The 72089-nt window shown below is 48.9% G+C and overlaps 2 protein-coding genes across 3 annotated transcripts; one reads left to right on the forward strand and one right to left on the reverse strand.

Annotated features, from left to right (window-relative positions):
* The first annotated feature begins 13806 nt into the window (after nt 1-13806).
* On the forward strand, nt 13807-52873 carry alg2 (ALG2 alpha-1,3/1,6-mannosyltransferase). Of its 2 annotated transcripts, XM_056285991.1 has the most exons (6): nt 13807-13861; nt 18034-18160; nt 44415-44580; nt 44849-44986; nt 45188-45355; nt 50701-52873. In XM_056285991.1, the coding sequence occupies exons 2-6, from the start codon at nt 18138-18140 to the stop codon at nt 51436-51438; spliced, it is 1233 nt and encodes a 410-aa protein (XP_056141966.1). In that variant the 5' UTR covers nt 13807-13861; nt 18034-18137; the 3' UTR covers nt 51439-52873. The 2 variants fall into 2 exon arrangements, with proteins under 2 accessions (XP_056141966.1, XP_056141967.1); XM_056285992.1 differs by lacking the exons at nt 13807-13861; nt 18034-18160 and adding an exon at nt 42234-42407.
* sec61b (SEC61 translocon subunit beta) lies at nt 36544-41968 on the reverse strand. Its single transcript, XM_056285993.1, has 4 exons — nt 41810-41968; nt 40946-41043; nt 37925-38029; nt 36544-37128 (listed from the first exon to the last, which is right to left on the reverse strand). Exons 1-4 carry the CDS (start codon nt 41810-41812, stop codon nt 37041-37043), a joined length of 294 nt encoding a protein of 97 aa, XP_056141968.1. The 5' UTR covers nt 41813-41968; the 3' UTR covers nt 36544-37040.
* Nucleotides 52874-72089: the final 19216 nt, after the last annotated feature.

Consider the following 72089-nt stretch of genomic DNA (forward strand, 5'->3'; position numbering starts at 1 on the left):
TACTTGGCCCCCCATTCGAAGTGTTATTGACACACCACTGCTTCTACTACTACCTCTACTATCCACCCATCCGTCCATTATCCAAACCACTTATCCTGCTCTCAGGGTCGTGGGGAGGGTGAAGCCTATCCCAGCAGTCGTTGGGCGGTAGGCGGGGAGACACCCTGGACAGGCCGCCAGACCATCACAAGGCCGACACACACACGTTCACTTTCACACCTAGGGACAACTTAGTATGGCCGATTCACCTGACCTACATGTCTTTGGACTGAGGGAGGAAACCGGAGCACCCGGAGGAAACCCACACAGACACGGGAAGAACATGCAAACTCCACACAGAGGACGACCCGGGATGACCCCCAAGGTTGGACTACCCCGGGGCTCGAACCCAGGACCTTGTTGCTGTGAGGTGACCGCGCTAACCACTGCGCCACCATGCCGCCTTCCTTAATCTTGGCATCAGTTATTCTCAAATAGCAAAATCCATCACCTTCTCTGTTCAGTCCTTTCGCAAAATTCTTCCTCAATCCGAGTTTTATATGAAGAGGAGGCAGAAATACCTTTGTTAGGTCGACAAGTGGTTTGTAGGTCACAGTTGTCTGCCGTGGAACAAAATGCTTGCTCTACTAATGCTAGTAATAATAACAGTAATGGGAATAATGAGAGTAATGGTAAGAAGAAGAGAATTCTCGGGCACCTCTGCAGCATTGCTTTCATCGCTGATCCTTTTCCTTTTTCTTTGCATGACTTCATGACTATAACAGCGAGTCATAGATTTAGTTTTATTGCGCTCTGGGCCACTATTAGGTAACTGTCTGCAGTAACTTCTATACGGAGGAATAAGCCTGACCACTTAGGAATGCGAGGAATCCCTAACATCATCAGATTCTCGGCCTACTCTGCCTGATAACGGTGGAAGGGCCTGATTTCTATCACCTGAGATGGTGCAACACTCTGGTTGTGCGTGTGTGTGTGTGTGTCTGTGTGTGTGTGTGTGTGTGTGTGTGTGTGTGTTGGGGGGTAGATGTAGTGGAGTGAGCAGTTGTGTCCTCACACCATAATAGGCCTTTCACAGATAGCTGTCCCATAATTCTAGTCTCGTGAGCAAATCCAGCCGGCACTGGCCTCAAAAGGAAGACAGCGGGGGATGACGGTAGGTACATCTCCCACATTGTTATCACACACAACACATAGACAAACATGCAAACTCACACACGCGCGCGCACACACACACACGCACCCAGAAACATGCAGTGGACTCCAGCTCACCCTCTGTGTCAGACAGCATGGATTCGGGAAGGAATTCCAGGCATCCAGAGGGAACGTTCTTCCTGATTCCAAATGGCTTAGCATTATTCTCATCCTGTCTACCTCCTCAGCCAAACCCCCCCCCCCACACACACACACATATACACACACACATACACGCACGCAAACAAAAACCACACAGACACACACTCCGAGAAACATAGATATCAGCTTGGATCTCCTCATTTTACGACTGCGGAGCGGAGTATGTGGAGGTAATCCTCGCCATGCCGAGGCGCAGCTGATGAATTCCCTCACTGATGCCGAATTGGCACACGCACACAAGAATACCACGCAGCCCACGCAACATACACAATAAGTGGAGAGAGAGAGAGAGAGCAAGTGGATGGATAGATAGGTAGACCGACAGACAGACAGACAGACAGACAGACAGCTTGATACACACATAGACATGTGGGAAAGAACGAAGGAACAAAATAATGGACGAGCAAAACAGAAAGAACGAAAGGGAGAGGACAGTGAGGTTTGTTAGTATCTACCGCTTCCGGTGGGAAGATGGCGGCGTGAATTCACATTTGCGGCGGCCTCACCTAGTACCGTCCATACAGTGTCTTTGTCCATGTCTGTGTCTTAAGTTTTGTCTTCGTTCGATGGCCGGGAGAGCAGGGGCGGGCTAAGCTAACTGTTAGCCCATGCAGACCAGCCAGTTCACCGAGGGCGGTCTGGCGGCGGCCTCACCTGGCGTTGGCTGTGGTGTTCTTGATGTCGTCGTGAGGAGTGCGGGGGAGGTGTGTCGAGGGTGTCTGGTGTAACGGGGGCAGTCCTATGCTGTTCTATACTGGTCAGCCTGCTGCACGCCCGTCACTCTCATCATTAGCTCTGCGTTGTGTTCTAGTTGGGTGGGGCCCCAGGTGTTGTGGGGGGGCCTCAGTCTCTCATCATCGTCATCATCATCATGAACAAAGAAGGAGGGGGGGACACACAGGACTCTATTTGGCCCACCTTGCCATTTATTTTGGTTTCAAACTCTTCGACAAACGTCCAGTCCTCCAGCGGGAGCGGTGTTTCTTACGGACGTGGGGGTCGAAGTTCAACCACTGCCCGGACTTCACTCGTGTGCATTAGAAGGAGAAACCGTCCACGGGACTCCGATGTGAGAAAGGATAAACAAGTATTTTATCCCACAGCTTGCAGTATCTTCTTACAGGGATACTCAAGGTTACGTTCTCCTCAACCACCAAAACTGTCCTACGGTAAGAAACACGCGTGGCTCGGCTCGATCGCTGCTTGAGACTCCTCCCACAAAACAAAAATGGCCTCTCCCGCGTTCCCTCTTCCGTGTACCCACAAGACCTCTCTCTTAAAGCGACAGTACATGTATATGACGGTCGTTGGAAAACATACATAAAAGTAAATAATGACATAAAATAAAATGTGGTAAACACAAATAACTGCACACAGACAGGATTTGGTGATATTTCATACTCAAACAAAATAAAATAAAAACATTAATTTTAACCTGGTTACACTGGCTGGGAGAGCTCGGTCTGCTTCGGCCCTCGCCTGGAGCCGTGCCCGAGGAGGAAACGCTGAGGGTGGTCTGACAGGACGCGGGGCAGGCTAAGCTAATTGCGAGAGCCCATGCAGACCGGCGGTTGCGACAGTCATCCTGGCTGGCGTTCCTTCCCTTGGACAGTGATTTTTTGTTTAGTTTGGATATATGTGTTAGTTTGGGTATATGTGGTACTGTAGTTTTTGTGCGTGTTTTTGTCTTTGTGTTGCGCTGCTGTGGGCTGGGGGAAACGGCATTTGGATTCATTTCATGTACGCAAGTGCATGAGGTGAAATGACAAAGTGTTCCTGAGTTCTGATTCCTGATCTGAGAAGGTGCCGTGTGTTTTGGATGTGGTCAGTGGGCCTTGGAACAGCTACCCAGACAGGGTTCATCCCTGCTCGTGTCAAACTGCAGCTCCAGCTTAACTTTTCCACTGTGAGGGTAAAGTGAGGGTCTGCACACTTGCCATGTTTTGGCAACACGAAACACCCCACGGAACTTGAGAGGTCCTCTTTCAATAGGGGCGGCAGGTAAGGTGTGCCTGTGCACACGCGCCTGCACGCAGTTGTGATGTGTTTGTGTTGTTTTGCCAGATGAGGGTCTGTGTTTCGGTGTAAACCATTTTGAATACGGTCCAGAATATGTCGCACTCGTCGCCGATTCCCCACTCACTTATTCACCCAAATTAGAGCTCTCACACTCCATGCTGGAGGTTGGCTGTGTAAGTGTGCTGGAGTGTGTGCGAGTACGCCGTATTGCTGGAGTGCTGTGTCCGTGAGTCTATGAAAGACTCTCCTCCCCCACCCCCCACCCCCCACTTGTCAGCAAGAGAAGGGCGGGCTGCCATGTGGTGAAGAACCCTCATCCCCTTCACTACAGAGAAACAGAGAGGGCCACTGGGTCCACGCTAAGTGCTGCTGGGCACTATTACCGTGAAAAGGACCCCTCTCTAGGGTGTCCTTTCAAGTGCCTGCTGAATAGGACACTACTGAGAGCTGCAGCCAACTAGAGCGTGCGTGTATGTGCTTGTGTGTGTGTAGGGGGGGGGGTAAGTGCCAGGGTAATAGCTTCTCCAGAGTGTTGAGGGGCAGGTTTGAGCGGCCCGGCCCCGTTGGTATTGCTGAAACCAGATCAGGTATGTGTGACGACCACCGCGTGAGTGCTGCACTTATAGAGCGGTGCACGAGTGTGCGCCAGGTTAAAGCATTAATAGAGTACAGTGTGTTTGTGCAGGCCACTAATAGCCACATGGCTGATATTGGTGGATCATTTTCCATCACACTCTGCAGGGTAGGAGCGCCTGATTCAGCAGGTGTCCCCCCCAAAACACCCCTACCGCCCCCTCGGCCTTCCCCTGGCCTCATTGAATGTTGTCTTGGTGTCCTCGACATCTCATCCAAACCGAGTCGTGTCAGCTTTATTTGTAAAAAGAAAAATGCGTAGAGAAGAGAAACATGATTTACAGTATTATGAATTATTAAATATGTTTTATGTAGATATTGACTATAAATGTGTTACTTACGTTAATATTTAATTGAATAACTATATGTACCAGTGGAATACTCCCTCTTGGGCCAGTGTGGCATCTACAGTAGCTGCATTTAAAAGGTGCCTTTAATCAAACACGTGGCTGCCCTTGTTAGAAAGTTCTTGTTAGAGGGTTAGGGTTAGGGGTTAGGTTAGGGGTTAGGGTTAGAGGTTAGGGTTAGCGAAACAGTTTTTTTCCACCAACACGGAACGGGTTCTGTTGCGGCTGGGGCATTTAATTCTGAACCTTTCGGCGCATTTCGACCAAAACATAAATTTGTTCGGAACCCGAAAAGTTGGTTCCCAGCTGGAACCATAAAACTGTAGGACATGAAGTGGGAACCGTGTGGGCGTGTCATATTCTAGGTTGGAAAGACAGATAGAGAAGGGTTGATGATAGATCCAACGGGGCGTAGGCACGGAAGTAGACGTGATTGGTTGTTGGTCAGGGTTAGGGTTTAAACTCTTTTTGGCTTTCCATTGTTAGCAAGCGTTAACGTTAGCTATCGTTACAGTACGATCTGGCCATGTTAAGGTCAGGTGTAAGCTAGCTAGCTAAATGTTTCAGTGCGCATCGTTTGTTTCAAGTCGGTGGCTTCGAGGTTCCGCGCTGTCCATTGGCCGACGCAACAGCCAATCACGGCTACTTCCGTTGGATCTAGCACCAACCAGAGGGCAACACAGGAGAAGTCACGCGAGAAAAAGAGCGTGCAGTGGTCTGCCGACGAGGCCCAGTGCTTGGGGACGATTGATAGTAGGACGAGAACGAATAAGCTGTCTGTCGAACTAGTCGAAGAGAGGTCCGAGGCCTTGTACACTCGAACCCAAGAACAAATACTAAACAAACCACAAAGTTCTTTGAGACGCAGGTGCAAAGAAACGGTGTTTTGTGCAGGATGGGGTAAAGAAGCACATTAAAAAGAACTCCCTGGGTGTTCGGTTTTTAACATCAGTTTGATGGCGATTATAAAATAAACAAACCACATGCATTGTGCAACGCCCTCCATTGTTGGCACATCCTTGATCACAATGGTTCCATGCGAAACTGGTGGAGACGCGGGCTGGGTCACTAGATCCGTGGTTCTCAAAGTGGGGTCCGCAGACCCTTGGGGGTGCGCGACCCATAGCCTATAAATTATAAAATTGTGCCGTATCATTAAAAAGTGCATATCTACAGATGAGGACCATTTGCGCCAAGAAAACAGTCATGTTGTGTCCATGTTACATTTTTTTTGTATGAAAAGTGCTACACAAATAAAATCTGATTGATTGATTGATTGATTGATTGATTGATTGATTGATTGATTGATTGATTACCCCCCCACGTTAGCTTTGGGGCAACAGAATCTCTGAGATGATTGTGACATCACATCAGTCTGTCATGAATCAGTCACTTCACTCAGGGCGCAACGAACCGCTCCTATGTCTGAAGTGTTGAGGTTGAAAAGTTTTAGAATACAAGTAGTTCCAATGGCATTCCCCCCGTTTTTTTCTTCCCAATCGTCCTTGGCCAATTGCCCCACTCTTCCGTCACTGCTCCACCTCCTCTGCCGATCCGGGGAGGCCTGCAGACTGCCACATGCCTCCTCCGACACATGTGGAGTCGCCAGCCGCTTCTTTTCACCTGACAGTGAGGAGTTTCGCCAGGGGGACGTAGCGCGTGGGAGGATCACGCTATTCCCCCACGTCCCCCCTGCCCCCGAGCAGGCCCCCCGACCAACCAGAGGAGGCGCTAGTGCAGCGACCAGGACACATAACCACGTCTGGCTTTCCACCCGCAGACACGGCCAATTGTGTCTGTAGGGACGCCCGATCAAGCCGGAGGTAACACGGGGATTCGAACCGGCGATCCCTGTGTTGGTAGGCAACGGAATAGACCGCCACGCCACCCGGACGCCCGTTCCAATGGCATCTAAGAGTACAAATGGCAGTGAGGGTATGCTTAACCGGTGTTACTATTATGGGGGGGAGGGTCCTTGGAAAATCTCTTCCCCTGTAAGGTCCCCGGCCACAAAGAGCTGGAGAACCCCTGCGCTCGACAGCACCGAGGTTCCAAGAATCTCGAACGGAACTGGTTCAAGAACCAGAAAAGGGGTAAAAGAGTCAGAAGCGACCCTTCAAAAGTGTGCGGCTTTCAGTAACAGAATCAAACATCAAAGCAATTAATGAAAAGCACCTTATTGACTGTACGTAGCGATTAAGACGCAGTGCCCTTCTCTCCAAGAGAGTTGTGGCGGTATAGTGTCGTGGTGACGGACAATCTGACACGTGTCAGGCGCCCAGGAGAAAGACCGGGACTCCGGCTTGTTGTTCCCCTTGGCTTGGCTGTGTCAGTGGCGCTGCGCAGCTTAACGAGGACGAGTCGCGCATTAAAACTGGGAAGGTACGCGCTCACAAACAGCAAAGGCCTGGTTTATTAGACGGACGTTTTCGTCCGTCGAGGCTTCACCGGAGACGCTTTCAATTACAGCGGAGACAGCGCGCTCGGTTTGGAACGATCTGGAAAACTAAGATGGCGGCTCGGCCAGCGTCATAGTCTGGAACCCGGAAGCTCCTTTAAACAGGCGGTCCACCAGTCACATGGTCAGAGTCGCAGTGTTGTTGTCTGTAACGGAGCACACGCAAGTCAATATGTGTGTCAGAATTTGAGATATAGACAGAGGCCTTGTCTTGTTGGTCGAGAACTTCACCGCGATGCATCATTTCCAAAATGGCGCCCGAGCGAACCGGTTTCTCCTCGTGCAGTTTTGGCTTCGTCGGTGTCGGGGAAGAGAAACAGGAAGTAGCGCTTCATTTAAACGGTCTCTGACAGGGGCGTCCGGGCAGCGTGGCGGTCTATTCCGTTGCCTACCAACACGGGGATCGCCGGTTCGAATCCCCGTGTTACCTCCGGCTTGGTCGGGCGTCCCTGCAGATACAATTGTCTGTGTCTGCAGGTGGGAAGCCGGATTTGGGCGTCACGAGCGCCTCCTCCGGTCGGTCGGGGCCCCTGTTCAGGGAGGGGGGGGAACTGGGGGGGGGAATAGTGTGATCCTCCCCACGCGCAACGTCACCCTGGTGAAACTCCTCACTGTCATGTGAGGCGACTCCACATGTATGGGAGGAGGCATGTGGTAGTCTGCAGCCCTCCCGGATCAGCAGAGGGGGTGGAGCAGCGACCGGGACGGCTCAGAAGAGAGGGGTAATTGGCTGGGTGCAACTGGGGAGAAAAAGGGGGGGAGGGGGGGTCCGGGTCTCTGATAGATGCTCAGCGCACCACCAGCAACACAGAAGGAGCTTCGGTGTGCTCCTACTCCCAGCTCCGCAGGGAGAATATGGCCCAGCTCCTGAGCAGGTCAACGGGAGCGGTTCCGACAGATAACGACGGACCCACAATGGCGCCCGTATCGGCTGTTGTTTTTGCAGATCCCGTGGCCGTGCGTCGTGTTACTGTGATTCTGTAAGCCGAATCCGAACTCCCGAGCCGGGACTCTTGAAGAGCTCTGGGTTTAAGTGTCCTGCTGAATGACTACGCAGCGGTCCACAGTCCAGGTTTTACCGACAGCCTCGTAAACGGGCGCGTCATAGGAACGCGTCTACTGGGTGAGGAGAGTGTCGCACCGATGATGGGGCGCTAGCGCTAGCGTGCTACGTGCGCGCATGCGCGCATGCTAGGGAGCAGGGGGTGCAGCGTGGCGGGAGGAAACGGTGCTCCGAGACAATGCCGCGTCCCCTGGGAGCGCGAGGCAAGGTGATAGGAGGTGTTCAGGTGACCGGCTCGCGGGTGTGAGCTGGGAAAGTCACCGCGGCGCTCTGAGCGCCGTGATTCTTCTCGATCGAGGAGGCGAGATGGAGGCTTTGACGGCTTTAATCCGGGCCCCGTCATTTGTGTCAGGTCGGGTTTCCGTGCACCGCCGTACAACCATAGACAGGTGGTGTAATCGTGTTGCGTGCGTGTGCGTGCGCGCGCGCGCGTCGCACACACATGGGTGTTACATAACTCTATAATTACCCTGTCAGGAGTAGACTGAATGGAATAATATACACACATGCTTATGTTCTCTCTCTCTCTTTTTCTCTTTAACACACACTGAAAGAGCATCATGAGTTGGCATTGGGCATCTTTTCCAGCCAGGGTCAGCCGTAGTTCATGTAAAACGTGTGTGTGTGTGGGTGTGCGTGTGTGTGCGTGTGCGCGCGTGCGTGCGTATATGTGTGCGTGTGCATGCGTGTGTGTGGTATCCCCGCTCTAGTTTTATTTTTAAAGCCAGCTCAGACAAAGGCCTTCAGTCAGTCTGCTCTGAGAACAGGACCTTGGGAACATGACCAGTGGCTGTTGCGTCACATAGTGGGTGTCTGTGCGTGTGTGTGTGTGTGTGTGTTTTGTGTGAGAGAGAGAGAGAGAGAGAGAGAGAGGTGGGGGGGGGGGGGAGGAAGAGAGCGAGAAAATGTACAAGACTTTCCTCCTGTAAAGAAGACGCTTGTTCAAACTGTGAAAGGAACAAAAGGGGCGAAAAAAGCTCCCAAAATCCCTGCCAGATGTGTGTGTACCAGTGCGGCCATACACACGTGTACACATGCCAGCAGAAACACGTTCGCACACACACACACACACAACACACACAACCACACACGACACATGTACACATACATACAGTGTTCCCTCCAAACTTGTCTCTGTAGACATTTGAATTTCATTAGACGTCATTATGTGATGTCACAGGAAGGATTTTATATGTGATGTGGAGCAAAATCACACATACACACGCACACACGCACACACGCACACACGCACACACACACACACACACACACTGCCAGGTTGCATAGAGTTGAATGACACACACCGAGTTTTCCTGCAGGAGCAGAGACCACACCACACCCACCAAGCAACAGAAGCAAACAGCGGAGGAGAGGAGAGAGGAGGAGAAGAGAAGAGGAGAGAAGAGGAGAGAAGAGAAGAGAGGACGAGAAGAGGAGAGAGGAGAAGAGGAGAGAGGAGAAGAGGAGGAGAGAGGATCCAACAGGTGACAGCAGAGGAGATGTCCCGCCATTTCAAGGCCTCGTTTCAGACTCCTAGTCTCATTTTGTGTGCAGCCTCCCCATGTCTATACAGGTGCTGCACACTGGGGAAGCCTCATCTTAGTTACATTACACTACACACACGCACACACACGCACACACACAACCCAGTGCAATCCGCCCCATAACTGCCCCGCTGCCAACTCCGTCTTTCCTTTCTTTCTCCCTTTCTTCCTGTGTTTTTCAAGTCTTTTTTTTTCTTTCTTTCTTTCTTTCCAGCTCTCATGACGCACTCCGGCATAATGAAACTGTTAAAAAGCCGTCCGGCAGAGACTGGGCTGGGGTTGGTTTAGGGGGTGGGGGGGGGGTGGGGTGGGTGGTTATTGGGAGAGGGAACTGACACCACACCAGGGCGCACTATATTTACACCGCGTCCCTTTTAGACGGCGTCTATTTTTAGCGGCCAGATCTTTTCTCGGCGCCTCCGTCGCACCGTCACAAACACAGGCATCAGATGGCACCGACGGATTTACAGCGCGCGGCTCTGCCAAGAGGAACACGCCCTCCCTCCGCATAGTCCTGTGAAACCCCATCCTCAACTCTCTCTCTCTCTCTCTATATACCCCCCCCCCCGCCACACACACACACAATCCAGCACATTCCCTCCTCGACCATCCGTCAATCTATTTAACACTTCTTCTTTTCGGTTGTGTTCCCTCGTCATACACGGATCTGTCCGGACTGCTCGGTGGGGCTTGCCCCTAGCTGTCACTGTCAATGGTATGGCTTTGATTAAAGACGCCCCGCCCCCCCCCGTCCGCCCGATGAAAATCAAGCTTTTAACCTTGTTAACATGTCCGTGTGGTGTTCGGGTAATGTCACGGCACACATCAGGAGCAAAATAAGCAGTCGGCGGACCTGCTGTGAGGCCGCGGAGCACCAAGGACGGTCTCAAAAAAAACCCCCCCAAAAAAACAAAACGGATAGGCGGCGGCGGGGGGGGGCTTCGTACGTCACGACCCGAGGAACCAATCCCCTTAAAGGACGGGGTTGACGCTTTACGCGCCAGAGCGGAAGCGGAAGCGGGGTAGCGTTGTAAAGTTTACGGTAAGGCGATGGCGGGGGGCGTGTCCTGTTCTCGGCTGCAAATTTTAGGAGAAGCAGCGAGTGCCGCCATTTATTACCGAAGGATCTGAAAGTCGGAGAGAGAGGTGGGCGCGCTTCGTTTGGAGAAACCGTAACGGCCCGGACGAACGCGCAGAGAAAACGCGCGTTTGCGGCAGCCATTTTTGAAGAGCGCCGTTATTTAACGTTTACCACAAAAGCAGAGAGAGTTTTGCCGCAAAACCAGTTTTGAAGCCCGACGACGTGCCGCCCGTTTGTCCGGAAGTACAGTACTACTATACCGTGGATGTATAGTACTACTATACCGTGGATGTATTGTACTACTATACCGTGGATGTATTGTACTACTATACCGTGGATGTATAGTACTACTATACCATGGAAGTATTGTACTACTATAATACATCCACGGCGTAAACTAGCAAAACGGTGCCTGCGAAAAAGTGACGTCACGGCTCCACTTCGCACATGCGTATTACGTTTTCGGTCTACTCGCCGAGAGGAAAGCGTTTGTGCGCAGGCGCGTAGTGTTATCGTTACGCCGACTACCGGCCTGGCGTGCGTACTACAGCGTTTTCAGTGGGGTTTTTTTGCGGGTCCGTGTGCGTGAGGATCGTATTCAAAACGCGGAACTTTTTTTTTAAAAAGCAAAGGAAAAACTTCACCGTTTTTAGCAAGACCGTTGCCTCGTAAACGCAGCTTAAGTTTCTTTCTCCTTCTCCACAGACCGGTACTGCTGAGACTAGTGAACACAGCTGCAAGACAGACCGGACGAAGGTGAGTATGGAAAAGGGGTTTATTGAGGATGGCAGGCGGAGGAGAGACCGGAGGTGGACGGCAGAGTCGGACCGGCGGATGAAGGAGCGAACACGGGGACCAGCAGACAGGCAGGTGGACCACACACAAGGAGAAGGCGACTGGGCTAACAAGCGACGACACGGAGAAAGTGCTCTGAAAGACCTGCAGACAACGACGTGGTGAGGAGAGGCGGAAGAGCCGGGTGTCTCCCGCTGCTGATGGAAAGCGAATGTAGGTCAGGAGAGACAGACATACACAGACACAGACAGACACACAGAGACAGACACACACAGACAGACATACAGAGACAGACACACAGACAGACACACAGAGACAGACACACAGACAGACACACAGACACACAGAGACAGACACACAGACAGACAGAGACAGACACACAGACAGACAGACAGACAGACAGACAGACAGACAGACACACAGACAGACAGAGACAGACACACAGAGACAGACACACAGAGACAGACACACAGACAGACACACAGAGACACACAGACGGAGAAAGACACACAGACAGACACACAGAGACCGACACACAGACAGACATACAGAGACAGACAGACACACAGAGACAGACACACAGACAGACACACAGACAGACACACAGACAGAGAGAGACAGAGAGACACACAGACAGAGAGAGACAGAGAGACACACAGACAGAGAGAGACAGAGAGACAGACACACACACACTGGCTGCAGGCTAGGTGGACGTGGAGGGCGTAACGGACTTTCGGTGTTCAGAGCGTTTCCTCCTAGTGGCGCATCTGAGTGTGTATCTCTACAAGGTAGATAACGGGTCAGAGCACATTATTAGCTGATTGGTGACGTAGTCGAGCCCGAGGCTGATGTCATCCATTACCGTTGCATTTCTAACATTGTAGAGCACAATACACAAAATATAAAACACACTACCATTCTGATACGTCCACTTGGACACGACCCTGTCCAATTTGCTGCTCCTCTTCCTCCTCCTCTTCCTCTTCTTTTGGAATCGGCTTCCGGTTTGTACATGTATGACTGAAATACTCCTATATGGGCAGCACGGTGGCCCAGTGGTCAGCACTGTTGCCTCGCGGCAAGAAGGCCCCGGGTTCGAGCCCCGGGCCGTCCCCGGGTTCTTTCTGTGTGGAGTTTGCATGTTCTCCCCGTGTCTGTGTGGGTTTCCTCCGGGTGCTCCGCTTTCCTCCCACCGTCAAAAAGACATGCATGTTAGGGTTAATGCGCTCCTGTCTGTGCCCCTGAGCAAGGCAGTGGAAGTCCCCGGGCGCTGCAGCTGCCCGCGGCTCCTGTACAGTAGGATGGGTTAAATGCGGAGAACTTATACATACAACGACAAATAAAGTGTATTCTATTCTATATGACCACTTGCCGAGGGGTGGGAGGGTGGGGATTTGAATTGGGGATGGGGATAATTTGCATATTCATAGCTTCTGGATTTTTTTTTTTAATGAGGGAGGAGTAAATGGGATATTAAGGATTTTAACAAGACAATTGAACTTATACTTTGCAGAAAAAAACAAGTGGTTTTCTACTTGCTCACAGCAAGAGTGTCCCGGGTTTGACCCCTGGCCCTCTGTGTGGAGTTTATTTCTCTTCTCCTCATTTATGTCGGTTTTCTTGAATGGAGAACCCCCCCCCCCACACACACACACACACATAAATAAACAACCCGAATTGACTCGAATGGCTCCAGTTGCAGGAGATTCGATTTATGGAGATTTTTTGTCACTACTGCCCCTTCTGGATGCTTTTAATATGACACCCTGTCTATCTGCGTGTGTCTGTCTGCCTGCCTGTCTGTCTGTCTATTTATTTCGAAAGAATGCACCAACACAAAGGGACACACACACACAGACATGTAATTTTAGCAGGTGTCATTCTGACACCGTCGGCTAAATTGAAGGTTTTGTTCTCAATTGCAGCTTCTGTGAATGACTGTGTGTGTTCTCAGAAGCTTTCTTTGAGAGAAAGGCGTTAAATCGTAATTGCGCACGCAAATGCACTTCACACAAGTTCAAGACACATTCTGGGTAACACCACATTGCTTTCGCAGTTCTCCAGCAGCTGCTTGTCGTGGTAGGTGTGTGTGTGTGTGTGTGTGTGTTATTGCTATTGTATTTTCTTAAAAGTCACCCACCGTAATTGAAGCTATGGCAGTATTGTTATTACAGCACCCATGCTAATGAAACCTCTTCAGAGGAGCAGAGTTGAGTTGAATTAATTCAAATGGAATTGCTCTCGTAGTGTCCCCCCCCCCCCCCGTACCGTTTTTAAAGTACGGTCCAAAATAGTACAGGTTAGTTAAATCGGGGACTCGTACTTGCTCATATGTGTGAATTTTCTGCCCGATGTCTGCTGGATCTAAACTGTACCTCACTGGATTTGATTCATTAGGCACCAAGAAGGCCCCGTGGTGGTCCAGCGGCCTGTCCAGGGTGTGTCCCCCGCCTGCGGCCCAATGACTGCCGGGCTAGGCTGCAGCATCCCCCCGCGACCCAGAGAGCAGGATGAGCGATTCAGCTAATGGATGGATGGAAGGTATCGAGAGCAGATCGTTGTATAAAGGTGAATTCAATTAAATTGAGCTGAACTGACTTGAGAGTGTAACAGCAAGAACAAATGATGGAGGAGGAGGAGGAGGAGGAGGAGGGTGACAGAGTGACCTGTGCCGCTGTGTTGCTTTCCCTGCGGGTACGGCAGTCAGCCGTGTTGACGACCCGAGGCGCTAAACCATAATACAGGCATCCGCCGCCGCCGTGTTTTGTCACTAGCCGCGCTCCCTGCTCCTTACACAGGGGCCTCTGTATTGGGACCGCTCTGATCCCTGAGCCGGCTCTGTTTGTTGGGCCTGTCGTCGGCGAGCAGACCGTTGCAGACGCAGACAGGGCGCTTAGGCGTGAAAGTGTGTGTGTGATTGTCGTATATCGCCGTGCCGTTGTGTGTTGAGGTGTGTTGTTTACTCAACAGGGTGTTAACGTCAGTCAAGGAAATCAATGTTTATCCTCGCGCGTACCAGGAGGATAACATGTGTGTGTGTGTGTGTGTGAGTGAGTGTGTGTGTGTGTGTGTACATGCCCCTTTGCTTTGCCATCATCTCTCACTGTCCCCAAACACACACACACACATGCAGAAATGCATACACACACTCTTAACACACATAAACTTATACATGCAGACACACAACGCACTCTCACTCTCTCTCTCACACACAGACACACACACTGACATCTGTGTTCTGACTCAGCAGGAATAGGCCAGCCAGTCCAGTCATAGCACAACTGTTTGTGTGTGTTTGTGTGTGAGAGTGAGTGAGTGAGTGATTGCATTATGTGTGTGTCTGTGTGCGTGTGACGGTGGTATAGTATAGCTTCAGTTCCTCGGTAGCTCGGGCTTTCCATCGTAGTATCTTTGTAGTGGTGGGTGGTGTAAAAACGTCACCACTGTTTCCTCTGCGCAATACAACACACACGCAGACACACACACCGACTGAACAGATGTCTACGACATTTTCACAACAAACGCAGGACGCAGAGAGAGAGAGTGAGGGGGGGGGGGAAATCAGAATACACCCACTGGTGGTGAGGGACAGCCCCTATCCCTCCCCCTTTCTCTCTCTCTCTCTCTCTCCATGTCTCTTCACTCCCCAGCTCTCTCTCTAGCCGTCTCTCTCTCCCTTTCTCATCCTCCCCTCACTGTGGGGTCTTTGGGGTAAGGTTGCGGCCGTTTTCCCAGCGATCCCTCGGGAGGCCATTCCAGCTGCTGTCGCTCCGTGGAGACAGAACCCTCGTCCCCTGCTCCGCCGCAGTGGCTGCAGCCCACGAGCTGACATCACGGGCCCCGACATTACACGCAGAGGCATGTCCGCCGCAGCCCGGACCGGCGTAGGAGCAGCGGGCCGGGACGTCATCACGTTCGTACCGCCGGCTTTTACGTCCGCGCGTCTTCCGAGTGGCCGTGAGGTCGCAGTTCCGAGTAACTGCCGTCGGTCGGGAGGGCCTCTGCGGGGCGCCGATCCTGAGAAAACGCAGGGACGACTGTAAAATACGACGACACAGACATGGAGGCCACACAGGAATAGTGGAGTCCAACTCAAACACACACTCAAAACAGAGAGAGAGAGAGAGATGGGGAGAGAGACATACACTTTATGTTGCTCGCAGATATTATGTTGCGAACTGGTCTTCTATCCACTTACCATTCGGGATTCATATTACATTTATCTGTCTGTCAGTGAGCGCGTAGCAACAGTAACATAAACTTCACTTAAGGAGCGTTTCTCCAAACGACACTTACAAAGTCACCAAGATGGCCAGACGCCAGTAGATAAAGTGCACCGGAGCAACAATAAAGGCCGAACGTTAAAAAAGAAATAAAAGGGAGAAGACGTGTAAGAGGACGATGAATAAGAGAACATAACACAAGAAAATGGGCTTGCAAAAATGCCAGTGTATAAAAAAATGTGTGCTTCTAAAGTATTTGCAAGCCTGCAGGGATGCTAGCATGTTGTGTGTGTGTGTGTGTGTGTGTGTTTTGCGTTAGGCCCGACACACATAAGTCTTCTGTGTGTCCGCTAGATCACACAACACGCCGCGTCCCTGATACAGTGTGTCTGCGTGGCGGTGTGTGTCTGCGTGGCGGTGTGTGTCTGCGTGGCGGTGTGTGTGTCTGCGTGGCGGTGTGTGTCTGCGTGGCGGTGTGTGTCTGCGCGGCGGTGTGTGTCTGCGTGGCGGTGTGTGCGGCGCTGCACATGCACGTTAATGGATGTGCACCTGACGGCTGTGGGAGGCAGCCGTGCCGGCATCTGAGGAGCAGGCGTGGATGAGCCCTCTTTGCTGGTTCGGTGTTCGGCACGTTGGAGATGTTTTCCACGTGGAGGGATAAAAAAACCTATGTGTGTGTTTGTGTGTGTGTGTATGTGTGTGTGTGTGTGTGTGTGTGGGTGGGTGAGTGGCGGTGCATGTGTTTGTGTGGGTAAGTGAATGCGGGTGCAGCCATCTTAAGTTTTGTGTGGGAGGATCTGGGAAGAGGGGGCACTTTGACTCTCTTCGACTCGGACTGTGAGAATCATTCTGTCTTTGTTTCACAGGACACGTTCTCTCTTTCTGTCTTTCTTTCCCTCCGTCTCTCTTCCTTCCTTCTCTTTCTCTCTCTCCCTGCACCGTCTCCTGCAGCGTCTCCTTGTTAGAGCTCCAAAACGAGTCATTTTGAGACTTGAGCCGGGCGACGTAGTGAGAGAATATCTGCACCGCCGTGCCCGGGATAAACAAAGCAGTGATGTCGTTTTAATCTGCCGCCTCCTGTTGGGCGTCTGTGGTCAGGAAGGACCAGGTCCCAGGAAGTACCAGGTCCCAGGAAGTACCAGGTCCCAGGAAGTACCAGGTCCCAGGAAGTACCAGGTCCAGGGAAGTACCAGGTCCCAGGAAGTACCAGGTCCCAGGAAGTACCAGGTCGCGGCGAGTGCCGTCACATCTGCGGGCCGCCGCTGTGTGCTCAGCTGCTGCGTATCTCGGCCCCGAGTTCGTCTTTTCAAGTTTTTAAGTACGGCGTCGGGTCAACGCTGGTGTCCTCCTCCCCGTCCTCCTCCCCTCCTTCACGTCTTCATATATCTGATATTTCCGCCTCCCTCGAGTCCGCGCCGTCTCTCACTCCGGCCAACACGTCAGTTTTTATGTCTTCTTCTTATTCTCGGGAGGAAGGGAAACACAAGGCAGATGGGCTTTTGAGAAATATTTGCAGAGGAAGGATGGAGGGGTGGAAGGATGGAGTGATGGTGGGGGGGTGGATAAATAAAGGGGGAGGGGGTGGAAGGCCTGAGGGGGACGAGTTGTCCTGTATTAGGCCTGGTTGAATCGCAACATTGATCTCATGAATAATAGACCTCCAGTGGCCGTGTGATGATATGAGAAGTGACATCCTACCCCGACTCTGTATCTGCAACTCTGCACAGCCACATGCACACACACGCACACACGCGCACACACATGCACTCACACACACACACTATATATGCACACACACGTGCAAACACACACATACACAATATGTGGTGACAAGACAACTCTTTTTCAGCATGGTGTGTGTGTCTTTATGTAGACATATAGGTCTGTGTGTGTGTGAGTATGTGTACCTGTGAGTGTGTTTGTATGCATACTTGGGTGTTTTTGTGCACAATCTCTCAGTTTTGTGCTCAACTTCGAGCTCGGAGTTTTAAACTGCCCAGATATACAAGCTCGTTAAAGTGAACACGATTAAAAATGAAAGCACAGGGAGCGGCGCGTTGTTTAGTTCCTTCGGAGTCAAAACAAAAGTTATTTCTGTCCGGCTACAAATCACAGACGCACCCGCAGGCTCATCAATATAAAACGTAATCATGAAAAAATAAGTGTTTGCCTGCTAAACGCGCAAGTTCCTGTGTTCTCCCCGTGCCTTCCGCCATCTTAATAATACATACCGACGGAGGAGGGAAGTCCGCTGCTCGTGGCAGGGACTTGATTGTTCCTGTGGACACACACATGCATGCAGGCACACACACACACACACACACACATACACACACACGCTGTCATGTTTACCCGTGTTTACCCTCTGTCTCCTCTCATCAATCATTCACCGTGACAAATCTCCACGAGAGAAATCTGCAAGTCGGCACTTTTCTCCCCGAGTAGTCGTTTTCTCTGGTTTGTTAAACCTGTTTTTGTTTCTCTTTTTTTCCTCCTTCATCCATTTATTCATGGCAGCAACTAGTGAGCGCCGGCGTGGGCACGGCTGACCGGACGGGCGGAGGTGCAGAGGAAGAAGGAGAAGATGGAAGGACGTAAACCAGAGCGGTTGACCTGGTAGGATGCCGAGTGACTCATGTTCGAGGTAACATGGCGTACGATCCTCAACGCTTTGGGATGTTATGATCGATGTTGGTATATATGGGTTTTTATTATCATATTTCGTCGCTGATTTTTTCTCTGCCTACTTTTCACTTTTGGCAAACCACATTTGCTGCATCATATGCATCAGTTATGCATTTATTTATTGGTTTTGCTTACAAATGAGTTTTTGAAGAAAGAAGGGATAAACATATTTCAGTGATAAAGAATAATTTTAATGTAATGTTACGATCTCCAAGATCTTTATATTTGTTGAACTTTGGACACCCATGATGTTACACGGTAAGGGCTTTTTGTTTTTGTTTTTTTGGAATTTGCCCCCCCCCCCCCCTTTTCTTCCCAATTGTACCCGGCCAATTACCCCACTCTTCCGAGCCGTCCCGGTCCCTTCTCCACCCCCTCTGCTGATCCAGGGAGGGCTGCAGACTACCACATGCCTCCTCCCATACATGTGGAGTCACCAGCCGCTTCTTTTCACCTGACAGTGAGGAGTTTCACCAGGGGGACGTAGCACGTGGGAGGATCACGCTATTGCCCCCCCCCCCATACAGGCACCCCGACCGACTAAAGGAGGCGCTAGTGCAGCGACCAGGACACATACTCGCATCCGGCTTCCCACCCGCAGACACGGGCAGTTGTGTCTGTAGGGACGGCCCGACCAAGCCGGAGATAACACGGGGATTCGAACCGGCGATCCCCACGGTGGTAGGCAACAGAATAGACCGCTACGCTACCCGGACGCCCTTAATAGCTTTTAATGCTCCTAATCCCTGAGGTCCATCCTGAAGGAGTCTCCAGCGTGGTTTCGTCAGCATTTCCCTCTTCGCCAAACAAATAAACACGGCTGAACTTGTGTTTGTATTATCTTTTGGTAGAGCCTGTCATTGACTACATGGCCAGAAGTGTGGGGACACCCCTTCCAAGTAGTGGGTTTGGCTATTTCAGCCACAGCCATTGCTAACATGTGCATACAATCAAACATACAGCCATGCATTCTCCATAGACGATCATTGGCAGTAGAGTGGGTCATACCGAAGAAGTCAGCTGGTCAAAGGGCTGCCCTGCTCGAGCCGCCCCGGTCAACCGTAAGTCTGTTATTGTGAAGCGGAACCGTCTCAGCAACAACAGCTCGGCCGTGAAGCGGCAGGACACACAAGACCACAGAATGGCACCGCCGGGTGATGAAGCGTAGCGGCTAAAAAAAAAACCATTCACGACCACGTCCCAAACTGCCTCTGGAAGCAACGTCGGCACAAGAACTGTTCGTCAGGAGCTTCATGAAATGGGTTTCCATGTCCGAGCAGCTGCACACAAGCCCGGGCTCACCATCAATGCCGAGCGTCGGGTGGAGGGTTGTAAAGCACACCGCCACTGGACTCCGGAGAGGTGGAAACACCTTTTCTGGAGTGGTGAATCACACTACATCATCTGGCAGTCTGACGGACCGATCTGGGTTTGGTGGATGCCAGGAGAACATTACCTGTCTGAATGCATAGTTCCGACTGTAAAGTTTGGTGGAGGGGGAATAACGGTGTGTAGCTGTTTCTCATGGTTTGGGCTATATATAGGCCCCCTACTTCCAGCGAAGGGAACTCTTCATGCTACAGCGCACAATGGCTTTCTAGAGAACTGTATGTTCCAACTTTGTGGCAACAGTTTGGGGAAGCCCCTCTCCTGTTTCACAATGACGGTGCCCCCGTATGGACCTTGTTTTGTGCGTGGGGGAATTGTCATCGACCTTATAACGATGCCATGGATCGGATCGGGACATCCCTAAACGACGTGGTTTGGTTTGGTGAGTTTGGCGCCGAAGAACTTGACTGGCCTGCACAGAGCCCTGACCTCAACCCCGATCCAGCACCTTTGGGATGAACTGGAACGTCGACTATGAGCCAGGCCTTCTCCCCGACTTCAGTGCCCGACCTCGCTAATGCTGCTGTGGTTGAATGGGAGCGAATCCCTGCAGCCATGTTACGAAATCTAGTGGAAAGCTTTCCCAGAAGAGTGGAGGCTTTTATAGCATCAAAGGGGGGACCAACTTCGTGTAAATGCCTCATCGATTTGGACTGAGATGTTCAACAAGCACATAGCAGTGTGATGTTCACGTGTTCACATACTTTTGGCCATGTAGTGCATCCGCTCACTAGCTACAAAAACTACTTCTTCAAATTCGCCACCACCTGTCTTATTCCTCTGTACTCCCCCCCCCCCCCCTTTTTGTACTCCCCCTTTTTTTCTATCCCACTCTTCCAAGCCATCCCGGTCACTGCTCCACCCCCTCTGCCGATCCGGGGAGGGCGGCAGACTACCACATGCCTCCTCCCATACATGCGGAGTCGCCAGCCGCTTCTTTTCACCTGACAGTGAGGAGTTTTGCCAGGGGGACATAGCGCGTGGGAGGATCACGCTATTACCCCCACTTCCCCCTCCCCCCCAAACAGGCGCCCCGACCGATCAGAGGAGGCGCTAGTGCAGCGACCAGGACACATACCCACATCCAGCTTCCCACCCGCAGACACAGCCAATTGTGTTTGTAGGGACGCCCGACCAAGCCGGAGGTAGCACGGGGATTCAAACCGCCGAGCCCCATGTTGGCAGCCAGCCGACTAGACCCCCACGCCACCTGCACGCCCCTACTCCTCCATACTTTGCTTCCACGCTGGCGATGTGAAACACTATGTGACATAACATTTTTCCTATGGGACAGTCCTACCAGATAGACACCATTAAAATGAGCCACTACAAAGTGCTCGTGTGTCGGACCTTCGTCTGGATGTAAGCCTCAGTACTCTACCTTTAATTGGACAAATGGAGGTAAAGGGTTTCAGGGAAAATTAGGCTGTTTTAAACGTAAGAGAAGGAGGTGGGAAGGGGTTAAGGAGATGGTTGATGTGTGCAAAAGGTAAGAGGATCGTGTGTCAAGAGCAGCTACTGCCTCCCAGCCCCACGCCCAGCCTGAACCCCAGCCCCAACGGCTGCAGAAGAATTTTGACTTGGGGCCTGACCTGCTATTATGTTATTATCCACTCTACTGCCTAGGGCTTTCTCACACACACACACACACATATATACATACATACATACATACACACACACACAAAGAAGAGACACATGCAAAAATGTATGTAAATACCACACACATGCACAATATATGTACATGCATACAGGTAGACACAGACAGCATCTGTGTGTTTGTGTGTCTGTGAGGGTCTAAAGACAGGGTGCTGTAAAGCCCGTTGAGGCAAATTTGTCATTTATGACTTTGGGCTACACAACTGAAATTGACGTGACTTAACTAACACGCAACCACGCTGATTATCCGAGTGGTATGTGGCTGTTATTTCGCCACAGCGGAATTATTTTTGTGTGTTGTGTGTATGTGTGTGGGCGGGGGGGGGGGGGTTGGGGGCACAGGCCTCTTTAAACTGTGCAAATATACCATTAAATCAATTCGGCACCAGTCAGGTTCCGAGCCCGGACCAATATGTGACGTGACCCTACGTACCCTATACATACCATACCAAGACTGAGTACTGTTTGCTCCGACTTGCTCGCAGGTGCAGCTAAGTGTGCAAACTAAATGGAATATGCGCAGACACACACATGCACACATACATACAAACACACAGAGCCCTCATCAGGCTCGAAGATGTACTTGCCCCGACAGACCTGTTCTGAAAGAATGAACATACCTCTGCATATAATAACACATGTCGTATGCAAACCAGGGCAGCCAGTGTTGGCCGGCAGTGCAGGGTTCGTGTGCGGTCTCGGCGTCCGGGTCCTTCGACATCGCATGGTTCACGCGTCATGTTTTAAAGACGCCTGTAATCAAACCGCAGAGTTTTATTGGAAGCCGTGTAGGTCAGAATGACATCACGAGCTGAACCTCAGGTAAAAAGAGACGCGTGGGTCACTGACACAGTAATAGAGGATTGCGTTACTTGCTGAGCCGTGGTTTCTTAGACTCACCCAGTTCTGTTGTGACCACAGTTCAGTTCGTCATCCAGTGGGGCTGATTTGAGAGGAAATGCTACATACTTGGGTTGTAAACCACTTAACATGGCATCTGGCTGAACGATAGGAACCACCGATGAGTTCGGTTACTGTAAATTATTCACAAACTCCCGCGTCAGTAAGCGGAATCCGGTTAAAAACAGGGTGTGATGCTTCGGCGAGCGCCGCCATACGGATTGTTCATGTTGTAAGCGTCGGGTACTGTGTCATGTGGTTGACGGTTATCCCAGCGGTATGGGAGAGAGAGAGAGAGCGAGGCGGACCATTATCTGAGCTGTCATCAAACGACTCGTAGTCCTGAGAACTGTCCGTCAAACGGCAGGCCATGCAGGGCCGCTCAGGAAACTCAAAGCTAACCAGAGGTGATCATTTGGTATCACCAGTCACTAAAGGCAGCGGATCTGTCAACTGTCATTTTTCCCTCTCCCTTTTTCTCCCCAATTGTACTTGGCCAATCACCCTGCCCCCCCCCCCCCCCGAGCCGTCCCGGTCACTGGTCCACCACCTCTGCCGATCCGGGGGGGGGGGGGCTGCAGACCCACCACTTGCCTCCTCCGATACATGTGGAGTCACCAGCCGCTTCTTTTCGCCTGACTGAGGAGTTTCGCCAGGGGGGATCACGCTATTTCCCCCCCCCCCCCCAGTTCCCCCCTCCCCCCTGAACAGGCGCCCCGATCGACCGGAGGAGGCGCTAGTGCAGCGACCAGGACACATACCCACATCCGGCTTCCCGCCCGCAGACACGGCCAATTGTGTCTGTAGGGATGCTCGACCAAGCCGGAGGCAACACGGGGATTCGAACCGGCGATCCCCACGTTGGTAGGCGACGGAATAGACCGACCGCTATGCTACCCGGACGCCAACTGTCACTTTATTAAAGCGAGAGAGGGAGAGAGTAGATTTAAGTGGCGTGGGGTACGTGACAGGGATACCCACTACTCAGAGGCATGTTCTTCATGTGCCTGTATGACATCACATCAGAGAGAGAGAGAGACGGGAACACCCTACCCCCCCATGGCTTCTCCCACGCTCACCCTCCTTACTAAGCCCTAACCTGTAACAAGTAGGAGTTTTTGAGAGCAAAGCACACTGGGATTCCTTTTCATTGTTTTTTTTTTAGAGTTTTCATTTGTAATGATATTACTCACGATCGCTAACGTTGCCCTGTTTGAGAAAAACAAACAACACCCCAACAATCTAATTTGGCAGGTTTGAATAAATCATGTAAGAGCTGAAATTACATTACAGAATAATGTGGGCGTAGCCTCGGGACGTTGTTAAGCCCAATTAGGTGATTAATAGAGGAAATATGGAGTACATAACCTGATAATTGGTAAAAATTATGCAAGAGGCAGGTGATTTCTAGACACAATGTACCACCAGCCCCCCCCCCCACCCCGGCTTCACCACTCCCCTCCATCCTTACCCCCACCCCACCCTGCGCCTCTGCACAAGGAGTGGAAAATACTGCTCCCTAAAAATACATTACGCATAAACACTCACCACTTTTGCCCACTTGGACACACACACACACACACACACACACACACACACACACACACACACACACCTCGCCAAGTGTCTTTAATATTAGAAAGCAAAAGGCTGACACCTGAGCCACTTGGCGTAGCTATGCCCCCCACCCCCCTCTAAATTAGTCTCACTGAGGTCCGGTCTGATCCGCTTTGCAAAGGGGTGGTGTGAGGTGGCAGGGGGGGTAAGTCAGGCACATGCCTGTGACATCACAGCCCAGTTGGCCTGCATGCCAGTACGATCACACGGGGTACCACCAGGCCTGACGTGGAGCTGCCCCCGCTGCTGATGACATGTTGGGTGGAGGGGGGGGGGGGCGGTGGGGGGTTGTTTGAGTGCAACAGCGACTGACTCAGTCTTATCTTAGGGTTTTCGTTTGTGTATAAACGACCGCGTCCTCATCGTTCAGGATGGGCTGTCAGTTAAATACACAGTACCGCGTTGTACTCTGCCGCCAGCCACTCATCTAATCCCACTGACACTAACCCCCCGCTGTTTGTTTTACTGTGAAAACATCACGGTTTTTTTTCCTCTGTCGCCTATCGCAGGCTAACGGACTCATTCAACAAGAACGCACGGCGTCACAGATGCAAAACACGAGCGTTGTGTGACTTTGAATGATACGGGATCGTTGTCGTAACGGGAAGTGTTGTTCATTTTCAACCTTACCTCAATGTATTAACCATAGCGGTGGCACCTCTATACTGCACACAATACTCGCCGATGTCGTCTGTATCCCGATAGTGCGCGATGGCAAACTGGCTTTTGTCTGTCATCCATTCGCGTCAGTGGACGGGCACCAGACAGACCACCGGCGCGTGCTGGACATGCAGTTAAATGTCCCTTTAAGTTTGTAATTGGGAGTAACTCTTGTATTGGCTGCTCACCTCCAGCTGAGGATCTGCCCTACGCACTTGCATGTTATCGTAATTAGACGCTCAACGTTGACGCTGAAAAACAGACGCGTTAGCGCGGGTTCAACAGAGCTAGTTAACTCATCTGAATCGTGTTTCTGGTCAACCGACAGAAACAGGAAAGCAAGCTGACGAATCAGAAACGGTGACGCGGCATGTTTTAGTTGCCTATGTGTTGACCGATAAAACCCGTCCCACGTCATATAAACACTCGGGCCGAACACGTCCCCACAAGGACGTGTTCCCTCTGCGCGGCAGAGCGGCCGGTGTTGACACAGATAGCTTCAAGTTGATTTGTCCTCGGTGACACGTACGTTTACGCTTCTCATAACGAAGTGCTTGTTTTGCTGGCTCGAAATTGGGTGAGGAGCCAAGGCGTACTGTTCGGCATCATCGTCATCCAGATATTAAAGGTAGCAACGGGGATGGCCGCCAATACGGTAGCAACGGCACGTAGGGATATCGGTGGAAGGTAGGTCAGCCAAGCTCTATGCTATGATTCATGTACTTAACCGTTTGGTGGCGTTATAGTCAGGTGAGTTGACCAACCCTCTAAAATAAAAATAGATAAGCCCTGCTTTTGAGCGTCTCAGCTGAAAGAGAGTTATCCTGCATGTACTGGTACGATACCACTGCCCCTCTTGAGCTCTGCGGCGGTGGAATGGCCTAGTGCTATGCTAAGATCCCGGCAGCTAACCATGTTTTGCAAGTGCCCGTTGCCTCATGAATACCCACAGTCGTCCTAATGTGCCCCACCACAGTCGACCCAAGTTAAGGTTTTAAACACTGTCGGGTAACAGGTGTAAATTGAACTACCATTCTCTATTTCCCTGGCACTTGAGCTTTAGCCTTACATTATGCTAAACAATAATCTCTGGTTGCTTGGTAGAAGAGTTTGTATGTTGTTGGGGGGGGGGGTCGATTTAGATTTCTATGCAGCAGCATCCTTCCATAGCCTTCCGTTAAAGTGGCAGTAAGCAGTCCTGTTAGCAAGTTAGCAAGAGCTAGCTATCTTTTTGAAAACCTCCCGCGCAGGGATGGACAAGATGGTCCAGAAAGGGCCGGTGTGGGTGCAGGTCTTTGTTCCCGAGTCTACAAATCTAGGTCCTTAGCAAAGACTATCGGTTGACTAATAAAATCAGGCATGTAACTGCTTGGTTGGAACAAGGACCTTCACCCACTCCAGTCCTCTCTGGACTATCTTGTCCATCCCTGCAAGAACCTGCCCCCTCACCTCTTAAGAGGGCAGCTGCAGAGACCGGGTCTTGTTTTTGTTGTTTTTTTGTTTTTTTTCTCTCAGTGCATCGACTTGATAGCTGTCAGGAAGTAGAAAGAGTTTGACCAAATCTTATGGAAAATGTTCTAGATCAAACTCCGATCGCCATTTTAAGTACAATGAGAACCGCTTGCTCAACACCTGTAACTGACGGGTCAGAGTCAAACCGGTTGCGTGTGGCCGTCCCAACAGAAATCCGTCCATCCATCCATTATCCAAACCGCTTATCCTGCTCTCGGGGTCGCGGGGATGCTGGAGCCTATCCCAGCAGTCATTGGGCGGCAGGCGGGGAAACACCCTGGACAGGCCGCCAGGCCATCACACAGGGCCCACACATTCATACCTAGGGCAATTTAGTACGGCCGATTCACCTGACCTACATGTCTTTGGGCTGTGGGAGGAAACCGGAGCACCCGGAGGAAACCCACACAGAGGACGACCCCCACCCCCCCCCCAACAGAAATCACCTCGCAAAGTTTATGAAGCGGCGATACTGGCTGCGTGAAGTGGGCCCTTTATGATGTTGTCCTACTTTTGAGCGTCACAGAATGATGCTAAATCCCCTTCGCTACGCTAGGTTGAAGTCTCTGATGGCAGCTGTTTCGGGTTACTTTGCCGGATTTCATGCGAAAATGTGTCGGTGTGAGCAGACGCGGTTAAACGAGCTTTGACGACACCACAAAGTTTCACCATGAACGCGTCTTGAAATGCGCAACGTAAGCTGCCGACTTGCGACGTGGCAGAACTCATTCAAACGAAATCAATCGGGGAATTCTATAACCACCTTTTACATGGCTAGAGGTCGTGTCCCGGCACGGTCTGGTCGTGTTTATGGCTCATTATGGCCACACCGTATTTTAGACACTTACTTTACAGTTAGAAACGTCACCGTCTCCGGCTTTGTCAAGCTTTCTATCCCGTCAGTCATTTCATTCTGCCTTCAAAGCGATGACAACTTTCTATCGGACCACAAAACCAGAATAAGATAAAAACAACAGACGGATATGCCTGTGTGTGTGTGTGTGTGTGTGTGTGTGTGTGTGTGTGTGTGTGTGTGTGTGTGTGTGTGTGTGTGCGCGCGTCTGGAGGGAGTGAAAGTACGGGGTCGGTGGAGGTGTTTGTAACCCACGAGATGAGTGTGTGCAACCTGCAAGATTAAAGGGGGAGAGCAGAGGGCGAGTGGTAGTGATGCAGACTCAGCCTTGGACCAGACTCTGGACTGTTATTTCTGTCTGTCGGAGGACCCGAGTCCAGGAAGCCTTGTGCACGCCATCAGTCACTTGCACACACACACACACACACACACACACACACATGCACTTCTGTCGCTGTGAGGACGGCTCATTGAATGCGTTCATTCCCCAGTCCTTAACCCTTTATATAACCCTAACTCGAACCCTGAAATAGACCCCGGAGGAAGCCAGGACCGGCCAAAACACCGTTACTTCACATACGTCCTCACAAATATAGAAGTACACGAGTATCCCTCTCTCTCTCTCTCCCTCTCTCTCTCTCTCTCTCTCTCTCCCTCTCTCTCTCTCTCTCTCTCTCTCTCTCTCTCTCTCTCTCTCTCTCTCTCTTTCATCGCTCCCCTTTGCTCTTTCCCTCTCTCTCGTCTCTCCCCTTTGCTCTCTCGTCTCTCTCTCGCTCATCTCTCCCCTTTGCTCTCTCTCCCTCCCTCTCTCTCTCTCTCTCGTGTCTCTCCCCTTTGCTCTCTCTCCCTCCCTCTCTCTCTCGTGTCTCTCCCCTTTGCTCTCTCTCCCTCCCTCTCTCTCTCGTGTCTCTCCCCTTTGCTCTCTCTTTCTCTCCCCCACTCTCTCTCGTGTCTCTCCCCTTTGCTCTATCTCTCCCACTCTGTCTCTCATCTCTCCTTTGCTCTCTCCCTCTCTCTCGTCTCTCCCCTTTGCTCTCTCTCTCCCTCTCTCTCGTCTCTCCCCTTTGCGCTCTGTCTCTCGCTCTCCCTCTCTCGTCTCCCCTTTGCTCTCTCTCTCTCTCCCTCTCTCTCTCTCCCTCTCTCTCTCTCTCTCTCTCTCTCTCTCTCTCTCTCTCTCTCTCTCTCTCTCTCTCTCTCTCTCTCTCTCTCTCTCTCTCTCTCTCTCTCTCTCTCTCTCTCTCTCTCTGTCTCTCTCTCTGTTTTTCTCTCTGTCTCCCAACTTGTGTCTCTCTGACCTGAATGACCCAGATACATATGACTGCTGCCATGTTCTCTGGCAGGGTACAGACAGATTATTTTACAGTGAACAAGCTATCGCCTCTCAAAAGAGCAAGGCATGCTACCAACCACTGAGCATTAGCAGAATACTGGGCCTATGAGCGGCTACACGGGCTGAGTGATGACTCGCTGACCCCTGGTCAGATGACTGAAAGGGCCGTATGTATATATTTACACATACAATTAGTGTTGCACGGGCACGTGCTGTGAGCTAAATTTACTTCAGTCCTGCTATTAAATCACTTATATGGGTAAAACTGAAAACCAATAAATTCAGAATGTACCCGCCTGCTTTTTGTCCCTTGCCATTGTTTGCCGGTGGTGTAAAAACGATGACTTGACACTCACGCTTTGTATTTGTCCGCTGTTTATTAGCAAAAGCCGGCATGCTGAGTGGTCTCTCCAAGTGTTAATTTATCCAATTTTTACATCACACAGAGGCGCCTTCAGTTGTTCGTACACTGATGAGCCAAAACATTGAAGATGACGACGATGATGATGACGACCACCACTCATAGGTGAACCAAATAACATCTCTGAAACAGCAAGGCTTGTGGGTAAGTACCTACCGACAGTGGTCCGAGGAGGCACAAACCAGCGACGGGGTGTTGGGCACCCAAGGCTCATCGCTGCACGAGGGCAACGAAGGCTGTCCCGTCTGGGCTGAACCGACAGAAGGTCTACTGCGGCACGAGCCACAGGACATTTAATGATGGTTACGGGAGGAATGTGTCGCATCACGCAGTGCATCACACCCTGCTGTGTGTGAGGCTGTATAGCCGCAGACTGATCAGAGTGCCCACGATGACTCCTGTCCACCGTCGAAAGCACCTACGTGCCTACAATGGGCACGAGAGTGTCCGAACTGGACCACGGAGCAGTGGAAGAAGGTCGCCTGGTCCGATGAGTCCCGTTTTCTTTTAGATCACGTGGATGGACGTGTACATGTGCGCCGTTTACCAGGGGGAGTGATGGCACCAGGATGCACTGTGGGAAGACAACAAGCTGGCGGAGGGAGTGTGATGCTCTGGACAACGTTCTGCTTGGGAAACCCCGGGTCCGGCCATTCATGCGGACGTCAGGGGTGTACCTGCAGACCAGGTACACCCCTTCCCTGATGGCAGTGGCCTCTTTCAGCAGGATAATGAGGCCTGCCACGCTGCACGCATTGTTCGGGAATGTTTTGAGGAACATGAAGGAGTGTTCAAGGTGCTGCCCCGGCCTCCAAATTCTCCAGACCTGTCTGATTGAGCGTCTGTGGGATGTGCTGGACCGGCGAGTCCACGTCACCACTCAGAGGACTTGAAGGATCTGCAGCTGATGTTTTGGTGCCAGATACCGCAGGACACCTTCACGGGTCTTGCAGAGCCCATGCCTCGGCGGGTCGGCGCTGTTTTGGCGACACGCGGAGGAGGTCTCCAAATTCTCCAGATCTCGTCTGATTGAGCGTCTGTGGGATGTGCTGGACCGGCGAGTCCACCTCGCCACTCACAGGGCTTGAAGGATCTGCAGCTGATGTTTTGGTGCCAGATGCCGCAGGACACCTTCACGGGTCTTGCAGAGCCCATGCCTCGGCGGGTCGGCGCTGTTTTGGCGACACGCGGAGGAGGTCTCCAAATTCTCCAGATCTCGTCTGATTGAGCGTCTGTGGGATGTGCTGGACCGGCGAGTCCACCTCACCACTCACAGGACTTGAAGGATCTGCAGCTGATGTTTTGGTGCCAGGTGCCACAGGACACCTTCACGGGTCTTGCAGAGCCCATGCCTCGGCGGGTCGGCGCTGTTTTGGCGACACGCGGAGGAGGTCTCCAAATTCTCCAGATCTCGTCTGATTGAGCGTCTGTGGGATGTGCTGGACCGGCGAGTCCACGTCACCACTCAGAGGACTTGAAGGATCTGCAGCTGATGTTTTGGTGCCAGATACCGCAGGACACCTTCACGGGTCTTGTAGAGCCCATGCCTCGGCGGGTCGGCGCTGTTTTGGCGTCACGCGGAGGGCCAGCGGCACACCGGGCAGGTGGTCCCGGTGTTTCGGCTCATCGGTGCAAGTCTACACGTCCATGTTCCGAGCAGGCCCACCTGACCATATCGCCGCTGGTGCCGTGTTTTCTCAGGACGTCTCCGTAGGATGAGTCTCTTGGTCGGAGAGCTGAATCGATTCTGCCCGTCTTTTGATTCCACGCTTTACCAACCGTGTCATCTGTTATAGCGCGCACAGACACACACACACACACACACACACACAAACACACACACACAGACAGACAGACTCCATCGAGGAGGAAATGTTCTGCATAGCTTGTCTTCTGACAGGCTTTTGTAATTCCCCCTCCCATGTGTGATGTGCTGTCGGTGGTCTGGACAGTGAGATGGAATCCCCGGGGCCCCTGTGTGGGCGGGTTGGGTGCTTATCAGCTCCGTGGAACATCTCTGGGCAGCGAGTGTGTCTTGCCTTGTCCTGGCTGAGTGTGTGTGAGCCGTATTTCTGTCTTCATGCAAAACCACAAAGCGAGCGTGTGTCACACAAGAGAGAAAATACATATGACCTATTTGCAGGTCTCCTTTATTCTGCATGAGTGTGTGTGTGTGTGTGTGTTTGTGTGTGTAAAGCGTGCGCGTGTGTTTGTCTGCGCGCACACGTGTGGGACCGTCCCTTGTCGAAGGCGGTGGTTTCTCCACAGGATATGGTTTCTAGCGAGAGAGAGAGAGAGAGAGAGAGAGAGAGAGAGAGAGAGAAGGCTGAACTCTCTCGTCTCTCTCTCTCTCTCTCTCTCTCGCGTCCTCCTGTCTCCCACTGCCGTCTTTTCTTCCTGTGGCAAACATGTTATCACGGAATCGCACTTTCTCTTCCTTGCGCACACAGCCGTTGCAGGGTTATCGGCTGTCTGGGGAGATTTGACTCTCAGATCAGACCTGTGTGGAAAGGCCTGCGAGTCTGTCCCCCGCCTCCTGTGCCGGGGGAGTAAATCACTCTGCCGAACACTTCATCCACGTCAGACGCGTCCCCGGAGGGGGGAAAGCGGTGGCGAGCAGTGTTTCCCAAACCTGCTGCTGGATTTTTCTTTCTTTCCCTGTCCATATGTGCTACCTGTCCATATGTGCTACCTGTCCATATGTGCTACCTGTCCATATGTGCTACCTGTCCATATGTGTTACTTGTCCATATGTGCTACCTGTCCATATGTGTTACCTGTCCGTATGTGTTACTTGTTCATATGTGTTACCTGTCCATATGTGCTACCTGTCCATATGTGTTACCTGTCCATATGTGTTACCTGTCCATATGTGTTACTTGTTCATATGTGTTACCTGTCCATATGTGTTACCTGTCCGTATGTGTTACTTGTTCATATGTGTTACCTGTCCATATGTGCTACCTGTCCATATGTGTTACTTGTCCATATGTGTTACTTGTTCATATGTGCTACCTGTCCATATGTGCTACCTGTCCATGTGTGTTACTTGTTCATATGTGTTACCTGTCCATATGTGTTACTTGTCCATATTTGTTACTTGTTCATATGTGTTACTTGTCCATATGTGTTACTTGTCCATATATGTTACCTGTCCATATGTGTTACCTGTCCATATGTGTTACCTGTCCATATGTGTTACCTGTCCATATGTGTTACTTGTCCATATGTGTTAGCTGTCCATATGTGCTACCTAGCGCTTCTGCGCATGGTTAGACGAGGTTAGGGTTAGACTGCTATCGATTAGGGTCACACTGTCATCGATTAGGGTTAGACTTTTGATTAGTCTGCTATCGATTAGGGTTAGACTGCTATCGATTAGGGTCTCACTCATCGATTAGAGTTAGACTTATGATTAGTCTGCTATCGATTAGGGTTAGACTGTTATTGATTGGGATTAGTCTGCTATCGATTAGGGTTAGACTGCTATTGATTAGGGTTAGACTGTTATTGATTAGGATTGGTCTGCTATTGATTAGGGTTAGACTGCTATTGATTAGGCTTGGTGTTCGACTGCTATCGATTAGGGTTAGTCTACTATTGATTAGGGTTAGTCTGCTATGGATTAGGGTTGGGGTTAGACTGCTATTGATTTGCGGCTACGGTGGCATTTTCCGACAAGGCAGCACAAATCGTCACAACACCGGTCGTCCATCCAAAACGTGTCGATCTTAAAAAAGAAAAGTCGAGTTAAATGCCACTAGGGCCATTCTGGCTCTCGTGATCTCGTATGCTCACGAAATGACACGCCTGACTCATCCTCAGACGCCTGTTGATGTACACGCTAATATAACCGTTGCTGTATCCCCTGCAAGGTAATATCACCTGGCATGCGCAGCGCCGCGCGCAGGCATATTCCGTTCCATACACATGGCGCAGCTATGCGGCGCGTGTGCAGTCCGCCACTATTTATAAACAAGTTATTAAGACGTCGCCTCGTCCTGGCCCCGCGGTCTCGCAGTCAGTTGATTCGGGAGGAGTTCGGGGCTGCGGTGTCACATGCTGACGGGGCCCGTTTGGCTCCCGCACACCGGCGCGCCGCCGCCGCGCCGCGGCTCTTCCATATTTAATTGTCGCGTTGAATTATTTTGGCTCGCTGCCGTGTTATGCCGCCGTGCTTTGGGCCGCGGAGGGTAGGCCTGTGTGTGCGTGTGCGTGCGTGTGCGTGCGTGTGTGATGTGGCAGTAGTGACTGGGTTTGCCACGAACACGAGGCCGTTGGGAAAGCAGAGCCATAGCAACAGGATGAATTAATGAACAGGATCCAAACGCTATGTATAACACGGAGAACAAGCTCGCTCGCCCTCTCGCTCCCTCGCTCTCTCTCACGCACGCACACGCGCACACGCGCGCGGTGCCAGCTGGTGGTTTCATATTCAACACGCACCCTGTTTACACTCGGTTTCAAAATGCGTTGTGGGCGATCGGATCACAAGTGGGCAGCGAGTTCAGTTCAGTTCAGAACTTTATTGCAGACCCGGGGTCCGTAACACACAAAGGCCCAGACGACACACACGGCAAACACAATAAAGTCACATAAACGGGACGAATCAGCGTCTGGTAAGAAGGCGGCTGTTCCAGTGGCCCCACTACCGGGACCGGTAGCGCGTGGCGCCGAATCTTGCGTTAGTTAAACTCGTGATCATTTTATTATTATTATTATTATTTATGTAAACTATTAATAAGACACGTTAGCCCCCTAGCTAACGGGTCTGACCCTTTAGCCGAGCGGTCAGTGACGTCGCCTTGTGGTGCAGTACACCCGTATCGAATCCCGCACCGGGTAACAAAGTAACCGGTTACATTGGTGGCAGCGGTGGGACCCGGAAGTGTGCGGATCGTCAGAAGTCTCTTCGGAGCGCGGGAATAACAAAGCGCGAGGGCGCGCTTCCGGGAGAGGGTGACGACTGTAAACTACTAATAAGACACGTTAGTCCCCTAGGTAACGGGTCTGACCCTTTAGCCGAGCGGTTAGTGATGTCGCCTTGTGGTGCAGGACACCTCGTATCGAATCCCGCACCGGGCAAGTAAATAACCGGTTACGTTATTATTATGTATTATCATTATCGGAGTCGTTGAGCCAGCAAATACATTTATACACGAGATTTCTTAGAGGAGCCTGACAGGTGTTGACTCCTGCAGCCACGTGGGTGTTGGCGGGATTCTCATAGCCTCGTTATATTATAAGCTACTCGAAGCCTCTGGAAGCTGTTCTGGAGTTTGACCGCGGGTGTGCGGTGCGGAGCGAGGCACGTCGCCGTTTACACCCGTCTATCACGCGTCTCCAAAATGCGTCCTGCTTGACCGCCTGTGCTCAGATTTCGTTGCTGTCCACGTCACTTCCGCTACGAGGTCAAAGGGCCTCGGTCAAGCGCCGGATTTGCCGATGAAGATCCCAGCAGTCGCTGGGGGAGACGTCCTGGACAGGCCACCAGTGCGTCACAGTTGACACATACCATTCATCTAAATTCAGCATGTCAACAATTAACATTTAAAAGGCCACTTAAAACCGAGCATTTCTACAGAAGATCAACTAAATATCTGTATTAATGGAAATGGGTTCTTGCACTGCAAATTCAAGATCGCGGAGGCCTGCTGGTTGTCTGTGGTTCTCTGCGTTGTGAGGATGCTGGTGTGCCATGGGGTTGTCCTGGGATGGGCTCCAGCACCCCCGCGACCCCGAGCGCAGGATAAGCGGTTTGGGTGATGGACGGGTGGGTGGATGTTTCAGGCACTAATATACGTGGGCGGACTGCCCCAGCTGTGGAGACGGACAGGACTGATTCTTCTGCCCAGGTGGAGGTTAGGCCTCTCGGGTTCACTTGTTCTCCAACCACCCTACACTTGGCGCGCTGTTACCAAAACAACCACCACATCCTGCGTTGATGACGCATTTTCCGGTTACGTCATTGCCGGGGACGCATTATAGCGTTTACGATACCAAAGGTAATGGTGGTCCAATGCGGTCCCAGACCACCTCGGCAAGTGGTTTGAGTAACCGGTTCACGAAACGTTCTGGTGGTGGTTTACACTTGGTTTTTAGCGCTGCCCACTTGTGACGGCAAACAAAACAAAACAAAACAAACTCATTTTAAAGCCGAGTGTAAACGGGGGGGGGGGGACAAGATAACCCGGGGATGCAGGCCGGAGGGCAACGACTTAAACACGTTCAGAGAAGAGTTTATAGAACTTCTACACCTTCACCATGGTGCATCCATACATCCATATATATATGTGTGTGTGTGTGTATATATACACACATACATATATATACACATATATATGTATATATATATGTGTGTATATATATACACACACATACATATATATACATATATATATGTGTGTGTGTGTGTGTGTATATATATATATATATATATATAGTACAATACACTCTTTTAACTTCATATGGAGGTCAAGTTTAAACCATCTCGGATACTTGACGTGGGGCTTCAAGCAGAGTAGCCCGGTGAGCTTTCCCTCGCAGCTCTCATGCATTACTTGCAGCTATCGTGCTTTTGATGCACCCGGGGCCACTTATTACCACGTAATGCATTGTAATGCATTGCCTCCCAGACCTCAAGACAGGCACAGCGGAACGTGTCCGGCTGGGTGAGTGATAAGTCAGACGGGTCTGCAGCGCCCCCCTCAGGAGGAGAGGGACACTGCGAGGCTCGACCCTGGCAAAACTCAAAAAATCGTTGTCAAATTATGAACGGGACAAATGCAGATGTTCAAGTCCTCATTTACTAGTTACACTCTGCAGCTCAACGGAAGCTGCAGCTGACTTAATGTTGGGTGTTTGGCTGAGAGCTGTGAACTTTCCCAAACGCCTTCTATCAAACCCGGTATTGTTGATTTACTAATCTGTAACTTCATTTTATTTATTTATTTATTTGCTTACTTAAGGGTAGTTATAGATCTGTTTAATTTTTTTTTATTCCTCTCATCACTATTTTTTTTTTGAATGGTGGCTAGACTCAGGTCATTAAATATGGGCATCACTATACTTAATAGTACATCTAATAGTACATATAATCCTTGAGCGTATAGAGGACTTACTCGCTACTTTCCAAAAAGTACTTCTGCTTGTTAGCAATTGTAAGTGTTAAGTGCTGAACCCCAGAGTCTTAATAATCAGTTTCCTCGGACGTCAGTCACTTCAGAGCGGCTGCTTTTCCGCATGCAAAACTTGCTTTGCATGCTCAACATTGAATGCTCCTCCACTCTTGGCGATAAGGGGTAGAAAACACAGGCTGGCTCCATATATTGTGCAAACAATACATTGGTAAAGGGCAAATACACAGAACCGTAGCATGACTTAAAGTCAGGTATGGCGTGTTTTGATTGCAGACAGCGCCTCGTTAGACTAATTATGATTTCTGTACGAGGCGGTTTGAAGGGGGCAGTTTCAATGCAAATTTGGGGAGTGGATCAAAGGGATGAAAAGATTGCACGGTATTTGTTTAACCCGAATGGAGCAGCAGACAGGTAGATAACCGCACCAAGTGTGACTTGCACGGCAGCGGAGAAGTTGGAAGTCACCCGAAGAAGAAGAAGAAAAAAAGTATTGACTGGCTTTCAGTTACTTCGGATTGGGTTAACTTTTCTAGCACTCGCTGCATTTTTCTAAGTGGTAGAACACAGCCGTGTAGAACTTAAGTCATCCAAAATAAATCAGTGATACCGTTTCCTGCAGGTCTGACGGGGTCTGCCTTATTCGAGTCGTGAGACTTTCAGTAAACACTGAGAATGGTAGTACCCTCAGTAGTCTATCAGTTGCAGCAACCCAAATATCCACTTTGCCCTGTAGTCCAGTTTACAAATCTCTCTCTCACTCACTCCGATTCAGAAAAAGCTTCGACATCACTTTCACCATTTTTCCAAGTTTGTCCCCAAAAATTAAATGTGGTTCAACTTAAAACCCACACCCAGGTTTTATCTGAGCCTTTTATTGTGTAATATCACAATTACATTTTATACAAATGTTAACAAAAACCCTATATGTTCTAACTCAGGCTAGCAAGAGAGACGTTGCTGGCGGCCCGATGGCGGCGATGTCCGTGAACACTGAGCCGGCGTGCTGTGAGGGAGGAAACACGCTCACTGCTGTTGCTTGGCGGGGAGAGCGCACACGCTGCACCTGAGGCAGGCTAGCGCGGCTCCCTTGTTCTCATCCCAGATGAATGTAAACACACAGGACGCTCAAAAGCAACAAGGTGGACACCTATCAGTGCAGATGAAGGTCATCTACCCAAAGGGGAGAACATACAAAACCCAATTTTGGAGGAGAGGTTAGGGGGCTGTCTGGGTGTATGCTGTCGTGTCGGGGGAGTAAGGATGTTGTTCATTCATTCGTTGTTTGGTCCAGGTCCAATGTGTTAAGAAGTCAAGGCGCAGGGGTCAGAGGTGAAGAGTCAGAGGTCACGGGGGCAGCGTTTAGGAACGAGTGTATTTCCCCCAAATGTGTAGCATGAAGACGGAGGCGATGAAGAGCAGACTCATCACCAGCACTGGCACCGGTCCACTATTGGAAAGGAGAAACACTGATTTAACACCCAGACACACAGGGGAAAAAAAAAAAAAACAATCCCACCGTTTGCCATAACCCCATCCAGAGCTACAGTCTTAGTGGAGTGGTTGATTTTATTGATGAGCTTTAGAAATGAGGGGGTGCTCTCATCTCTGAAGGAGAGTCTAAGTGGGGTTGGGGTGGAGGGGTGCATCACTAAGTAGCAACATTGCCATGCCAACCATCTCTCCTCTGTTGCCCCCTCCTCCCCCTGTCAGAAGGCTGTAATTGAGTTGACCTTTCAGAGTGGATGCTTTAATGAAGCTTTGAGGCCAGCGTCTAATGCAGGAACAAACATGCACTCAATATTACAACGCTTTACAGCTTGCCTGCCCTCCCTCGACTGCTGGAGAAAGGCATCCAATAACAAACAGCACCATTGATCATCACCGAGTATGGTCGGGAGACGAGAATGTTTTTCTAATACTGGGTATGCTGTGTAGAAGAGCACAAATCTAATTGTGGTGGGGGTTTTTAAAACACACATGAATGCTCCATCATCAATTCAGGTGTGTGAATGCACACCTATACACCTGGTGGACCAAACTTATACAGACATTTCCATGCATGTGAAGATATCAGTGCACACAATTACACGTGTGCTTGTTAGGGATAAAATATCTTAAGACGCCATGTCAGTGCATGTGCTCGTGTGAACCTGTGGCTCCAGTTGTTTATGCGGGTGCACACACGCATTGTGTGTGTGTGTGTGTGTGTGTGTGTGCGTGTGCAACTGCAACGCATCACTTACACTTTGAGTCCTGGCGAGTCCTCTGTGTAGAAGCGCCACATGCCCCCTGTGCCCGCCGATGCCGTTGTCCTGCCAGCGCTGCGTGTACCACTGCTGGTCGCTTTCCTGTGCAACACAAGCACATCGAAAGAACGACAGTCAACAAAAAGTAGGAATGTCAGTTTAAATAAGAAAAAAATCTTGACAGGCACTCATTGAAATTAATAAATGTTTGTACGGCTCAAGAAAGTGCAGGGGTTAAGTCTTAAATGCAGTCTGATCACCATTAGCCCCAGGGCTGAGAGGACCTGATAAGTAACAATATTGCTAGAATTTGTTTACTTCATTATGCTTTATCGACAAAGTTACCCCACGGCAAATATTCGAGGGTCGATTATTCTTGACCATCTCCCATACCAAGTCAATATTAGTATTAATAACCATATATCTGGTAACACTGTCATATTGGGTTAAATTAACAAGGGTTATCAACAGTAGTAAGTTTGATCTCTACTTGTTTAATACTAGAAGTGTTCTTTTTCCCCACAGCCGTGCGTGTAGCCAATAACAAAACAACAACTGTGCCATAGTATCCTGCATTCAGAACGCACCTCAGCAGCTAGTAATGGAGAGGGCTTGTTGATTCATGGCTAGTTTACTCGTGTAATGAGATTAAACAGAGGTTAATGAGGTAATGAAGAGGGTGATTGTCATGGGTAATAATGAGGAAGGTGACAGTCAACCTCTGATTACAAACTGATTGAGCCTGCAGCACCAAACATCTATCTGCTGCTATAATCTAATCAGGCCCAACAAAAATGTGTGTGTGTGTAAAAAAAATCTGTATATACATTTTTTACACCCCCCCCCCCACACACACACACAAGGAGGAGACAGGTGTGCTGTGGGTAGAAATATGTCTAAGTTTGTGCACACGGGGTGAGAGACTGATTCTTGCAAATTGAATGCACACTGAATATTTATAAAGCATTGAATTTGCAGCTGGGCGGCCACCCAACAACCATTGGTTCAAAAACTGAAGTTGACATCTGCAAAATCACTGTCACAATCTAAGTGCCCTTGAGTGAGGCACTGGACCCAAAAGACTGCTCCAGGAGTGCTGCATAGTAGTCAACCCTTGACTTAGTGGTCCTTGAGGGGTATATGTGTGTGTTCAGAAGCTTTGCACAATTCGGTTGGGAAATATGAAAATCTACAAATTCTAGTCAACTTTAATCAACATCTGACACACATTTGTCTAGGTGACATAGTTATGAGTTATTGGGAATACGATGACAGCTCGTCTATTTTGGTAATGGCGTTAAAAAGGAATAATGGCAGTTTTAGGGGAAACTCGTTAAAACAAAAAACTAGGTTGAAACCTAGTATGTGGCCGGACTGCGACTACATTTAGAAAGCAGCTGTTTTTGCATGACTACATTTAATAAAAAGTGACTGTTTTGACATCGGCTCTGTGAACAGCGGCTGTACTGGGCAGCAGTTTTCAAACCCTGATTATATATATACAGTTAAATAGCGGCAATTTATTTTTCATATGAAACAATTACCTGGCTACCGTCACTACGATCACTGGAAAGTCTGGGCTTGACACCTCTTATAAACGCGCTCAAGTTACCACAAACGGTCTGAAGACGCTAATAATTTTCACTAACTGCGTGTAGCTATTAGCGCTGGTGTTTGTGAACTGGATTTGTTTGCACTGAGGCGTTTCAGTAGGGTAGAGGCTAGTTCCCATCCATGCAGAGAACGGAAATGGAGTAGAGAACGGTCAACTGAGCATGCGCGAAATGCCTCTACCACGCCTCCACACGCCCCGCGTAGCATCCAGGCGCTAGGATTCTAGGAAGACCCACCCCTAGTCTGCGTCTGATTAGCTAACTTTAACCCTAACCCCGCCCTAACCCTAACCTACCCAAACAACGGAGGCAACGAGTCCTTGCGCATGCTCAGTTGACCGTTCTCTGCATCGATGGGAACCAGCCTCTACCGTTTCGGTAGCATGGGAACTGCTGCAGTGATTCACTGCCGATAAGGAAACTCCCATTTCCGTGTTTTGTCATTGGTCGCCTCCCCGCTAGCTGGAACCCAGAGCCCTAGAGAGAGAGAGTTGCGTCAATGAGGGGTCAGAACGTGAGAGGGTCACGTGGTTCATGTAGCCACCGAATAGTTCCAAACAAAGCTTGGCGGGTCATTTAAATGAACTGCTTAGCCGCGATTTCCGGTAACTACTAACCAATATATTCAGATTTTTACATTTATGTAGAGATATAGATATATTCCAACGTGACACATATGCTATGCGCATGTGTAGGAACATTAAAACTAATATTTTGTTTGAAATTGACGAGCTATCACGCTTTAAATTACATCGTCAATTTGATTCAAACGTGCTGGTAAAATGGCCATCATTAAAATGTCAACTGTAGCTTCTTACCTGTAAATTAACCTTTGATTAATGCGAGAAACATACCTTCCCCATAGAAATCCTATTGCCCCGGGTCGCACTGTTTGCAACTATCCGGGGCTCCCCATGAGCCGCCATTGCTGTTAAATAATTGGCCCACTGCCGTCTACGGAGTGACGTAACTCTCTCTTTCTAGGGCTCTGCTGGAACCGTCATTGGTCACCTGATCCGGCGGCCCAATCATGTCGAACTGATCACTAAGTCGCTGATCAATCAGTCAGGGACATTCGCATTTCTAGGGCTGGCCGGTCCAGCCAAAGATTACTGAATACTGATCACTAAGTCACGGATCAATCAGTCAGGGACATACGCGTTTGTAGGGCTCGCCGGTCCAGCCAAAGATTACCGAATACTCTGCATGGCTTATCTGAACCTGTGGTGGAAACCAGACAACTGTTGATCCTTTGGACATGCTGAAAAGGCCAAAGACTAGTGAAGGGTCATTATGAAGCTCTTATCAGAATCCAAAACACCTAGTGGGGGGTGCTCAATCTGTGTCCCTCCGTCATTTTTTGCAGAGGTAATAGCTTGTGGGGTCAGGATGTGAGTGTGTGTACCTTTGTCTGACTGTAGAGCCTGCTGCACGAGGAGCTACTGTCTTGCTGGGGGAACGGCTGGAAGCCCCAACATTGGTTGCACTTGCTGCTGGTCCAGGCTAGGAGAAAGGCGAGAGTTATATACATACAAACACCGACAATTAACATACACAGATTGAATAAATCACTAACAAAGACACAGTTAACATACAACCACAGACTGAATAAATTATTTAAGAACACAAGCCCGACTACACACAGAGAGAGAGAGAGAGAGAGAGAGAGAGAGAGAGAGAGAGAGAGAGAGCATAACAATAGTTAAATAAGAAGTACCACTGGTAACTGATTACCAATCTGGTTTTTATGCTGCACCTGTATATGTTCTGAGTTCTTGTATTCGTCTATGTATAAGTACATGTTTGGTGATTCTTGTTCTGCTTCTAATGACTGCTTAGGCAACACAAGTGCCTGTTTGTCATGCCAATAAAGCACTTCTGAACTTGAGAGAGAGACCTTAAACTAAAAGGCATCACAAGTGGATCCCTTGTCCAGATTCTGCCCGTGAAGTTTTGCCCAGGGATTGATGGCCAAGGCCTTGGCTGACTGCCTGAAATGTGGCCGAACCCAACTTTAAAAACGAGAAGCAAGCGTTGCCTCTTCGTGCGGAAACATTGTTACACACTTAATATACGTTACCAGCTGCAAGAAATGCTGAATAGCCATTTTTTAAATGGCTATAAATAAGCCACGTCTGCAAATGGGGGGGAAACTGCCATTCGCCACCAAGCTAGCATGTAGCATAGAGGTTTCACTGTTGCAAGTGAATGACAGCAGAAGGGGCAGGTTGACTCTGGCTCACCGTGCGAACGGAACACGTAAACTCACCATTTTGGCTTCGCGACGAGATGGGAGTTGAATGCCAGACCCTGATGCGCCTCTCCGCTCGGACGTCCGCGTCAGACGAAAGGTGGGCAGCCGGGGCGAATTCGGCAAAGACTTGGGCAGAGAGATGACGCGCGCCTTGAACAAGGGACACGACGGCAAAACGGGAAGACCTGCGCGGAGGACCCGATAGAAGCCCGACGGCCTGGCACCGCTCGCCGCGACACTAGCCAAACGAATCCGCCGCCGTTACGGTTTTAACCCGGCATATATCTTTTTATATTTACGTTTCGGAAATTACGCGTTGCGATAGCTTTTATTCATACCCGCCTTTGCGTTTTAATTCACAGGCAAGTCGGCGGACAGTAACCGCTGATAGGTGACGTGTCTCACAGGAAGCGGTTGTACCGTCCGTTTAGGCGTTCGGCGACATTGCGGTTCAAACGCGGAGGGAGGACCGCGCTCTTCCCCGCTGCGTGTCTGAGCCCGCATGGCGCCCTCTGGTCGCAGTTTCATCGTGAGCCGCGACGGCGTTTCCACGACAGCTGTCTGTTGACGCGGGGTGCCAAACTTCGCGAAGGCGCATAGTCGATATTTAGAGGTAAACCAAAAAATCATTGTAATTTAACTTCTTAATGTAAATGAAACGCCTTGGTGTCAGCTAAAAAGTTTGGCCGTCAGTGTCGTTAGGTGTTGATTAGGATCTCGTATTTGAGATCGCAGATTTGTGACCGTTTTAAAGTCCTCAGAGCCACAAACGTGACACCCTTATCCGCCTTGTTGACAGGATGCTCTCTGCTGCACTGATGTGACACTGAGCTAACTGTTTGAGTATATTGCTGCACTGATGTGACACTGAGCTAACTGTATTTGAGTATATTGCTGCAGCGCTGTGACAGTAACTAACTGTATTTGAGTATATTGCTGCACTGATGTGACACTGAGCTAACTGTATTTGAGTATATTGCTGCAGCGCTGTGACAGTAACTAACTGTATTTGAGTATATTGCTGCAGTGCTGTGACAGTAACTAACTGTATTTGAGTATATTGCTGCAGTGCTGTGACGGTAACTAACTATTTGAGTATATTGCTGCAGCGCTGTGACAATAACTAACTGTATTTGAGCATGTTGCTGCAGCGCTGTGACAGTAACTAACTGTATTTGAGTATGTTGCTGCAGTGCTGTGACAGTAACTAACTGTATTTGAGTATATTGCTGCAGCGCTGTGACAGTAACTAACTGTATTTGAGTATATTGCTGCAGTGCTGTTACAGTAACTAAGTGTATTTGAGTATATTGCTGCAGCGCTGTGACAATAACTAACTGTATTTGAGTATATTGCTGCAGTGCTGTGACGGTAACTAACTATTTGAGTATATTGCTGCAGCGCTGTGACAATAACTAACTGTATTTGAGTATGTTGCTGCAGCGCTGTGACAGTAACTAACTGTATTTGAGTATGTTGCTGCAGTGCTGTGACAGTAACTAACTGTATTTGAGTATATTGCTGCAGCGCTGTGACAGTAACTAACTGTATCTGAGTATATTGCTGCAGTGCTGTGACAGTAACTAACTGTATTTGAGTATATTGCTGCAGCGCTGTGACAATAACTAACTGTATTTGAGTATATTGCTGCAGTGCTGTGACGGTAACTAACTATTTGAGTATATTGCTGCAGCGCTGTGACAATAACTAACTGTATTTGAGTATATTGCTGCAGTGCTGTGACGGTAACTAACTATTTGAGTATATTGCTGCAGCGCTGTGACAATAACTAACTGTATTTGAGTATATTGCTGCAGTGCTGTGACGGTAACTAACTATTTGAGTATATTGCTGCAGCGCTGTGACGGTAACTAACTGTATTTGAGTATATTGCTGCAGCGCTGTGACAATAACTAACTGTATTTGAGTATATTGCTGCAGTGCTGTGACGGTAACTAACTGTATTTGAGTATATTGCTGCAGCGCTGTGACAGTAACTAATGGTATTCGAGTGTATTGCTGCAGCGCTGTGACACTAACTAACTATTTGAGTATATTTCTGCAGCGCTGTGACAGTAACTAACGGTATTCGAGTGTATTGCTGCAGCGCTGTGACAGTAACTAACTGTATTTGAGTATATTGCTGCAGCGCTGTGACAGTAACTAACTGTATTTGAGTGTATTGCTGCAGTGCTGGGCAAAATTATCCGTTTCAGGGCTGTTGGCACGAACATGTAATGAATGTCTGCGTACAGTACATTATTGCCCTTGTGGATGGTGCTGCTTTAGAAAGTGTCCTCATTTTCTGATTTCAAGCGCAGGAAGAATGTTACTTCTGTTCACAAATAAAGATTGGCCGAACATCGAAATAATTTATGTATATTTCAAGGTTTTTATTTTTTTCCAGAAATCTAACTCGTTCATTCTTTTAAAAGGAGTGCTAAATGCTTATTTGTAACATTTGGGCGCTGACCCTGCGTTGAGCTATGGATTCTATGGTAACTTGTTATTATTTTATTTAAATCCCGGTCTGCAGATCAAACTTCTCTTCAGAGGAATAGAATTTGAATTGTATTAATTGCACATGTAAACTTTGGCTTCTGCTGATGTGTTCTTCCAGCATGGCGCGGGTGGTGTTCCTCCATCCAGACCTGGGTATTGGTGGAGCAGAGCGGCTGGTGGTGGATGCTGCTGTTGCTCTGAAGTCTCGGGGATGTAGTGTCCAGATCTGGACAGCCCATTACGACCCCACACATTGCTTCTCTGAAACCCTAGACCTACCAGTGGTAGGTGCACACACACAGTTACATACCTCTGCAGCCATACGCTTATCATGATCATATCAACTCACAACAAAGGTTGAGAAATACACATAAAATGCTCGTAATGTACATTATTGGTATACCCATACCGATCTATGCCAAAACCCATTTAAGGCCATCATGTCTTTTTTCAAACCTTTCAAGTGGAATTATATTTGAGAGAAGATTCAATTCCTTGGCAAGCGTCTGAATATGTAAGTGCAAATAACCCCGTTTATCCTTTTTTTAATAGATGTGTATAGGTGACTGGCTTCCTACTAGTGTCTTTGGCTACCTGCATGCCCTGTGTGCCTACCTAAGGATGATCTATGTGGCGTTGTATCTGGTCTTCTTTAGTGGTGTGGAGTATGACGTTGTCTTCTGTGATCAGGTGAGCATGTGTATCACTCTTTAGTTTTTTCTCTTTTTTGTTCTGTCATTTAGATGGCAAATTTCATTACAGCAATGGCCTGTTTTCTTCTCTGTCTCTCATAGTTTCTCACATAGACACACACTCCTTGCATTTTATGTGTTTAGATTTATGACATACACAATACATATAACCCCGCCCCTCACTTCATTGCTCCCCAAGGTGTCAGTGTGCATCCCTGTGCTGAGGCTGTCCCGCCACAGGAAGAAGGTTCTGTTTTACTGCCACTTCCCAGACCAACTGCTGACCCAGAGGAAGTCAGCCCTGAAGAAGATCTACCGAGCCCCCATTGACTGGCTGGAGGAGCGCACCACTGGAATGGCTGATATGGTACGGGGCTGCGAGAGGTTACAGACGGTTTCATACAATGGATCATAGAGATAGCCGGGCTACAGAACCCAGTTATTTCACTTATTTAATTTGGTTCATTTGGGGAATATGTCATAAAAGATATTTAAATAGTAATGGGCAGCATGGTGGCTTAGTGGTTAATCTTGTTGAAATATGATGGTCAATTTTATTTGTATAGCCCAATATCACAAATTTGCCTCAAGGGGCTTTACAGCAACACAGCATCCTGTCCTTAGACCCTCGCATTGGATAAGGATAAGGAACAACCCCCTGGAGAAAAAAAAACTTTTAACGGGGAAAAAATTTGAAGAAACCTCAGGGAGAGCAACAGAGGAGGGATCTCTCTCCCAAGACAGACAACGTGCAATGGATGTTGTGTTTACACAATTTACAGAATGCAATATTGAAAGAGGATTACAGAATTATAATGGAATTATAAAATATATGAAGAATATGATGAGGAGTATGCCAAGCAGTGTCCAGACGCCACAGGAACAGCCCAGGACCCGAGCCACGCGACCAGCATCACCATGTAAAATTAAAAATTAAAAAAATTAGTCACACATCTTAGTGAGAGAAGGATATAACATTAAAACAGGGTAACAACATTATATGGATTCATAAGATATATAAAAAGAAAATGTGATGAGGGGGATGCCAACCAGTGTCCAGCTGGTGACCACCATCACCATGGAGACCTGGGAGGAGGACAGACTGCACGTGCACAGAAGGGAGACTTGCGTCACACCATTCACACACACACACAAGAAGAGAAAGGAGAAGACATCATTCAGAGAGAGAGAAAAGACGTGAGAGTAGAGAACAGTTTCCAATAGTCAGTAATCTATACACTATAATTTCGTCGGCAGGACAGTGGTTGGTAAATTCATTGAGACAGAAACCGACCCGCCATGCTGTACAGGTTGTGAAGCACTCAACTTAAAAGCAACTAATTGTAGGCTAAGGCAAAAAGATGAGTTTTAAGTTTGGATTTAAAGGACTCAACGGACTCCGATTGTCTGATGGTAGCAGGCAGGTTATTCCAAAAGAACGGGGCTCGATAGAAAAAGGCTCGGCCACCAGCTGACTTCTTTTTAACTTTGGGTACACACAGGAGCCTTTTATTTTGAGAGCTAAGAGCTCGAGATGGAATGTATGGTGTAAGGATATCAGACAGGTAAGATTGGGCAAGCCCATTTAGGGTTTTATAAGTCAGCAGAAGCACCTTGTATTCTGATCTAACATGGATAGGAAGCCCATGAAGGGAGGCAAGAATTGGTGTAATATGGTCAAATTTCCTAGATCTAGTTAGGATTCTAGCTTTAGCATTCTGAACCATCTGAAGATTTTTCATACGACCATGTGGCAGACCTGAAAGAACGTTACAGTAATAAAGTCTGGATGAAACAAGTGCATGTATTAAGAGTCTCTGCGTCAGCCATGGACAGGAAAGACCGAATTTTAGCTATGTTACGTAAGTGAAAGAAGGCAGTCTTGGAGAGTTCTTTAATGTGCTTATCAAAAAAAATGCTGGGATCAAACGTAACACCAAGGTTTTTGGCTGCCACACTTAGTGAAATCAGAGTTGTTGATTGTTATCGTTACTTGATCAAATTGGTGTCTGTGTTTAGCAGGGCCAATGACCAGCACCTCATTTTTATCTGAATTTAAAAGCAGAAAGTTTAGTGACATCCAGTTTTTCAAAGCAGCCAATCAGGCCTCTAAATTAGTCATTTGAGTATGATCATCAGCCCTTATAGGCACATACAGCTGAGTATCATCAGCATAGCAATGGACATTTATTTCATAACTGTGTATAATTTGGCCAAGAGGTGAAATATAAAGAGAGAAAAGTAGAGGGCTAAGAACTGAGCCCTGATGTACACCATATTTAACAGAGACTTTTTATGTAATATCACTATAGCAATGTGTTCTTCCAGATAAGTAGGACTTAAGCCAAGAGAGAGCTAAGCCAGCAACACCAAAATTACAATTTAATCTGTCTAATAGTATACAGTGATCAATGGTGTCAAAGGCTGCACTGTGGTCCAATAGTAGAAGCACAGAAGTGGAATCAGAGTCCATAGCTAGTAAAAGATCATTCACCACTCTGGTCAGAGCAGTTTCAGTGGAGTGACAGGGCCTGAAAGCTGATTGAAAAGGTTCATATAGATGGTTTTTTTCTATATGGGTCGAAAGTTGTTGATACACAACTCTCTTTAGTACTTTAGAAAAGAATGGAAGATTAGAAGCTGGTCGATAGTTATTAAGAGACCCTGGATCGACGTGTGGCTTTTTTAAGAAGAGGTTTAACCACAGCTGTCTTAAAACTATAGGAAACAGTGCCAGTAGTAAGCGATAAATTAACAATGTCTAGCATTATAGGTCCCAGGAAAGACCAGAGGTCTTTAAAAAGTTTTGCTGGTAAGGGGTCAAGTAGGCAAGTGGTTGGTTTAGAAGCTGACACAAGCTTAGTCAAAGTATCAAGAGAGATGGTTTTAAAAGCTGTAATAACAGGGACTAACAGTGACTCATTGTATAGATATGAATTTGGTAAAGCAGGATCTGCAGGAGTAGCTGGAGTTGAAGAACTAATTTTGTTTAAGATTTCATCAACCTTATTGCAGAAGAAGTCTAGAAACTCATGGGCCCTGAATGGTGAACAGCTAATAGACGGCTGCTTTTTAATAAGTTTAGGTACAGTGTCAAAGAGAAATCTGGGGTTATGTTTATTAATATTGATTAAGTGAGAGAGATACGCTGCTTTTGCAGCAGATAAAGCACACTTGTATTTCAATAAACACTCATGCCATGATAGGTAAAGAACTTCCAATTTTGATTTTCGCCATTTATATTCCAGCTTAAGAGCACGTGTCTCGTCGTTAAACCAGGGTGTAGGCCTCTTTAGTTGTCTAGCTCTGGTAGTGAGAGGTGAAACTGAATTGTGGAGACTAGAAAGGGCCACATTTAAGTCACTAGTGAGATTTTCAACACAGTCACTACAGCGAAAGGAGCCAAGACTTCAGGCAGCTGCTGGCCAAATGCACCTACAGTGGCAGGACCAATGTGATGAATGGCAGTTACATCTGCGCTGACATTAACTGGACCCATACAGGATTTAAGTCCTTTGCAAGTACACAGAGAAAGCAGTTGTGAGAAAATGCTGGCTCTTTCTGGCCCCTATAACTTGTTACAAAATCAAGTAACACCAGTTTTGAACATATTCAGTTGTGGCCTCAGATCCTTCCTTTCCACTGGTCACCGCGATGGTTTTCAGGTGTCCATGGTTCTATCAAAACTATCCATACTTTGACAGTATGTACGTGAGTTGCCTAAACCAGATGTTGTGCACTTTTGCGAGTAACAAGTCGAGTACCTCCGAAATTGGTGGTTGCCATGACAACATTCTCACTGTCTTTGCGACTGCCTAAGTATCCATGACAACGGCCAACTCCTGAGGCGCTTGACTCGTCTGCTACTTGCAGAGGATCTCAGTGTATTGAGATTGTGTGTGGGTTAGGTTCAAACAATCTATTAATATGTCTGTGTATAAGAAGGTATTTTAGAGATGTTGCAGGTCTGGCGAGGTTAAGTTCTTCTCGCAGAGCATTTTAAAATCTGATCGAAAAGACTGGTGAGTTTAGTCTCAATCTTAGAGCTTGTCAGGCCCAGGAGGTTCCTTCCTAAAGTACACCCAATACATAGGGATTATAAACTTCCATTTATAGCACAGTGGCCCAACTCCATGTCATCTTAAAAATTCAGTTACACAATAACAGTGCAATCACAGAAAGTTGAGTCAGTTCATCTGGACATGTTTATTGAGAGAAACGTTTCATCACTCATCTAAATTACCTCTTCAGTCTCAACTGACTGCAGGTATCCCCACCCTTATAAACAATACAGTGGCATAACGACTGAAAACAATGATTAGTTTCATATAAATATTGATGTGATCATTAACTAGAGTTTCAATGGCCATGTGTACTATTCATGGAGTATTGGGGAATGGTTGCAATCACAGCATTGTAAGATGGCGACAGGTGTACTCTTAGCCCCCCCCCCCCTTCGGTTCAGGGATGGTTGTTCCCTCTTCACATAGATGGCCTCTTTGACGCCCCGTTCCCGTAATGGTCACGGCAATTTGCATATGAAACTGATCGTTGTTTTCGGTCGTTATGCCGCTGTATTGTTTATAAGGGTGGGGATACCTGCAGTCAGCTGAGACTGAAGAGGTCACTTAGATGATGATGAAACCTTTCTCCCAATAAACGTTGTGTCCAGATGAACTGATCCACCTTTCTCTGGTTTTCTTACCTGGATTATTGAACGTGCATAAAGACATTCATTTCATAATGATACAAGTCAGAGAAAGGCAGGACGAGCTTTGTGTTTATGAAACGGCAACCAACAAATTTTCGGTATTTTTACTTGACGAACGAGTCAAACGATTAATCGACTTCCAAAAACTGTAATCAATTCATTTCTGCCAGTCGACAACAATTAGTCGACTAATTGTTTCGGCACTATACCACTTTAGTGTGCAACACATTATTATATTGCCTGCGTCGTTTGTTAAAATAGACTGACCCGGTCTCATTGAACTGATCTGCTGAATGATCTTCAGTTCATGATTCTTAAGCCTCGAGAGAACAAAATGTTGGATCATGTACGTAAAGGAGAACGTTGTTTTACCCCCAGTGGCCCTGATAGAAATGTTCTGATCATATCTGGATAACCAAAGACCTCAGGGGACTGATGGGGAGAAACATCTGGAAGGTCTTTTCTAAATCCTTGTGATGTTTAATGGCCTTTCTCTGAGATCCTAATTTGTCACTTAAGGTATCTCTTGTACCTTTGCTGAACTGATTCTCAATTTTTATGAGTTGAGCAAGTTGATTTATTCACTTAACAGAGTATCTTGCTGCAAATAAAGACTGGATCACACATGGCTGTACTGACATTGAGGACTCTGTCATTGGCTCTTATCGGAGTTCAAAGTTGATCTACGTCTGCCCCTTTATGTCTTCAGAAACAAGACTGCAAGGTGTCTCGTGTTTGAGATCTAAATCGAAAGACGACTGAGATTTTGCTGTCCTGGTTCCCAGATTGTGAAGCCTTCCCTGGGGGCGAGGTCAGCAAACTTGGTGTCATGTTTTAAATCACATCTTCAAACTTGTTGTTAGTCTGTGTTATTTTACTTGTTTGTGTTCTTCCTTTCTGATTCATCTACTCTGCATGAGGCCCTTTGTTGCTCATTTTTGAACGCTGCAACATGCATAGTTCTGCTGAACTTTACCACGAATCTCTCCTCTTCATTCTAGATTCTGGTTAACAGTCAGTTCACCGCAGGAGTCTTCAGAGAGACTTTCCAGAGCCTCAGAGGGGTCCAAACAGACGTCCTTTACCCCTCTCTCAACACGCAGACATTTGACCAGCCATGCAGCGAGACGCAGAGTCTGGGAGGGCTGCTGCCCGAGGGGACATCCTGCCTCTTCCTCTCTCTGAACCGCTACGAACGCAAGAAGAACCTGAACCTGGCCCTGGAGGCCATGGCTACCCTGAAGAGCCGCCTGCCCTCAGACCAGAAAACAGGCATCCACCTGGTGGTAGCGGGGGGCTACGACGAACGGGTCGCAGAGAACGTTCAACACCACGCCGAGCTGAAGGAGCTGGCGGCACAGCTGGGCCTCGACGGCTGCGTCTCGTTCCTGCGTTCCCCCTCCGATGCCTTGAAGGTGGCGCTGCTACGCGGCAGCACGGCGGTGCTGTACACCCCCAGCAGGGAGCATTTTGGGATCGTTCCCGTAGAGGCCATGTACTGCCGCTGCCCCGTTGTCGCCGTGAACTCCGGGGGTCCGCTGGAGAGCGTGGAGGATGCGGAGACGGGGTTCCTCCGTGAGCCCACCGCGGAGGCCTTCTCTGGGGCCATGGAGAGGCTCGTCGGGGAGCCCCGACTCCGCAGGGACATGGGAGAAGCCGGCCGAAGGAGAGTGCTGAATAAGTTCTCACTGCAGGCCTTCTCAGACCAGCTTCACGGGTACATCCTCAGGCTGACCTAGTGATGCCAGCACAGGGGAAGAGACAAGAGACAGTGTTGGGTTGGGTTGGGGGGGTGGGCTCTCGGGTTGTGGAGGGTATAACTATGTATAAAACGCCTCAGCGTGAGCTTGGATGGATTTCTCGGAAGATGCATCGCCTCAATGCTGAACTGTTAGACAAAGAGTAAACTAAATAAATAAATAAACGGTGCGTAGGCCGGTCCATGGGTTGCGGCGGCGGGTTTGTTAGCACAGAGAAATGTGTGTGTTTGTTTTTACGTACGAGTGTGTCTGAGGGAGGTGATGATGGGGGGGGGTAGGTGGATGAATGGGTGGGGAGAGATATTGTAAAGGCTCTGAGGACAATTAATCAGCATTCCCCAGGAGGGGTTGCAGAGAGAGAAAAGGATGGAACTCTCTGTACCAATTAAGAAAAGAGTAACGAGTTTACCTATCCTGCCCCTGGAAAAATACCACCCCCTGTGTGTGTGTGTGTGTGTGTGTGTGTGTAGCTGTGCTGTTAGTACGTGCAACAACACTGCAACCAAGGGCCTAATAAATGAGCCAAGGGGATTGATTGGTGGAATGAAATGTTTTGCACTGTGTATCCCCCCCCCCCTCCATTCTACAGTAAGGCTTTGTCTGCGTGTACATGGCAGTGGTGAAGAATGTAGTAACCACCGTGTGCCATCAGACAGTCCACAGCCGCCGGATCGATGAGCGAGATGCTTCCCCCCCACTTTCTGTCCCCTCCGAGCCTCATTCACTCGCGGCGAGCGGAGAACATTGGCCTGTCCGTGACTCGATGGCTGCACGGAGGTTATTAGCGGATCATAGAGCGTCGGGCTTTATTAGAAGTCTGGCTGACGGGCAGTGTGTCTGGGTCATTGTCAGCGGGGAGAATAGCTGAAGGTCATTGTGTCTGCGTGGTCTCCGTCGCTCCGACCGCCCCACTACAGACACGCTCTTATTGACATCGCTGAAGTCTTGATAAACAAGAGGACACATAGTTTCCTCACTTCTGTGTGGTTTGCTTTGTTGGGGGATTTTTCTTCTTCTTTTCTTTTTTTCTGGCCTTTAATAAATTTGCCGAGGCCTTCGTGGCTGAGAGAAGAGGCGCGGAAACGCCGTCGATGTTAAATCACCCCTTTGCTCTTTTCATCGAACAGATTTGGGCGTGCCTCGAGTAATTTGGGAAACGTTCTCGGGGCCGAGCGACGAGGGAGGGCATTGTGTCGGGTGAAGTATTTACTTTGCTCGTTAACAAATTCGACGAAACTGCATGCGAGAGGGCCGCGATAATGCTGCACACTTTACATCTTAAATCTCTCGTCTCCACCCAGCTCTGCGTTGTCCTGTCAAAGGCTGGAGTAGCGTGCGTGTGACCTCTGCCCTTTTTCTTGAAGGGGATCTGCAGGAAACCAGAAGTAATCATTAATTGGTAAATTAGAGGGTGATCAGGATGTGGGGACGGGGTGTGGGTGTAGGCGGGGAGTTAATCTCCACCATTTACTCCGACACACTCGCACACATTTGCAGCTTGGTTGTTGAACAGACCCGCTTGCGTACTGCCTGACCGCAGTGCAGGAACGTGGCTCGCCGTTGAGGTCCAGAGAGTCGTGTGGGAACTCGTGGGGAAGAAGCGCTTGGCACCGCTGCCTCACCGTCTCCTCCGGGGACGGGTGGAGGGGATGCTTGCTGTTATTGACCCTGATGCGAGTCCCCGGGGGCACCGTCATCTCCTGGATGTGCTCTCTGAGGACTCTCTGAGGCGCTCGCCGGTTGGCTGCAGTTGTGACCCATGGGTCGAAGGACGCTGCGACACAGCTTCTGCGTCATATGTTCATCTTCCAATTGAAAAAAGTACTTTCGTTGAGTGTGTTTAGAGAGGGAAGATTTTCACCCTAAAATAATCTGCATGGAATGTGGTTTGGCTAAAGAGCACAACGGAATAGAATTCACCTGCTTATGTGTTTTAGTTTTACAACAGTTCTCATGCAAAAGCCTTTTATTACATGGTAATGCTGTGCGATATGGCCAAAATCTCATATCACGATATAGGTCATTCTTATCACGGTAATGATACATATCACGATACATATTCTTATCACGGTAACGATACATATCACGATACAGGTCATTCATATCACGACGACGATACATATCACGATACATATATCACAACGATACATATCATGATACAGGTCATTCATATCACGATAACAATACGTATCACGATACAGGTCATTCATATCACAACGATACATATCACGATACAGGCCATTCGTATCACGATAACGATACATATCACAATACAGGTCATTCTTATCACAGTAATGATACATATTGCGATACAGGTCATATCACCACAATGATACATATCACGATACGTGCCATTCTTATCACAACGATACATATCACGATACGTGCCATTCTTATCGTGGTAACGATACATATCACGATACAGGTCATTCTTATCATGGTAATGATACATATTGCGATACAGGTCATTCATATCACAACAACGATACATATCACGATACAGGTCATTCATATCACGATACGTGCCATTCTTATCGTGGTAACGATACATATCACGATACAGGTCATTCATATCACGACAACGATACATATCACGATACAGGTCATATCACAACAACGATACATATCACGATACAGGTCATTCTTATCGTGGTAACGATACATATCACGATACCTGTAATTCATATCACAACAACGATACATATCACGATACAGGTCATTCGTATCACAACAGCGATACATATCACGATACAGGTCATTCTTATCGTGGTAACGATACATATCACGATACAGGTCATCCATATCACAACAACGATACATATCACGATACAGGTCATCCATATCACAACAACGATACATATCGCGATACAGGTCATTCATAGCACAACAGCGATACATATCACGATACCGGTCATATCACAACAACGATACATATCACGATACAGGTCATTCATATCGTGGTAACGATACATATCACGATACAGGTCATTCTTATCGTGGTAACGATACATATCACGATACAGGCCATTCATATCACAACAACGATACATATCACGATACAGGCCATTCATATCACAACAACGATACATATCACGATACAGGCCATTCATATCACGATAACGATACATATCACGATACAGGTCATTCATATCACGATAACGATACATATCACGATACAGGCCATTCATATCGTGGTAACGATACATATCACGATACAGGTCATTCATATCACGATCACGATACAGGCCATTCATATCGTGGTAACGATACATATCACGATACAGGTCATTCATATCACGATAACGATACATATCACGATACAGGCCATTCATATCGTGGTGACGATACATATCACGATACAGGTCATTCATAGCACAACAGCGATACATATCACGATACCGGTCATATCACAACAACGATACATATCACGATACAGGTCATTCATATCGTGGTAACGATACATATCACGATACAGGTCATTCTTATCGTGGTAACGATACATATCACGATACAGGCCATTCATATCACAACAACGATACATATCACGATACAGGCCATTCATATCACGATAACGATACATATCGATACAGGTCATTCATATCACGATAACGATACATATCACGATACAGGCCATTCATATCGTGGTAACGATACATATCACGATACAGGTCATTCATATCACGATAACGATACATATCACGATACAGGCCATTCATATCGTGGTAACGATACATATCACGATACAGGTCATTCATATCACGATAACGATACATATCACGATACAGGCCATTCATATCGTGGTGACGATACATATCACGATACAGGTCATTCATAGCACAACAGCGATACATATCACGATACCGGTCATATCACAACAACGATACATATCACGATACAGGTCATTCATATCGTGGTAACGATACATATCACGATACAGGCCATTCATATCGTGGTAACGATACATATCACGATACAGGCCATTCATATCACAACAACGATACATATCACGATACAGGCCAATCATATCACAATAACGATACATATCACGATACAGGTCATTCATATCACGATAACGATACATATCACGATACAGGCCATTCATATCACGACAACGATACATATCACGATACAGGCCATTCATATCACGACAACAATACATATCACGATACAGCACATTTTCTGTAAATTCAGTGAATGAATAGTCTATATAAAATGACCCCATGGAATGACTTGTAAAAAGTGTGATTTGCAACACAACGAAATATTTTTTTTGGGGGGGGGGGGTTTATGAAACAAGTTGTATAGAAGACACAATATTCAGTATTCAAATATATCTGTCAAACAAGAACAACAAATACAAACAACAGAGTTGTTACTATAACCAACAATAAAACGGGGGGGGGGCCACAATTTAAATGGAGCCAGGGGGAATCTCAAGTAAAGACATTAAATAGATTGCCAAAATAGACAGTCTTCGCAGCTGTCTTATTTTCCGAGTCAGTGACGGTCTTAATGTGTTGTTTGGTGTCATTTTCAAAAACTAAAAATAGGGGTTTAGAGTGGCTAAATCAGGGGTCCCCAATTACTTTTCATAGCGGGCCACTTTTAGGGCCACTTTTAAAACCACGGGCCACTCAACCTCCAGCAGCATGTTGTTCGTTAGTTTGTTTTGGTGTCGATACGTTGCGGGTATTATAATTTAAACAGAGATTTTTCATCTATTTTTCGATATATTACTAGTCTTACTTTTACTAAGAAATTAAAAAAAAAATTTTTTTGGTAGGGAAATAAAAAAAATTCTTCCTTCTGACATTTCTCCAAAAATTCTCGCGGACCATAAATCAACCCGTCACGGGCCGGACGTGGCCCGCGGGCCGCCTGTTGGGGACCCCTGGGCTAAATGTTGACTCGTGAATGTGATACTTTGCTAAAATAATCAATAAATTTACGATATAGAATTCTTTACTTTTGTTACTGTTATGAACGTGGATACCAAACAAGACATTTTTCCAATAAAGAGAAAAGTCAGGGTCGACGTTATCAATAACGTATCGTGACAGGTCTTTGCAGACTCTGACAGTATGAGGACGTCGCCAGAAGAGCTGCACACAACGAGCTAAGCGACAGAGCTTAATATTGTAGCGAATTCGGGGGGCAGTCCGAAATACCGTCGCCACAACCGGGACGCGAACCCGTATTTCCCGCACCGCGAGCGACAACGTTAACCAGTCGACTCAAGGGTCCGACCCGTTAGTCAAGGACCAACGTGTCTACTTATCCATGCACGTTACAATATGAAACGATAGGCGGCCGTCACACGATATATACCGTCATATCGCACAGCCCCCACGTGACGTCACGTGACGTCACTGTAAACTATTAATGACCGAACTGTTATTACAGCTGTAATAACATAAGCTTTGGTCATCTGCTTCCAAGTGTTCACTTTGTTGCTGCCGGGTTGTTGTGATGGCGGAGAGTCGAAGGAAAAAAAAATTCTCTTAATTTTTTCGTTTTATTACGTAACATCCGGTCATCGCAACCTAACGAATTCAAAGAAAACCCTTTGAGCCGAGGTAGCTTCCGTTCACTCAAACCTTTAAAAACGGATGATGAGGAAACCCCATACATCGACAATATATAAGATCCAGGTCGCCCTTTCCTTTGCTATGTTCAGAAAAGACGCCACATTTGTAACATTTTACACTGTTATGTCTTTATCGAAGCGCTGAATCGGTTTCTTTGATGCTCTCGCCTGGATTATTGAGCCTGCATGAAGACACGTGATATGATACGTCTAGCTTCTCACCCGTCAGTGCAAAACGGACCACGTGTCCATCCCCCCACCCCCCCATATACACCCCACCCCCCAAAAGGGAAGTCTCGTGTATGGGATCATACAATCAATCAAGCCTCCTGTCTGGGCAGCGGGCACGCGCTCGTCCGTCCGCAGATCGAAGGGTGCAGCAAGTAGAAGCAACACTGTCTCCACCTTTCCGCTTTTCTCTATTGTTTTCTATTCTCCTCCGACGCCCCTACAAGAGGACAACGGAATCTAGACCATCAAAGATACCTTCATGCACACACAGACGTACATCTAACGTCAGGAATTAAAAACCAAAAACATACTGTAAACTCCTAATAAGACACGTTAGCCCCTAGCTAACGGGTCTGACCCTTTAGCCGAGCGGTTAGTGATGTCGCCTTGTGGTGCAGTACACCTCGTATCGAATCCCGCACCGGGCAACAAAATAACCGGTTACAATACAAATACAACACAGCAGATTATACCAGATATAAACATATTTACAGATAGGTAGCAGCACTGGGTCAAAAAGAGCAGGGTGTGGTGACCCACATCTATATATCGAGAGACATTCACCTAAGAGGACGGTGTACCTTTAAGGGAAGAGGCGAGGGGTCAGATAATGCACTTCCGCTTTCGGTTCACAGTCAGTTCAGTGTCGTTGTCAGATGTATGACATGTTAAGTTGGAGCTAGTAAACTACCTCGACTACGTCTACTCTCACGTCTCCTGTCTCATTGTTTTCTAACTCCACAAGGGTTATATATACACACACATGTGTGTGTGGACTGAACACACTACCAAGTAAAATTTCAAACCTATTGTGACGAGAAACGTACGTAATGACGTCATCACAGTGCGACTTTAAAAACATCCACAACATTACCTCCGTTAAGTTTTGCCTTATTATTTTTCTTATGGTGACGTAAGGCCTTGCCAGCTCGGCAGAACTTCGATTATTATTGCGTTTTCTGTTTTTGTTGCGCAGAGTCTCACCCGTCTTTGCTCTGCCCTGGAACAGGAAACTGCCCCAAAGTCCCCCAAAAACTCCATGGTTGATGCGAGTTGGAATCCTCGCAGCACGACAACCGACCGAGCCTGTCAGACTGTCAGATGGCCATGAGTCAGCTGGGTGGCAGGTTCAATGCCTTCAACGCCCACAGCCTTGACGTTGCCAGGTGGCCTAATGTGTTACCCGTTCGATTCCAACGTGGCCTGTTGTGGTGCCAGGTTTGGTATGGGGCAGATTAGGGCGGGCGCTGAGGCCGAGACAGTCACACGTGCTGCATTTCTATCCACCGTTATGACCTCTTCCTCCGGGGGTATGAGAAGTGAAACATGCTCTCTGGATTTCTCTCTGGACTCGTCTCGGTGCATAATGATTTGTCAGATTATATGCGCATCCTTAGCTTTGTGTTGTTAATGCAGATGTATAGATGAGCAGGATTTACATTCACTTGACTCTACCGACGAAAGCCACAGGTAGGAAACCCTGTTTGCCTCTGTTTCCAAGGTTTTTCCATGACGTCGTCAGATAGGTTTGCGCATGCGTGCGTGCTCGTGCCCCGGCAAGTCTCGAGGAATTATGAGGACGTGATGAGGGGGGGGGGCAGTAACCGCGCTGATTTAAGGCCGCTGCCAGGCCAGATGATAAAGCTAGCGGCCTTTAGGGGACAGGAAGCGACACCACGCGAGCAGGTCTGCAGGATAAACCCCACTCGCGAGAGTTTGCTGAATTCTGCCTCCTTTTCTCTGAGCGGCTTTTAATGGGGGGGGGGGGGGGTTAGGTAATTGATTTTGGAGTGAAGACCATCCTGGTTTACCTGAGTGGGACAAATTTGGTTGTAATGCACGTGAGCAACACACTTTACGGGGGTTAAGTGTAAGAATGGCCAACTGTCGAATTCATACTCTGAATTAATAGGGAGCAGCACATTACCAGGAAACTAGGGTGAAATGTACCCCCCCCCAAAAAAAGGGACTTCACCTAATCACCCCCCCCCCTTTTCGCCCCAATTCCCCCACTCTTCCGAGCCGTCCCGGTCGCTGCTCCACCCCCTCTTCCGATCCGGGGAGGGCTGCAGACGACCACACGCCTCCTCCCATACATGTGGGGTCACCAGCCGCTTCTTTTCACCTGACAGTGAGGAGTTTCCCCAGGGGGACGTGGCGCGTGGGAGGATCGCGCCATTCCCCCCAGTCTCCCCCCCCCCGGACAGGCGCCCCGACCGACCAGAGGAGGCGCTAGCGCAGCGACCAGGACACATAACCCACATCCGGCTCCCCCTCCCGCAGACACGGCCAGTTCAAACCGGCGACCCCCCCGTGTTGGTAGGCGACGGGATAAACCGCTACACTACCCGGACGCTTTCTACCGGCGACGTAGTGTGACGTATATCCGTTTTACTAAGGGCGCGTCTGTTTACTTCCTGTCAGCGCTACAGCAGCGGTACCCGCGCCGCCAGCCTCGGTGGTCGCCTAGCAGCGCTTTTTCATGCGGAAGTGTGTTTCTCCACTCGTCCCGGTTTGTGTTGTACGTGTTGTTGTTAATAATATTTACCGTTCGGTTTTGTTAACGGTGTTTTTGATCATCACCTCGGCGCTTTCGACACCCGTTAGCGATGTTAGCTAGGCGCCCAGTGTAGCGCCAACCTTAGCCGGATTTCACAGCTTAGCTAACGTGAGGTCGCGGTGGCTCTTCTTTTACGCTCGGCGCTCGCAGGAGCCGCCACACTTGAAACTGACTCACCTACGCCGCCTAGCGAAAGCGAGAAGCAGTGACGCTCCGACTTCATTGCAGGTAAAAGGGGTGTAGGTTGTAGGTGTTCGGCTATATGCGGCGCAGTGGTTAGCGCGGTCGCCTCATAGCAAGAAGGTCCTGGGTTCGAGCCCCAGGGGTAGTCCAACCTTGGGGGTCGTCCTCTGTGTGGAGTTTGCATGTTCTCCCCGTGTCTGCGTGGGGTTCTTCCGGGGGGGGGGGCTCCGGTTTCCTCCCACAGTCCCAACACATGTAGGTCAGATGAAATTGTCCCTAGGTATGAATGTGTGTGTGTGTGTGTGTGTGTGTGTGTGTGTCTCTCTCTCTCTCTCTCGGCCCTGTGATGGCCTGGCGGCCTGTCCAGGGTGTCTCCCCGCCTGCCGCCCAATGACTGCTGGGATAGTCTCCAGCATCCCTGAGAGCAGGATAAGCCTGTTGAGATAATGGACGGATGGATGGATGGTGTCCAGCTATATTATGAAGGTGAGCAACGTTAACTTAACTTCGACGTGCACATGAACTTTGACAAATTAGTCTTGGTGGCTTTCAGTTTGGATCGTTTATGTAACATCACATATCATTTGTGTCATTTTGTGTCTGGACAGTTTCAAACAAAGACAGGCTGTCGGGGGGAGTCCGCGTGGGAGCTTGTTGCCACGGCTCGACGGAGAAGGATGAGAAGTCGTGCAGTTTGAGAAGTAAGGGGGAATCTAGAGATGGTGATTGTTGCTCTGAGTCAGTCAAGTTAACAGACTCATTGCCTGTGTTCAGTGCCTGTCCGTGGCCTTGTTCACTGTTTTGCCACATTTTCAGAGCAACCTTCAAACTTGCAGCACAAAGGGTCATCGCGTGGTAGTTGGTCTCATAGGGCCTCAAATAACATTTGTGGAGCAGATAAAACTTAATCTATCCTTTTTATTTTATAGTTTTTCTCCCTTTCTTTTTTAAGGTTGTACTGAAGCATTAAGAGCCTGTCATAATGACCCGGTATCATTGCTCATGTGCAGCTGGCACCGTGCTTTGCAACTGCATTGTTGCACTCCTTCAGTCAGCACACTACTGCGAGACAGGTACCCAAGTTGTCCCCCCCTGTCCGCAGCTGCACAGAGACGGAGCAGCAAGGACATAAGCCAAAAACAATATCTATAGGCTTTTGTTATATGTCATATTTTTGCATAGACCTAAGCACTCCTGGATGACCTCGTAGGGGCTAAAACCTAGTCCAGTAGGCCAAATGACCATCATCAAGTTGTCAAAAACCCGAATGTCAGAAGGAGTAATTAGGCAAGTGAATATGTAGTCACTAATTTATCAGTCTGTCAAGGATAAATACTGAACAGATTATTCTTGAAATGTTGGATCAGTAGAAATACCACACCACTTATTCAAAATAGTGTGGTGATTAGAAGTCGTTCAGTAGGGCAGACGGGTAGCGTAGTGGTCTATTCTGTTGCCTACCGACATGGGTCGTGTCTGTGGTCGGGAAGCTGGATATGGCATGTGTCCTGGTCACTGCACTAGCGCCTCCTCTGGTCGGTTGGGGCGCCTGTTCGGGGAGGGGGGGAACTGGGGGGAATAGCGTGATACTCCCACACACTACGTCCCCCTGGCGAAACTCCTCACTCTCAGGTGAAAAGAAGCGGCTGGCGACTCCACATGTATGGGAGGAGGCATGTGATAGTCTGCAGCCCTCCTGCTCCTACGACCTCCATAGGTTACGGAACTGATGATGATGATGAGTTACCCTACCCTTCACATCCGGCTTCCCACCCGCAGACACGGCCAATTGTGTCTGTAGAGACGCCCGGCTAAGCCGGAGGTAACACGGGGATTCGAACCGCCGACCCCCGTGTTGGTAGGCAACGGAACAGACTGCTATGCTACCCGGGCGCGGCTGGGGCTATCTGGTTAGCATGCTAACTTCTTTCTTTTTTTTACACGATTTTTTATTCCATCCATCCATCCATCCATTATCTGAACCCCTGCTCTCAGGGTGGCGGGGATGCTGGAGCCTATCCCAGCAGTCATTGGGCGGCAGGCGGGGAGACACGTTTAAATTCTACATACAGCACATAAAACAAAAGGGGGGGAGTAAAAGTAAAGAAAATTAAGAAAATTAAATAAGATTAAATACATAAATGAAAGGGAGGGGAGCCCTAGGGGATCTCTGCAAGTTCAATCTGCTATCAAGTCAGAGACTCCCATAGCATTCTTCTTCTCCATTAACCTCAGTCTACTACTACTACTTTCGGCTCTCGTTAGGGGGCGCCACAGCGGGTCATCCGTTTCCATCTCTTCCTGTCCTCTGCATCTTCCTCTGTCACACCAGCCACCTGCATGTCCTCCCTCACCACATCCATAAACCTCCTCTTTGGCCTTCCTCTTCTCCTCTTCCCTGGCAGCTCCATATTCAGCATCCTTCTCCCAGTATACCCAGCATCTCTCCTCCACACATGTCCAAGCCATCTCAATCTTGTCTCTCTTGCTTTGTCTCCAAACCGTCCAACCTGAGCTGTCCCTCTAATATACCCCTTCCTAATCCTGTCCTTCTTCATCACTCCCAGTGAAAATCTTAGCATCTTCAACTCCGCCACCTCCAGCTCCACCTCCTGTCTTTTCCTCCATTAACCTCGGCGGTGAGAAGTAATGACACGGTTCCCTGTGAAACGCGAGGAAGTTCGGCTGCGTTTCCAGGAATCGGCGCTTATGTAGAAAGAACTTTCCAGGAATAACAATTGTGTTAATGGCCAAATCCCGTTTTCCGTCTTTCACAAGCGTACCAAAAGTCACATCCGCCTTTGTTTAGTTCAGAGAAATTGTCAAATTTTAGGAAACAGCCAGTGGTGCAGAGCTTCCCACAAGGCGCCCGCAGCCTGACCTTCATAAAACACGTGTTGTCCTGTTTCAGTGTCTTCATTCACAACCAGCAGTTGTTCCAGTCTGAACCAGAAGGACATGTCCCATCACACGTCTTAAAGTGCACTTCCTTTCGCTGCACGAATTATGTCCTCGTGCTAACTTGAGTTGTTTGGACCCGTGACGTCTGAAGTTAGTGGGAGGTCCTTGTTTGGAGACGTCACGGGAGACTGAAGTTAGTGGGGGGGCCATCTTGGATATGGACCCCCCCCCCCACTAACTTCAGTAGCTATCTCGGCACCACGTAGACGTGTTGGACATAACGTCAAACCATTATTTCTTCATATTCTGTTGATAATTTTAACGTTTTAAACTAAAAATCTGACATTTTCGCCCTTTAAAGGGGGAGTATCTCAAAACCGGCCTCTCCCTCGCTCTCTATCGCGTCCTCAAAGTCTGAATCAAAGTCTAAAGGCGTAGCAGGCCCTAGTATCTGTCGTTTCCACCCTTCCTCCCTTACACCTCCCCTCCCTCCCTCCCTGCCCTGTGGTGAGGTGGCGTTTGAGATCACGGTGTGTCTGAGCGACAGCGATAACCGGTACCCAGGTGCCACTGGCGCGCGGTGCTTAATTAATTAATGAGACCGCGGGGTTGGTTTTCTAATTCCACCCTAGCCAGCACCGGGGTGCGAAGGGGGAGGGGGAGTGGGACCTGCGGGGGGGGGGAGTAGTATGGGGGTGGAGGGGATGTTTAGGTGTGCGTTTCCAGGCAAGGAAGGGATGGGTGCGCGCGTGCGCGCGTGTATATATATTTATATTGTTGGCAGTTTGGGAGCTGGTCTCCTCGTTAGCAGAATATTAAATATGAATGGCGTATTTTTACCCTCGTGCCCCGACTTTTAATCACGGATCGCGATTGGCTGTTAATCATTTGGGCTAAATGGAGCCGATGATGAGAGAAATACCGCGGCAGCCGGGCTAAATACATCACTGCCGGCGCGCGCGCCAAGCGGGTCACCGGTTGGTCGGCCCGGGTAGAGCGAGAGAGAGAGAGAGAGAGAAGCGCGCGCGCGCGCCCGCCGGCTGGCGGTGAGAGGGAGGCGGCGGGCGGGTACATGTTTGCAAAGCGAGCAGCACATTCGCCACGCTTTTCGTCCAAGTCCCGGGGACTATAAAGCGGTTCGCCAGGAGGACAGGACTCTGTTTGGTTTTTTTATTAAAGAAAAATAAAAGAAGAGAAACCCCCCTCTCCGTTAAGTTTATTTGCCTCGTCCCTTTGTGATGCACCGAGGTTGAAACAAAAATATGAAACGGGATTCGTGCAGGGGTTTTTTTTCTTTTCCCGTGTCAACTTCCTGTTATTTGATTATGTTTTTATCCTGTTATTTATTTTTTTTTGTGTACAACGCAACCACAGGAACTGCCGCGTCCGGGACGCGAACCCGTAGCGCCCGCACCGCAGGAGACCTCGCTAACCGCTAGACTAAAGGGTCAGACCCGCCAGCCAGCGTGTCTTCTTATCCATGCACGTTACAGTACGATTGTCGCATATTGTACGGAATGGCGTTTTGACAGTAAAGGGTTAAAATGGCGAAAGTGCCTGCCCGGTAGGGAGCGGCCGCTATAGGTTAGCCAGTGTTTCTCAACCGGGGGTCCGCGGACCCCTAGTGGTCCGTGGTGTAATTGCAAGGGGTCCATGAAAATGAAATATCTTTAAAAAAAAGATCCTATGACATTTATAGAAATAGGATTATTTTACTCAAATGTGACTGAGACCTTTATCTACCTAAACTATAAAGGGTAACAGGACTTTATTCTCTAATTACATCTGTTTCACAAGTGTCATTTATTGTATTTTAATAAGAGATCTCGCCCCCGTTTGCATTGTTAAAAGTACTGCATAAAAATTCTGTTGTTACATATATCTGAAAGTTACTGAATACATATTCTGTTTTGTTACATACATCTGAAAGTTACTGAATACATATTCTGTGTTGTTACATATATCTGAAAGTTACTGCATAAGAATTCTGTTTTGTTAACTATATCTAAGTTACAACTGAAAGCTCTTATTTTTGCCCCAAAGAGTGAATAAATGCTATAATGCAATTTAAAATGCAGTTTCTACTGTTTCTATCAAATTGCAACCCCCCCTCCCCCAAGATCAGGTGGAGGGGTCCTCAGGGTAGATCAAAAATACGCAGGGGGTCCAGGACCCCAAAAAGGTTGAGAACCACTGGGTTAGGCTCCAGTATGAGCGAATCCGCATTTGTATTCCGAGTTCATTCCTGTAAGAGCTGCTTTACACGGAACATGCTAACAAATTATGTATTTCAGACTTTACTGCGTCCATAAACCATTCACATATCTTTTGCATATACACCTCGTAAATGTTAACACAGCGAGCTCTCACTTTCTCTCAGGCGCGAGGCCAAAAATAAAAAATAATAAAAAAAATTTTTTTTTTAAAAACTCGGAAGCAGCTCGCGCGGAGGGGGACGAATGATTTACTGAAGTTCCATAAAACTCTGTTCTGTTGGGGAGATCATAATAAAATACCTATAATCAGCGTTAGTGGCATGTTATAGATGGCTTCAATAAAACCGTTTAATGCGCCGAGGAAGTGGCGCGTTAAGACACGTTTGGACAACGCGAAGCGAAGCCGCGTTTAGACTTGGTTTTAAAATGCGTTTGTTTTTGTTTTTTTTTGTTTGGCGATCGGATCACAAGTGGACCAGCGCTAAACACGAGTGAGTCCCGGTTTGTGAACCGGGACTCAAACCAGCTTGCCGAGGTGGTCTGGGACGCATTTGACCACATCTCTTTCGTAGGGTAAACGCTGATGCGTCCTGATGCGTCCCCGACAAGGACGTAGCAGGAGATCTTCTTCTTCTGCTTCTGCTTCTTCTTCTTCGGAGTAACCACATCTGATCACAAGTGGCGCATGACAGACACGGGTGTAAACGGCGACGCGTCTCGCTGTCCACGTGTGACCCGATCGCCCGAAACGCATTTTAAACCAAGTGTAAACGGGGTCCCGGAGCTGAGAGTCCTCCGAGGCGCCGGAGATTTATCAGATTTCATAATAAAGCATGGTGGAAGTGAGACGGTTTGATATGCAAAGTCGTAAAAGGAATACACACACACACACACACACACACACACACACACACACACACACACACACACACACACACACGCCTTCACGGGGTGCAGTGGAACGGGAAAGACACACAACGTGGCGGTGTAATAAAAGGCCGGGGTTGTACAACCCGCCGTGATGGATTTATTTTCAGATTTATTGAAGTCCCAGCCGGATTTACTCTCCCCTTGTATGAAAGCAATTTGGCGCAATGATATCGATCCCCGCGTGGTGTTTGCCTTGCAGCGGCAATAACAGCGGGTGTTAACTGGGGATCGCGTCTATTGACACACGCCGGACCAGTACCGGTGGCCTTCCTGCCGCTCTTCCTGGAGCGGCAAGCAAATGGAAAGACAGGAAAGAGGAAGAGAGAACAGATAGACCGGACCCCCCCTCCCCCTCCCCTCCCCCCCCGTGCATTCACCTGGCTGGCATCCAGGCCTCAATCGCCATGTAATCAGTGTCATTCTGCCACGGGAGGCCCAAAACACACACACACACACACACACACACACACACACACACACACACACACACACCCTCTGATACCAGGCCCAGACTCGTGTGCTGGTTTTGTATGGTTCTCTAAACTGTCATTTTCGGATTCCCCTGCCAAGTGATTCCCCCTGGTAAGACTGTTTATTTAAAGACATTAGCCTGGGGAAGTGTACAGTGTGTGCGTGTGTGTGTGTGTGGGGGGGGTTTGGGTGGAGGTGTGTGGCACTGACAGACAGGCCGGGGTTTTCAACGATAAGGGTGGTGTGGTGGGGGGTGGGGGGTAGCAGGCCGGGATGCTCGGGGCAGGGGGGCTGTGCGTGAGTATTTTGTTTGTGCAGGACAGAGGTACTGGAGTGGGTGGGGGTGTGGGTGGGGGAGTGGGTGGGGGGGTATCATGAGAGGAATTCTAGCCTGGCATGCTCTGATCCGACGGTGGCGGCGCCCTCCTCCGGTCCAGAGGGAGTTCGCGCGTCCCGCGGGCGCGGTGCCAGCTCGCTCGCTCCGCGCGGAAGTGGGGCAGGCTCCCGCGCAGCTGCGGAGGACAGCCTCGGCTGATTGGACTCACCGGGGTGAACGTCAATCACGGCGCCCGCGAGGCTGTGCGTGCGTATTTGCATGCGTCTGAGGAGACAATAAGCCCTCTGGTGTCTGGGTGGGTGCGCTTTGTGTATCACTATTCACGCATCTCCCCCTGCCTCGGCGTGCGTGCGTGCGTGTGCGCGCGTGCGTGTGCGCGCGCTCTCAGCCGCTGCCCAATGATGGCCTGTTAGATTGAGCTGTCAGTCGGCAGGCAGCAGATGAAGATAAATGGAGCGCACAAACAATAAGAGGCTGGCAATGACCATAAATATGCTAATGACCATTATCAATACACACACTGACGTGGATGAGGAGATGCGTGAGTAGCGTCCGTGTGCGCGTGTGTGCGTGCGCGTGTGTGGAAGATGTGAAGTAGGAGGTGATGATCCAGGTTAGTGATCTAAATCATCTACCCCTCCACCACACACACACACACACACACACACACACACACACGCGTTTGAACATACTAGCTGGCTGATGGAGTGGAGAGATGGGCGTCCCTTGTGTTATGTTTGGGTTGTGGTGGGGGGCCACGAGGGAGGGGGGCTCTCATTGAGTGGAGAACATGATTGGTGTCGCATAAAAATGTGTTTATTCAGTGTGTGTGTGTGTGTGTGTGACCGTAGCGGTGTGTTTTGCCAGGGCTGTGATTAGGACTACAGGTTGAACTAATGGAACAATGAGCGGCTGATGGAGAGAGGGACACACGCTGAACAACACACACAGGGAGGGAGGAAGATAAAGGGGGAGATGGACAGATCTATTCACTGCGCTGATGATGGGCCTCTTTGTTGTCTCATCCCATTCTGTGGTCTCAGGGGGGCTCCTGTGTCTATAGTCTCCCCCCCCCTCCCCTAGTTTTTAATAAAAAGTCTATTTCTTTATCGTGTGTGGACAAACACACACAAACACACACACGCTGATTACGTCCGCTGTCTCTTTGTCTCTCTCGGCTCATCTGGGTCACAGCAACTAAACTGGTTAAGGTCGTCTTCATCACGCGTACACACACGTTCCCTCTTCTTCTTTTCACCTCAAGCCCCCCATCCCCTCCCCATCCTGTGCTCTAACATCTGCCAATAATAATGACGATGATCATGATGATGATGATAATGATAATAATGATGATGATGATAATGATATTAATGATGATGATGAGCATAATGATAATGATGATGATGACAACAATGATGATGATAATGATCATAATGATGATGATGATATAATAATGATGATGATGATATAATAATGATAATAATGATGATGATATAATAATAATAATGATGATGATAACAATAATGATAATAATAATGATGATGATGATGATGATAATAATAATGATAATAATGATGATGATATAATAATAATAATAATGATGATGATGATGATAACAATAATGATAATAATAATGATGATGATATAATGATGATGATGATTATAACAGTAATGATAATAATAAGGATATAATAATGATGATGATGATAACAATAATTATAACAATAATGATCATAATGATGATGATGATGATGATAACAATAATGATGATGATGATGATGATAACAATAACGATAATAATGATGATGATGATGATAACAATAATGATAATAATAATGATCATGATAATGATGATGATGATATAATAATAATGATGATGATGATAACAATAACAATAATGATCATGATAATGATGATGATGACGAGATAATAATAATAGTAATGATGATGATGATAACAATAACGATAATAATAATTGTCATGATAATGATGATGATGATATAATAATAATAATGATGATGATGATAACAATAATGATAATGATGATGACAATAATATTAATGATAATAATAACTAATAATAATAATAACAGGGTTTATAAAATACGTTACAGGTCAACCTCTCTGTAAGACAGTCAACAAGGTTGAAAGACAGCAAAATGAAATATAGATGTGAAAAGATGGGTCGAAAGCCGCCAGAAAACCCGAAACGACAAAGATAAACAAGAATATAACGCGGGAGCCCGGTCAGAACTGAACGACGACGCCATTTGAAAAAGAAAAAAAAGATAAACTATAGAAAAGGGGATAGTGATGAAGGCGGCCCGAGTTCCTTAGGTAAGCTATCCCAGACTCCAGGGACCCTGACGGGCTCACGGGGCCCTCTGACCTTCCCTGTCCTTTAAACATACATACAAACATGTGTGTTCCTCCATGTGCAGGAGCGCACACACACACACACACACACACACACACACACACACACACACACACACACACACACACACAGAGTCTAGCTGACACTGATGGAGAGTGTAATTTGTGTGTGTGTGTGTGTGTGTGTGTGCGTGTGGCAGGTGTAATGTATACATGGGGAAGTGTTTATGATTGAGGCTAATGAGCTCACAGGGGATTCTGGGATAAAGACGTCCAGCCAATCGGGGGCCTCCCTCAGATACACCTCTCAGTGGGGTCCCTGCTGGGCTGAGGCCCTCCCGTCCCCCAGAGAATTTCCCAGTGTGTGTGTGTGTGTGTGTGTGTGTGTGTGTGTGTGTGTGTCTGAGAGCCATGTATAGATAGTTTCTCTTCCAGAGCTCGGGGGTCCCTGTGGTCATTAAGTGCTCACTTTGCTGACCTGGTTATTATTGTGCTCCTTCAACAGAGGAAGTTAAGCATTTAGATGTTGCATTACATCCGTCATTAAGTCAAGGTCACTGCCGGTTAGCGGCTGTAACACACACACACACACACAGACACACACACACACACAGACTAGCTTGCTTTTTTGCAGTGCAAAAGACCCGACGGAACCGACGGAGGCCGCGGCGGTGGTCTGGTCGCCGCGCTGGAAAGCGCGGGTGTGCGCGCGAAACAGGTGTGCGTCGGTGTGTCGTCCTGTCCGAGACGGTGTGTCTCATTGCCATGCGTGGCGCGTGGGTGTTTTCCTGAAGGCTGAGCCCCGGCGCGGCACTCCAGAGGACAGTTATAGATTACAGGCTGGAGCGGGCGGGGGCCGAGGGGAGCCGCCGGGGCCCGGAGCCGGAGCCAGGCGCCGCGGGCCGGGCGCGGCTCGCAGCTCATCTGCCTGTCTCCAGAGGGCTGTGGGGAGCTTAACCTGGAGCAAGGCTCTGATTAAGTGGACTAATGATGGAGCGGCTCCCGGCTCCCGCCGCCCAACACCATAATCACTGCTTAAGGCCCGCGCCGGTCTTTGTGTCTGTGTGAGGAGGGGGAGAGAGCGGCGTCGATGTGTGCGCCTCTCTCTCCCGTGGGCCTGTCAATACAAACTTTGCTCCTGGCAGCAGATTAGTGTATCAGGTATCGGAAAAGACAGCTCGAATAAACTCCAAGCTCGTCTCGGGTTTTGGTTTTTTTTCCTGTGTGGTGGTCCTGCGGTGGTCCTGCGGTGGTCATGTGGTGGTTGTGTGGTGGTCCTGCAGTGGTCATGTGGTGGTTGTGTGGTGGTCCTGCAGTGGTCCTGCAGTGATTGTGTGGTGGTCGTGCGGTGGTCGTTTGGTGGTCGTGTGGTGGTTGTGTGGTGGTCATGTGGTGGTCGTGTGGTGGTCGTGGTGGTCGTGTGGTGGTCGTGGTGGTCGTGTGGTGGTCGTGTGGTGGTCAGGTGGTGGTTGTGTGGAGGTCGTGTGGTGGTCGTGTGGTGGTCGTGGTGGTCGTGTGGTGGTCGTGGTGGTCATGTGGTGGTCGTGGTGGTCGTGTGGTGGTCGTGTGGTGGTCCTGCGGTGGTCATGTGGTGGTTGTGTGGTGGTCCTGCAGTGGTCCTGCAGTGATTGTGTGGTGGTCGTGCGGTGGTCGTTTGGTGGTCGTGTGGTGGTCATGTGGTGGTCGTTGTGGTCGTGTGGTGGTCGTGTGGTGGTCATGTGGTGGTCGTGGTGGTCGTGTGGTGGTCGTGTGGTGGTCATGTGGTGGTCGTGTGGTGGTCAGGTGGTGGTCGTGTGGTGGTCCTGCGGTGGTCATGTGGTGGTTGTGTGGTGGTCCTGCAGTGGTCCTGCAGTGATTGTGTGGTGGTCGTGCGGTGGTCGTTTGGTGGTCAGGTGGTGGTCCTGTGGTGGTCCTGCAGTGGTCCTGCGGTGGTTGTGTGGTGGTCGTGCGGTGGTCGTGGTGGTCGTGTAGTGGTCATGTGGTGGTCGTGGTGGTCGTGTGGTGGTCATGTGGTGGTCGTGTGGTGATCATGTGGTGGTCGTGGTGGTCGTGTGGTGGTCATGTGGTGGTCGTGGTGGTCGTAGTGGTCATGTGGTGGTCATGTGGTGGTCGTGTGGTGGTCGTGCGGTGGTCATGTGGTGGTCGTGTGGTGGTCATGTGGTGGTCGTGCGGTGGTCATGTGGTGGTCGTGCGGTGGTCATGGGGTGGTCGTGCGGTGGTCATGTGGTGGTCGTGCGGTGGTCATGGGGTGGTCGTGGTGCGGTGGTCATGTGGTGGTCGTGTGGTGGTCGTGGTGTGGTGGTCATGTGGTGGTCATGTGGTGGTCGTGCGGTGGTCATGTGGTGGTCGTGTGGTGGTCATGTGGTGGTCGTGCGGTGGTCATGTGGTGGTCGTGCGGTGGTCATGAGGTGGTCGTGCGGTGGTCATGAGGTGGTCGTGCGGTGGTCGTGCGGTGGTCATGTGGTGGTCGTGTGGTGGTCATGTGGTGGTCGTGTGGTGGTCATGTGGTGGTCGTGCAGTGGTCATGTGGTGGTCGTGCGGTGGTCATGAGGTGGTCGTGCGGTGGTCGTGCGGTGGTCATGTGGTGGTCGTGCGGTGGTCATGGGGTGGTCGTGGTGTGGTGGTCATGTGGTGGTCATGTGGTGGTCGTGTGGTGGTCATGTGGTGGTCGTGCGGTGGTCGTGTGGTGGTCGTGTGGTGGTCGTGGGTAGATGTGCTTGCAGTTGGGTGCATGTCAGCAAGTGTGAGCCTTCCTATGTCAGAAATCAGAATCAGAAACACTGTATTTGTTGTTTCATTTCATGCACTTGTGCACATGAAGTGAAACGAAACATGGTCA

The sequence above is a fragment of the Lampris incognitus genome, chromosome 9 (assembly GCF_029633865.1).
Source record: "Lampris incognitus isolate fLamInc1 chromosome 9, fLamInc1.hap2, whole genome shotgun sequence".
Taxonomy (NCBI): Eukaryota; Metazoa; Chordata; class Actinopteri; order Lampriformes; family Lampridae; genus Lampris; species Lampris incognitus.

Coding starts and splice junctions, on each gene's coding strand:
- sec61b (XM_056285993.1), bottom strand. Junction 38,030..40,945: donor GGCTCTACAGTCAGACAAAG/GTACACACACTC, acceptor TGTGTTGCACAG/GAAAGCGACCAGCAGTGGTA. Junction 37,129..37,924: donor GACTCGCCAGGACTCAAAGT/GTAAGTGATGCG, acceptor CCTTTCCAATAG/TGGACCGGTGCCAGTGCTGG.
- alg2 (XM_056285991.1), top strand. CDS start 18,138: ATGCCGAGTGACTCATGTTCGAG. Junction 18,161..44,414: donor CCGAGTGACTCATGTTCGAG/GTAACATGGCGT, acceptor GTGTTCTTCCAG/CATGGCGCGGGTGGTGTTCC. Junction 44,987..45,187: donor ACGTTGTCTTCTGTGATCAG/GTGAGCATGTGT, acceptor TTGCTCCCCAAG/GTGTCAGTGTGCATCCCTGT.